The 72,089-nt window shown below is 40.7% G+C and overlaps 3 protein-coding genes and 1 non-coding gene across 6 annotated transcripts; 2 read left to right on the forward strand and 2 right to left on the reverse strand.

Moving 5' to 3' along the window:
* Positions 1-15,846: 15,846 nt before the first annotated feature.
* trnai-uau (transfer RNA isoleucine (anticodon UAU)) lies at positions 15,847-15,918 on the reverse strand. The gene has a single exon. It is a non-coding gene; the product is annotated as a tRNA-Ile (tRNA).
* An 18,098-nt stretch (positions 15,919-34,016) lies between these two features.
* Positions 34,017-50,347, reverse strand: LOC143741237 (NACHT, LRR and PYD domains-containing protein 1 homolog). Of its 2 annotated transcripts, XM_077233660.1 has the most exons (12): positions 50,166-50,318; positions 40,673-40,744; positions 40,377-40,487; positions 40,239-40,276; positions 39,499-39,543; positions 37,730-39,410; positions 37,543-37,626; positions 37,331-37,420; positions 36,203-36,463; positions 35,569-35,655; positions 35,086-35,205; positions 34,017-34,888 (listed from the first exon to the last, which is right to left on the reverse strand). In XM_077233660.1, exons 6-12 carry the CDS (start codon positions 39,382-39,384, stop codon positions 34,858-34,860), a joined length of 2,328 nt encoding a protein of 775 aa, XP_077089775.1. In that variant the 5' UTR covers positions 39,385-39,410; positions 39,499-39,543; positions 40,239-40,276; positions 40,377-40,487; positions 40,673-40,744; positions 50,166-50,318; the 3' UTR covers positions 34,017-34,857. The 2 variants fall into 2 exon arrangements, with proteins under 2 accessions (XP_077089775.1, XP_077089774.1); XM_077233659.1 differs by having other exon boundaries at positions 40,239-40,487; positions 50,166-50,347.
* Positions 50,348-68,232: 17,885 nt separating this feature from the next.
* On the forward strand, positions 68,233-69,884 carry LOC143741245 (uncharacterized). Its single transcript, XM_077233667.1, has 4 exons — positions 68,233-68,729; positions 68,996-69,141; positions 69,292-69,507; positions 69,759-69,884. The coding sequence occupies exons 1-4, from the start codon at positions 68,303-68,305 to the stop codon at positions 69,882-69,884; spliced, it is 915 nt and encodes a 304-aa protein (XP_077089782.1). The 5' UTR covers positions 68,233-68,302.
* Positions 69,885-69,999: 115 nt separating this feature from the next.
* On the forward strand, positions 70,000-71,668 carry LOC143741240 (serine/threonine-protein kinase pim-3-like). Of its 2 annotated transcripts, none has more exons than XM_077233664.1 (6): positions 70,000-70,063; positions 70,204-70,254; positions 70,345-70,723; positions 70,913-71,089; positions 71,320-71,408; positions 71,536-71,668. In XM_077233664.1, the coding sequence occupies exons 1-6, from the start codon at positions 70,001-70,003 to the stop codon at positions 71,545-71,547; spliced, it is 771 nt and encodes a 256-aa protein (XP_077089779.1). In that variant the 5' UTR covers position 70,000; the 3' UTR covers positions 71,548-71,668. The 2 variants fall into 2 exon arrangements, with proteins under 2 accessions (XP_077089779.1, XP_077089780.1); XM_077233665.1 differs by having other exon boundaries at positions 70,345-70,720.
* Positions 71,669-72,089: the final 421 nt, after the last annotated feature.

Consider the following 72,089-nt stretch of genomic DNA (forward strand, 5'->3'; position numbering starts at 1 on the left):
TTCAGAACTGGTGCTGGTTCAAAGTTGGTTCAACTTGCGAACCTTCTCAGAACCTGTTTGTTTTAGAGCGCCCAGCGAACAACGTTGTTACGTCACTGTGTACGTCGCCATACGTCTTAGCTAGAAACGCTTGCAAGTACAACATTACTTTGGGATTATCTCTAACTCGTGTACCAAGAAAGCTTTAAAAACAACTGAAATATGTAAGTATTTTAATCTTTTCCTTTGATATGTAATCTTTTCTGATTAGTTATGTACCTGTCAGATATAGCCAAGTAGTAAGGCACAAGGACAAAGGATTTCCAACAAAAAAATGGGTTTTATTTTACCCCCCAAAAAAAGAAAAGGTCCCAATTAAAGGATACAAAATAAATCAACTTGTTCTAACAAATAATCTAGCTAGACTTAAATAAACTAAAGTAAACAAAACAAATTTTAACACAATATAACGAAAACTAAGGAGAACTGAACAGAACAAAAATTACCCCCCAACTGAGACATCAAACAGGTATTTATCACAGACGGTGAGCTCACTTTAAACAAGACAGGGGAAAGCATACAATCAACAATTTATAAATCAACAAATTAGTTACAAGTTAACTAATCAAAGTAAATAGAGTAACTAACAAGCAATATAAGAATACAAACCAACAAATGTTAAATAGAAATAAATGTGAACCAATCAAAAACATATTTTTCATTTTCTTCTGCCCCCCATGACATAGCATCTAGTTGGTATCGGTAAGCGGAATGCTCAGACCATAAATATTTACTGCTGCACGCGCCTCAGCCCTTTGTCAGTCAAGGCCGTGATGACAGAAAGACGCACACCTGCAGCCAACGCCATTCATCCAACCTCCATGCCACGGTAACTTAAACTCAAATAGAAACAATGATAAGGAAACAGACACAGTACAACGCAAGCCAGTAAGTGTGCACTCCAAACCAACGGACAAAGTACTAACATGTATAAATAAAGCTTTTGCAAATTTGTCAAACAAAATCTGTGTAGTGATTTTATTATACCTGAACCTTAAATCCTATACTATAATAAACGGAAATATAACTGAATGATAAAGAGAAAGAAAATAACTATCAGTATGTAAATAAAGGTATGTATCGTGAATGACTGCGTATCTGTTACCCTTATCAATGTGTGGCCACAGGTTCGGCCATCACACACCCCCTCCCTTCAGGCATCTCGTGGATACAACGAGAGAAGTAGTCAGCGGTCACATTACACTTGCCAGGAACATGCTGGACAGTGAACCGGAAAGGCTGCATAGCCAGATACCACTGTGTGATCCTCCCATTTGTATCTTTCATCCTTCCCAACCACTGGAAGGCTTTATGGTCTGTTTCCAACTTGAACTCCATTCCCAGTAAGTAATATCTCAAGGAGTCTAGAGCCCACTTAACTGCCAAAAATTCCTTCTCTATTGTCGAATAGCGGACTTCCCTTGGAAAGAGTTTGCGGCTTATAAAAGCCACAGGCCGTCGCTCAGCAGGTGGTCCCTGTAACAGCACAGCCCCTATGCCCCTATCAGAGGCATCCGTCTGCACAATAAATTCTTGATCAAAGTCTAGACTGTGCAGCACAGCATTATCTCTTAACGCCGATTGAATATCTCGAAAGGCCGTCATCCTTTCTTCTGACCACTTGCATTGATTTGGACATCGGACCCCCACCATATCTGTCAACAGGGCAGCCCTGCTAGAGAAGTGAGGGATAAAACGATTATAAAGTCCTGCCATACCCAAAAAGGACCTGAGTTCCTTATGTGTCTGTGGAATGGGAGATTCCTCTAACGCCTTGAGCTTTTTGACTTGTGGTCGCACTACCCCGTTGCCAATGACAAAGCCCAGATATTTGATTTCCATCCTGGCTACAGCACACTTGGCCGGGTTCACTGTGAGGCCTGCTTCTTGAAGGCTTCTTGAACATGCTCCTCCCAGGTAGTCCTGTAGATGACTATGTCATCCAAATAAGCTGCAGCAAAAGTTAGTCCATGTAACACCTGATCAATAAGTCTCTGAAAGGTAGCCGGTGCCCCATGCAGGCCAAAGGGTAAAACCACGAAATGGAATAGCCCCCATGGTGTCCTAAATGCTGTTAAAGGACGGGCCTGTTGTGTCAATGGTATCTGCCAATACCCTTTGGACAAATCGATAGTCGTCAGGTATTTGGCTTTGCCCAGACGATCAATTAAGGCGTCTATAGGAGGAGTAGGGCATGAGTCTAACTGTGATACAGAATTCAAGTACCGGAAGTCAATACAAAATAGGATACTCCCATCCTTTTTCGGTACTAGAACCACCGGATGACACCACTCGCTTTTAGAGGGTTCAATAATTCCCAGCCTCAGCATCAAGTTCACTTCCTCCTTCAAGTCCTCTTGGAGTCTCTCAGGTATTCTGTAACTCATACGTCTAACAGCTTGATCAGGTTTTAATATCACATCATGTTGTATCAAAGATGTCAAACCAGGATATTCTGAGAAGGTTTCCGGGGTACATAGAGTTCTCACTTGGGATTGCTGATCTTCAGGCAGATGCTCCAGATTAATATTTCCCGCTACTGTTCGAGGCAAGTACTGGTCTTCCCATTCCTCCTCCTCCTTCACATGCCGAATCATCATCACTTGCGCTCTCTGCTCAGGTCGGGATACCCACTTCTTCAAAAGGTTTACATGAAGTACTCAGCTAGCACGATCTTGCCCTGGAATAACCACTTCATACGTGGTGGGACCTAGCTGGTTCTTGATCTCGAAGGGGCCCTGCCACTTTGCCAACAGTTTACTCTCCTGACTTGGCAGCATCACAAGTACCCTTTTCTCCAACCACAAAGCCTCTTTCCCGTGCCGATTGGTCGTACCATGTTTTTTGGTGGATCGTCTGGGCACCCTCTATCAGGTGGGTTTGAGCCAAAGTCCTCATTTTCTCCAGACGTTCCCTCATTTGCACGACATAAGACACAATGTTAATAGGCTCACTCTTTCCCTGGTCTCCTTCCCAGACTTCTTTAAGTAGTGTCAGAGGTCCCCGAACTTCATGACCGTATAAGAGCTCAAACGGAGAAAACCCGGTAGAAGCCTGGGGTACTTCTCTATAAGCAAAAAGAAGATAAGGGAGCCATTGGTCCCAGTCCCGGCCAGTATCACCAACAAATTTCCGCAGCATTTGTTTCAATGTCTGATTAAGTCGTTCTGTGAGCCCATCAGTTTGAGGATGGTAAGGTGTTGTACGCAAACTCTTAATACCCAGCAACTGGTAGACCTGTTTCTAGAGATTGGACATGAAATTGGTCCCTTGGTCAGTGAGAATTTCCGCTGGCAGCCAGACTCTGAAAAAGAACTGGACTAGACAAGTTGCAACATATTTGGCTTTGACAGACTTTAAAGGAAATACCTCCGGGTATCTCGTAGCATAATCGGTGATCACCAGTAGAAACCGGTTCCCCGCACCGCTCTTTTCCACCGGGCCCAAGACATCCATGCCCAGCCGTTCGAATGGTGTACTGATTACGGGAAGGGGCTGAAGGGGCACTCTTGATGGACGTTTGATGGATACTTTTTGACAATCAGGGCAACTTTTACAGTACTGGGCAACATCCACTTCCAAGCCGGGCCAATAAAAGTGTCTTTTGATACGTGCAGAGGTTTTCTTTTTCCCTAGGTGGCCAGCCCAGGGAATGGAATGACTCAGGTGAAGCACAACCTCTCGAATATCCTACGGAACCACCAGCTGTTTTACCAGTCCGATCTGGCGGTAAAGTATGCCCTGTTCAAATACAAAATGCTCACCCTTGTCATTAGTGGGTCCCTCCCCTGTGATCTCCTGGTTTGCTTTCTGTAGGCAAACAGCAAGACTACCATCTTTTTGCTGTAATGCAATTATGTTAGTAGGCAGCTGGACATGTGTGGTTAGATTGCATGTGCTCTCTACGGGCAATTGGGAGGCATTATACTCAAGCTTTGCTCGTCTCTTTTGACGTCAAGATGTTCTTGATTTTGAAAAAAAGACACAAGACAGGGGCTTGTGTCTTTTTTTTCTTTCCGTTTATTTGTTCTATATTGTGACTGTTTTCTTCTTTGCTTACATAATGTTTTCAATGAAAAATAAAATAAAAAAAGGCTAGAAACGCTTGCGCAAACTTCAAGCATAACAATTACATTGGCGGACTACATCATGTTTCTGCAACTGTTTCTCCTGGCTTTGCGGTCAGAAAAGATATTTAGAACACATCTAAACCCGCCCCAAGCCCCCGACATAAGCATGACGTGGTAAAAGAACGGTTCTAGTCCAGCAAAGAGTTGGTGCCGCTTTGGAACCAGTTTTCCTGGCCGGGAACCGGTTCTTTGGCTGGTTCGCGAGTAGGCACCGGCTCCGAAGCGGCTCTCAAAATGCTTTGGTGGAAAAGGGGTAACAGTTACCTGCGGAGTACCTCAGGGGTCGGTTCTTGGCCCTATTCTCTTTATCACTTATATCCTGCCACTCGGACATGTCATCAGCCGCCATGGAGTGTCTTTTCACTGCTACGCCGACGACACACAACTGTACATGAAATCTGACCCACAACCAACTGCAGCACTGCCAACATCATCTCCGTCTCCAACACTCACTGCCTGTCTCGAGGAGATAAAGGTGTGGATGAAACAGAATTTTCACCAACTAAACAGTTCCAAAACTGAAGCAATTCTCATTGGCACCACGCACTAAATTCAGTCATCCTCACTTTCCGGTATAACTATCTCTGGCCAAGATATCCCCCTTTCCACAACAGTTACCAATCTCGGTGTGAGATTTGATCCACAACTCACCTTTGAAGTCCACATCAAGAATCTCTGTAAGATCTCCCTTCATCATCTCATAAACATCACAAAACTCCGTTCTACACTTACCTTAGCTGATGCTGAGAAACTGGTCCACGCCTTCGTTTCCTCTAGACTGGATTACTGTAACGCTCTTCTCATCGGGATCCCCAACAAGAGTCTGCAAAAGGTGCAGTACGTCCAGAACAGCGCTGCTAGGATCCTGATGAGAGTGCGAAAGTATGAACACATCACTCCCATCCTCCACAAACTTCACTGGCTTCCCGTGTCTGCTAGGATCGAATATAAGGTTTCACTTCTCACTCATCAATGCATCTATTGAAACGCACCCCCCTACCTAAAATAACTACTTACCCCTGTTTCTACAGCATGATACCTCCGATCACAAAACTCAAACCGCCTCTTAATACCAAAAACTAAACTCTGCACAATGGGCGATCGTGCTTTTTGCTCTGCCGCTCACCGGATTTGGAATGCCCTCCCGGACCATCTGAGGTCACCACTGACCATCGAGACTTTTAAAAATGGACTAAAGACATTACTTTTTAGCAGATCTTATGAATTTTAAAAATGTCTAGATATTGTTCTTAGGATCAGACCTGTAGCACTTTGAGGTTTTTTACTTAAAATATAAAATGCTCTTACAATTAAAATGTATTATTAGTGTTTTAGCACACTCCCGCTGCGCAACTCTGCTGTAAACCAGGGAGGCCAGTGCCTTATCCATCAGGCCACTGCGGCTGTCAAATATCTCTGCTCATGTGCCCCAATTGTTTTAGCTTCAGTGACAACAACAGCATTGGCATATAAACAAGGCCAGCAGACAAAGTAATCCAGGTGAACGAATACTTCGACAGGCTAGTGGGCCATGACTCGCTTGCCCTGCTAATTGTTCATCTTATTCAGGTGGCTTAGTCAATGAAGGGTTTGAACAGGGCATACACACAAACACACAGATTGTGGAAGTTGCTCTTTATTTGGAATAAAACTTGTACATAAGTTCGATCCAGCGAGCCTAGCACGCTCCCGCTGCGCCACTCTGCTCCTATAATAAACTTGCAATACCCATACCTTTGCAAAAGGACTTGTGTTTCGGCAGATTTGAAGAACTCTTCTGTCATCAATTAGAACAGGTGAAAAAGGCAGAGGGTTTTTCGTACACAGCTGAGGCAACTTTTCTTCAAGTCAGAACAGAGCATTTATATAAGGAAAGTGTTCTTAGCAGAGAATGGTTTCGCGAGGTAAAGTAAACGCGAGGGATGTGGAAGGTGCTCTTTATTTGGAATAAAACATGTACATAAGTAAAGGAGCCTTAGCAGAGAAAGATTTCGATCCATCTAGCCCTGGGTTGTGGGGCCAGCACGCTTCCGCTGCGCCACTCTGCTTATGAAAACAGGCTCGACATACCCTACTGTTTTCAAAATGACTTGCGTTTCGGCAGATTTGAAAAGCTCTTCTGTCATCAATTAGAAAAGGTGAAAAATGCATAGTGTTTTAGCACACAGCTGAGGCAACTTTTCTTCAAGTCAGAACACAGGATGTATATAGTGAAATTGGTGTTAGCAGAGGATGGTTTCGATCCATCGATCTCTGGGTTATGGGCCCAGCACGCTTCTGCTGCGCCAATCTGCTCCATGTAACTAGTTTGCAATACCCATACCTTTTCAACAGGACTTGCGTTTCGGCAGATTTGAAGAGCTCTTCTGTCATCAATTAGAACAGGTCAAAAATTCAGAGGGTTTTAGCACATAGCTGAGGCAACTTTTCTTCAAGTAAGAAACGAGCATTTATATAAGGAGAGTGTTCTTAGCAGAGGATGGTTTCGTTCCATCGACCTCTGGGTTATTGGCCCAGCACACTTCTGCTGCGCCACTCTGCTCCTTGTAACAAGTTTGCAATACCCATACCATTTCGAAAGGACATTGCGTTTCGGCACATTTGAAGAGCTCTTCTGTCATCAATTAGAACAGGTGAAAAATGCAGAGGGTTTTTCGTTCACAGCTGAGGCAACTTTTCTTCAAGTAAGAACAGAGAATTTAAATAAGGAAAGTGTTCTTAGTAGAGGACGGTTTTTATCCATCGACCTCTGGGTTATGGCCCCAGCACACTTCCGCTGCGCCACTCTGCTCCCTGTAACAAGTTTGCAACACCCATACCTATTCTAAAAGACTTGCGTTTTGGCACAATTGAAGAGCTTTTCTGTCATCAATTAGAACAGGTGAAAAATGCAGAGAGTTTTAGCACACAGCTGATGCAACTTTTCTTCAAGTAGGAACACAGCATGTATATAGTGAAAGTGGTCTTACCAGAGGATGGTTTCGATCCATCAATCTCTGGGTAATGGGCCCAGCAAGCTTTCGCTGCGCCACTCTGCTCCTATAATAACCTTGCAATACCCATACCTTTTCGAAAGGACTTGTGTTTCGGCACACTTGAAGAGCTCATCTGTCAACAATTAGAACAGGTGTAAATTTCAGAGGGTTTTAGCACATAGCTGAGGCAACTTTTCTACAAGTAAGAACAGAGCATTTAAAAAAAGAAAGTGTTCTTAGTAGAGGATGGTTTCAATTCATCAACCTCTGGGTTATGGGCCCAGCACGCTTCCGCTGAGCCACTCTGCTCCATTTAACAAGTTTGCAATACCCATACCTTTTCAAAAGGACTTGCGTTTCGGCAGATCTGAAGAGCTCTTCTGTCAACAATTAGAACAGGTAAAAAAGGCAGAACGTTTTTCGGACACAGCTGAGGCAACTTTTCTTCAAGTAAGAACAGAGCATTTATATAAGGAAAGTGTTATTAGCAGAGGAGTGTTTCGATCCATTCACCTCTGGCTTTTGGGCCTAGCACGCTTCCACCACGCCACTCTGTTGTAAACTACCCCAGATGGGACTTGAATCCACAATACCTGGCGTAGGAAGCCAGTGGCTTATCCATTAGGCCACCAGGGCTGTCAAACATATGCGTTCATGTGCCCCGATTGCTTTGGCTTCAGTGACAACAACAGCATTGGCATTTAAACAAGGCCAGCAGCCAAAGGAATCCGGATGAACAAATACTTCGACAGACTAGTCGAAGCCACTTATTATGAAAAATGGCTCGACATACCCTACTGTTTTCAAAAAGACTTGGGTTTAGGCACAGATTAAGAGCTCTTCTGTCATCAATTAGAACAGGTGAAAAATGCAGAGTGTTTTAGCAGACAGCTGAAGCAACTTTTCTTCAAGTAGGAACACAGCATGTATATAGTGAAAGTGGTCTTAGCAAACGACGGTTTCGATCCATCGATTATTCGATTATGGGCCCAGCACGCTTCCGCTGAGCCACTCTGCTCCATTTAACAAGTTTGCAATACCCATACCTTTTCAAAAGGACTTGCGTTTCGGCAGATCTGAAGAGCTCTTCTGTCAACAATTAGAACAGGTAAAAAAGGCAGAACGTTTTTCGGACACAGCTGAGGCAACTTTTCTTCAAGTAAGAACAGAGCATTTATATAAGGAATGTGTTCTTAGCAGAGGATGGTTTCGATCCATCGACCTCTGGGTTATGGGCCCAGCGCACTTCCGCTGCACCACTCTGCTCCCTGTAACAAGTTTGCAGTATCCATACCTTTTCGAAAGGACTTGTGTTTCGGCACACTTGAAGAGCTCCTCTGTCATCAATTAGAACAGGTGAAAAATGCAGAGGGTTTTTCGTTCAGAGCTGAGGCAACTTTTCTTCAAGTAAGAACACAGCATTTATGTAAGGAAGGTGTTCTTAGCAGAGGACGGTTTCGATCCACTGTCCTCCAGGTTATGGGCCCAGCACGCCTCCGCTGCGCCATTCTGCTGTAAACCACCCCAGATGGGACTCGAACCCACAATCCCTAGCTTAGGAGGACACACAAAGACAAAGATTTTCTGAACAAACACGAGGGATGTGGAAGTTGCTCTTTATTTGGAATAAAACATGTACATAAGTAAAGGAGCCTTAGCAGTGAAAGGTTTCGATACAAATAGCCCTGGGTTGTGGGGCCAGCACGCTTCCACTGCGCCACAATGCTTACGACAACAGGCTTGACATACCCTACTGTTTTCAAAATGACTTGGGTTTAGAACAGGTGAAAATTGCAGAGTGTTTTAGTGTTTTTATAAAAGATAAGCTTGCAACATTACGCAGAGCTGAGTGCCTACGGAAACGCTACAAAAAGAAGGAACGTGCGAGGGCTAATTTCTATAAAGATCCATTCAAATTCATAAAGAAGTTATTCACCAGTGAGAAGAATGGCACTTTAAAAGCATCTAGGGTTGAGCTAGAGAGATATTCGGAGGAAACGCATACAGATGCAAAAAGGCATGAGCCTATGTCAATTCCGTCAGACATCCCACCTGTCAATCCACCAGAATACCAAAAGGAGGTCTGTGTACCTAAGTGGAAAGAGATGGAGCAGCTTGTGAGAAAGGCAAGGGCTTCATCATCTCCAGGGCCTAATGGAGTTCCATACAGAGTGTACAATAGTGCTTCAGGAGTTCTAAGGATTCTGTGGAAATTGATAAAAGTGGCTTGGGAAAAGCAGGTTGTACCTAGATCATGGCGCCGAGCAGGGGGAGTCTTTATACCCAAAGAAAAAGATGCTACAAGCATCAGTCAGTTTCGCCCTATTTCACTATTAAACGTCGAAGGCAAAATTTTCTTCAGCATTATTGCTCAGAGATTGTCAACCTACCTATTAAAGAATGGCTTCATTGACACTTCAGTTCAAAAAGCAGGCATTCAAGGATTCTCAGGATGCTTAGAACATATCAGTGTTATCTGGCAACGAATACAATCAGCTAAAAAGGAGAGGAAGGAGCTCCACGTGACATTCCTGGATTTGGCTAATGCATATGGTTCAGTGCCACATGAGCTTCTTTGGGTTTTTTCAGGGTACTGATTTCGATAACAAATTTAGTGAAAGCCTATTTTGGAGATTTGCAATTTAGTTTCTCAACTCCAGAATTCAGCACTACATGGCAATGCTTAGAGGTTGGAATAATGGCAGGATGCACCATTTCTCCACTGGCTTTTACCATGGCAATGGAAGTAATCATTAGGGCATCAAAATGAGTAGTAGGAGGAGAGTGCTTGGCTTCTGGGATGCGACTACCACCAATCAGAGCATACATGGATGACATGACAACCATGACTACAACGGTAGCCTGCACTAATCGGTTATTGGGGAAGTTAACAGATAATATTGAATGGGCACGAATGCAATTTAAGCCCTCTAAATCAAGGAGCATCTCAATAGTTAAAGGCAAGGTAGTAGATAAAATATTCTTCATTAATGGTGAGGCAATACCAACAGTTTCTCAGAAGCCAGTGAAGAGTCTAGGGAGATGGTACGATGGGGATCTAAAGGACACAGTTCGAGTGGGAGAAGTTAGACGACAAGCAGTGGAAGGGTTGAAGAGCATAAACAGCTGTGCTCTACCAGGCAAACTAAAACTCTGGTGCTTTCAGTTTGGTCTACTGCCAAGGTTGCTGTGGCCACTGACTGTGTACGAGGTTTCTTTGACAACAGTGGATAAGCTGGAAGCGTTAATGAGTTCATACATCAGGAAATGGTTGGGAGTTCCACGCTGCCTCAGCAGAGTGGGACTTTATAGTAAAGGAGTATTGCAGCTGCCAGTCTCTGCTTTAACCGAGGAGTTTAAGTGTGCCAAGGTCAGACTGGAAATGACTTTAGCAGAGTCACGCGACAAATGTGTAAGGGAGGCAGCCCCTGTGGTAAAAACTGGTAGAAAGTGGTCAGCAAAGAAATCTGTAGTAGTGGCAAAGGCTGACCTTCAAATTGGGGATATCGTGGGACAGGTACAGCATGGAAGAGGGGGTTTTGGGCTCAGTTTAGCTCCTCCTAAATGGCACAAGGCAGGCCCAGCTCAAAGGAGGAAGCTGGTAGTCAACGAGGTGCGAAAGCAGGAGGAGAGGATGAGATGTATAAAGGCCATTTCCCAGGCCAAGCAGGGAGAGTGGATGAGATGGGAGAGTGTGGAACAACGAAAAATGGGCTGGCAAGACCTTTGGTCAATGGAAGAGAGTAGGATCAGTTTTCCTTATTAGGTCAACATAAGATGTTCTCCCATCACCGCAGAACCTAAATCTCTGGGTAGGAGAGGATCCCTCTTGTCCTTTGTGTTCATCACCTGCCACATTAAGGCACATTTTGACAGGATGTAAGGTGGCTCTTAGCCAAGGTCGGTTTACTTGGCGCCATGACCAAGTATTGCGATGTTTGGCTTTAGCATTGGAAGGCAAGCGTAGTATGACCAATAAGTTGCCGCCTGTTCTAGCAAAACATTACACACAGAAGACAATATTCCTCCGCCCAGGCGGGCAACCACCAAGAAAAGGTGCTAACACCAATTCTCGCCCAGGACAACTGGAAGCTGCTATGGACTGGAAGATGCTGGCTGATCTTGATCAACGGCTTATTTTTCCACCTGAGATTGCCACCACTAACCTACGACCAGATATTGTTTTGTGGTGTGGATCAGCACGCATTGTTCAACTGATAGAGTTAACAGTGCCATGGGAAGATGCGGTAGATGAGGCATATGAGAGGAAGAAATTGCGGTATGCTCATCTGGCCACTGAAGCAGAACAGCGAGGATGGAGAGTCCAGGTTTATCCAGTGGAAGTGGGTTGTCGAGGTTTTGTGGCACACTCTACAACCCGGTTCCTCAGAGACGTCGGATTCAGTGGTCAAGAGTTGCGTCGCACAGTAAAGAACTTATCTGAAGCTGCAGGAAGGAGCAGCAACTGGCTGTGGTTGAGACGGAAAGATTCTAGCTGGCTGAGTACAGGCCGCCATGCTACGGTTTCGTAGAATTCTTGAAAACTTGAAGGGTGTTGATTTATTTGTATAGGTTGTATAGTATTTACAGTCATTACGTTCCTGTGTATATTGCGTGAATGACGGGATGTTGCGCAGATATTGTGTTTTGCGGTAGGTGGTATGCCATACGGAACCGTTGCCACTGAAACTGCATATTAACGCACCAGTGGGGCTCGACAGCCTTAGTCAAACGGGTTGGCGCGTATGGTTGGGTTGCGGAGAGATTGTGAGATTGTGGTTAGGTCTCAGCAGCACTGTTGGTTTATTTGTAGAGGTTGTATAGTATTTACAGTCATTACGTTCCTCTGTATATTGCGTGAATGACGGGTGGTTGGGCAGATATTGTGATTTGCGGTGGGTGGTATGCCATATGGAACCATTGCCACTGAAACTGCATATTAACGCACCAGTGGGGCTCGACAGCCTTAGTCAAACGGGTTGGCGCGTATGGTTGGGTTGCGGAGAGATTGTGAGATTGTGGTTAGGTCTCAGCAGCACTGTTGGTTTATTTGTAGAGGTTGTATAGTATTTACAGTCATTACGTTCCTGTGTATATTGCGTGAATGACGGGTGGTTGGGCAGATATTGTGTTTTGCGGTAGGTGGTATGCCATACGGAACCGTTGCCACTGAAACTGCATATTAACGCACCAGTGGGGCTCGACAGCCTTAGTCAAACGGGTTGGCGCGTATGGTTGGGTTGCGGAGAGATTGTGAGATTGTGGTTAGGTCTCAGCAGCAAGAGGGAAGTAGAGGTCAGTAAGCTGGGCTGAGTTGAGTGGGGGCGGAGGGGGGTGACTCTGGGACGCCAGAGCCACTGTTGAGCCCTCTTGAGGTGTCGTGGGCTAGTCGATGAAACACTGAGGACGGAAGGTGCCCACTTGAAGACCCTAGAGATGTTCCCTACTCCGCTCAATCCAGAGGGTTGTTATGGGGGGACCGCACTGTGGTTGCAGCCGTTGTGTGTGCTGACGCGCAAATACACTATTAACACCAGACAGAAGGAGATTCACGTCACCAGATGGAAAGAAGCGTAAATGGATGGAGAAGCATAGGTTACTGTAAAGCTACGTCTTAGTTGGTGCTTATCTTGGCGAAAGCCGAGTACAGATCAGCATGAAGTTTTAACATCTACTCTCGTGTAATGGAAATCAGCACACAGCTGAGGCAACTTTTCTTCAAGTAGGAACACATCATATATATAGTGAAAGTGGTCTTAGCAAAGGATGGTTTCGATCCATCAACCTCTGGGTTATGGCCCCCCAGGTCAACTGGGAAGCTTTGTTGAGGAACTGGATGTGCTGCTGTCCTCTTTCCCCTAGGATGGCACCCCACTCGTAGTCTTTGGTGATTTCAACATTCATCTATAAAAGGCGTATGCAACAGATTTCATCTCTCTTCTAGCTTCATTCGATCTCAAACGGCTCATGATACTTTATGCTACTCTTTAACTTCTTCTTTAGACACTATATGCCCTCTCTCCTCCTGGCCAGCACGCGCTACTCCCTCTAACCCCTGGTTATCTGAGGTTCTTCGTGAACACCGGACCAAACTCAGGGCAATGGAGAGGAAATGGCGCAAATCAAAAGACACGTCTGACCTGAGTATGTATCAATCTCTGCTCTCTTCCTTTTCTGCTGATGTTCACGCTGCAAAATCTTCATATTTCCACAACAAGATCAACAGCGCCTCTAAAACACAAACACTTTTCAAGACATTCAACTCTCTCCTCTGTCCACCTCCACCATCACCCACCTCCTCTTTAAATGCTGATGACTTTGCTAACTTCTTCACCAACAAAACAACTTCTATCAGCAGTCAGTTCTCATCTACACACACACAGGAAACCCAAACCATCCTCTCCCACTACCAGAAACCTTCTCTTTACCTTCTCTCCGCTAACCGAGGGAGAAGTATCTAAACTTCTCCTCTCCAGTCATCCTACCACCTGCCCTCTAGACCCCATCCCCTCAACCAAGTGTCATCTTTCCTGTCTCTGAACAACCAGTTAGATGTCAACCAATCTGGCTTCAAGAAAGGCCATTCAACAGAGACTGCACTACTGTCGGTCACAGAGGCCCTGTGGATCGCAAAAGCTGCTTCCAAATCTTCAGTTCTCATTCTGCTGGATCTTTCTGCTGCCTTCGACACTGTGAATCATCAGATCCTTCTGTCCACCCTCTCATCACTGGGCATCACTGGAACTTCCCTCCACTGGTTTGAGTCCTATCTCACAGGTAGGTCCTTCAGGGTTACATGGAGAGGCGAGGTATCCAAAGCACATCAACTGAACACAGGGGTTCCTCAGGGTTCAGTTCTTGGACCGCTCCTCTTCTCCATCTACACCACATCATTGGGACCCATCATACAGGCACATGGTTTCTCTTACCATTGCTATGCTGATGACACACAGCTCCACCTCTCATTTCAACCAGATGATCCCACAGTAGCTGCACGTATCTCAAGCTGTCTGGCGGACATCTTGGCATGGATGAAGGAACATCACCTGCAGCTCAACCTGGCAAAGACTGAGCTTCTTGTTCTCCCTGCCAATCCGTCTCTACATCACAACTTCACTATCCAGCTAGAGTCATCCTCAATCACTTCATCAAGGTCGGTCAGAAATCTTGGAGTAATATTTGATGACCAGCTGACCTTCACTAACCACATTACAAAGACAGCTCGATCATGCAGGATTGCAATGTATAACATCAGGAAGATCAGGCCTTTCCTAACTGAGCATGCAACAAAACTTCTCGTCCAGGCCCTGGTTATTTCTAGGCTTGATTACTGCAATGCTCTTCTGGCTGGACTTCCATCGTTTGTGTTACTAAACCTCTACAAATTATCCAGAATCCTGCAGCCCGCCTTGTCTTCAACGAGCCCAAAAGGGCTCACGTCACTCCTCTGATCATCTCACTGCATTGGCTACCACTTCGCTGCTCGCATCAAATTCAAAGCTTTGACGCTTGCTTACAGATCTACCACAGACTCAGCTCGTTCCTACTTTCACTCCCTACTACAAGTCTACATCCCTTCCAGAAGCCTACGATCGGCCAAGGAGCGACGGCTCGTGGTGCCATCACAGCGAGGCACTAAATCACTCTCCAGAACATTCTCATTCACGGTTCCATGCTGGTGGAATGATCTCCCCACTCTCATCCGCAATGCAGAATCCCTGACAGCATTCAAAAGACAACTGAAAACTCATCTCTTCCGTGAGTACTTAATATAAAAAAAATATATAAATAAAAATTCCTTCTCTTTAAATCTTTCCTTCCCTTTTAAATCTTCCCTTGTCTGGCTTTTGCTACTCTGAGCAATGCCTGAACTTTGTATTTTGAGCACTTCTTGCGTTGTTCTTCCCTCTTCACGATGACTCGCTTACTTTAGTCCTCAGTTGTAAGTCGTTTTGGATAAAAGCGTCTGCTAAATGACTAAATGTAAATGTAAATGCTATGGGCCCATCACATTTCCGCTGCGCCACTCTGCTCCTATAATAAGCTTGCAATACCCATACCTTTTCGAAAGGACTTGTGTTTCGGCACACTTGAAGAGCTCTTCTGTCAACAATTAGAACAGGTGAAAAATTCAGAGGGTTTTAGCCCATAGCTGAGGCAACTTTTCTTCAAGTAAGAACAGAGCATTTATATAAGGAATGTGTTCTTAGCAGAGGATGGTTTCGATCCATCGACCTCTGGGTTATGGGCCCAGCGCACTTCCGCTGCGCCACTCTGCTCCCTGTAACAAGTTTGCAATACCCATACCTTTTCGAAAGGACTTGCGTTTCGGCACATTTGAAGAGCTCTTCTGTCATCAATTAGAAAAGCTGAAAATTGCAGAGTGTTTTAGCACACAGCTGAGGCAACTTTTCTTCAAGTAAGAACAGAACATTTGTATAAGGAAAGTGTTCTTAGCAGAGGATGGTTTCGATCCATCGACCTCTGGGTTATGGGCCCAGCATGCTTCCGCTGCGCCACTCTGCTTATGACAACAGGCTCGACATACCCTACTTTTTTCAAAATCACTTGGGTTTAGGCACATTTGAAGAGCTCTTCTGTCATCAATTAGAACAGGTGAAAAAGGCAGCTGGTTTTTCGTACAAAGCTGAGACAACTTTTCTTCAAGTAGGAACACAGGATGTATATAATGAAAGTGGTGTTAGCAGAGGATGGTTTCGATCCATCGACCTCTGGGTTATAGGCCCAGCACGCTTCCGCTGCACCACTCTGCTCTATGTAACAAGAGTGCAATACCCATACATTTTCAAAAGGACTTAAATTTTCGGCTCATTTGAAGAGCTCTTCTGTCATCAATTACAACAGGTGAAAAAGGCAGCTGGTTTTTCGTACAAAGCTGAGGCAACTTTTCTTCAAGTAAGAACAGAGCATTTATATAAGGAAAGTGTTCTTAGCAGAGGCTGGTTTCGATCCATTGACCTCTGGGTTAAGGGCCCAGCACGCTTCCGCTGCGCCACTCTACTCCTATAATAAGCTTGCAATACCCATAACTTTTCGAAAGGACTTGCGTTTCGGCACATTTGTAGACCTCTTCTGTCATCAATTAGAACAGGTGAAAAATGCAGAGTGTTTTAGCACACAGCTGATGCAACTTTTCTTCAAGTAGGAACACAGCATGTATATAGTGAAAGTGGTCTTAGCAGAGGATGGTTTCGATCCATCAACCTCTGGATTATGGGCTCATCACACTTCCGCTGCGGCACTCTGCTCCTATAATAAGCTTGCAATACCCATACCTTTTCGAAAGCACTTGTGTTTCGGCACACTTGAAGAGCTCTTCTGTCAACATTTAGAACAGGTGAAAAATTCAGAGAGTTTTAGCACATAGCTGAGGCAACTTTTCTTCAAGTAAGAACTGAGCATATATATAAGGAAAGTGTTCTTAGCAGAGGATGGTTTCGATTCATCAACCTCTGGGTTACTGGCCCAGCACGCTTCTGCTGTGCCACTCTGCTGTAAACAACCCCAGATGGGACTCAAGCCCACAATCCCTGGCTTAGGAGGCCAGTGCCTTATCCATCAGGCCACTGGTGCTGTCAAATATCTCTGCTCATGTGCCCCAATTGTTTTAGCTTCAGTGACAACAACAGCATTGGCATATAAACAATGCCAGCAGACAAAGTAATCCGGGTGAACGAATACTTCGACAGGCTAGTGGGCCATGACTCGCTTGCCCTGCTAATTGTTCATCTTATTCAGGTGGCTTAGTCAATGAGGGGTTTGAACAGGGCATACACACAAACACACAGATTTTCTGAGTAAACGCGAGGGATGTGGAAGGTGCTCTTTATTTGGAATAAAACATGTACATAAGTAAAGGAGCCTTAGCAGAGAAAGATTTCGATCCATCTAGCCCTGGGTTGTGGGGCCAGCACGCTTCCGCTGCGCCACTCTGCTTATGAAAACAGCCTCGACATACCCTACTGTTTTCAAAATGACTTGGGTTTAGGCACACTTGAAGAGCTCTTCTGTCATCAATTAGAACAGGTGAAAAATGTAGAGTGTTTTAGCACACAGCTGAAGCAACTTTTCTTCAAGTAGGAACACAGCATGTATATAGTGAAAGTGGTCTTAGCAGAGGACAGTTTCGATCCATCAACCTCTGAGTTATAGGCCCAGCACGCTTCCGCTGCGCCACTCTGCTTATGACAACAGGCTTGACATACCCTACTGTTTTCAAATGACTTGGGTTTAGGCACATTTGAAGAGCACTTCTGTCATCAATTAGAACAGGTGAAAAATGCAGAGTGTTTTAGCACACGGCTGAGGCAACTTTTCTTCAAGTAAGAACAGAACATTTATATAAGGAAAGTGTTCTTAGCAGAGGATGGTTTCAATCCATCGACCTCTGGGTTATGGGCCCAGCACGCTTCCGCTGCGGCACTCTGCTCCTATAATAAGCTTGCAATACCCATACCTTTTCGAAAGCACTTGTGTTTCGGCACACTTGAAGAGCTCTTCTGTCAACAATTAAAACAGGTGAAAAATTCAGAGGTTTTTAGCACATAGCTGAGGCAACTTTTCGTCAAGTAAGAACAGAGCATTTATATAAGGAAAGTGTTCTTAGCAGAGGATGGTTTCAATCCATCGACCTCTGGGTTATGGGCCCAGCATGCTTCCGCTGCGCCACTCTGCTCCCTGAAACAAGTTTGCAATACCCATACCTTTTCGAAAGGACTTGCGTTTCGGCACATTTGAAGAGCTCTTCTGTCATCAATTAGAACAGCTGAAAATTGCAGAGTGTTTTTAGCACACAGCTGAGGCAACTTGTCTTCAAGTAGGAACACAGGATGTGTATAGTGAGAGTGGTGTTAGCAGAGAATGGTTTCGATCCATCGACCTCTGGGTTATGGGCCCAGCACGCTTCCGCTGCGCCACTATGCTCCAATAATAAGCTTGCAATACCCATAACTTTTCGAAAGGACTTGCGTTTCGGCACATTTGAAGAGCATTTATGTCCAACACCACTCTCACTGGTGAAAATTGCAGAGTGTTTTTAGCACACAGCTGATGCAACTTTTCTTCAAGTAGGAACACAGCATGTATATAGGGAAAGTGTTCTTAGCAGAGGATGGTTTCAATCCATCAACCTCTGGATTATGGGTCCATCACACTTCCGCTGTGGCACTCTGCTCCTATAATAAGCTTGCAATACCCATACCTTTTCGAAAGCACTTGTGTTTCGGCACACTTGAAGAGCTCTTCTGTCAACATTTAGAACAGGTGAAAAATTCAGAGAGTTTTAGCACATAGCTAAGGCAACTTTTCTTCAAGTAAGAACAGAGCATATGTGACCCCGCCTGTGAAACCCCGGCTAAAGTCGCAGAATCTAATTATGAGTAAAAGAGCGTCAAAGTAGTCGTAGCCATAAAAATGACAAAAATAGGTCATGTGTGTTTATTGCTGTAAATGATAGATTATACCAAGGGTTTTCAGATGCAATACTCAAATTTTCATTTATAACATGATAAATACTAAAATTAATGATTTTATTGACACTACGTTATACTTTTGCGCATAAAAAAATACCGGACGTGGGCTTCCTAAACATTTCAATCGTCTCTGGGTTTATTTTTCGGCGCAACAACACCTGCTGATTCTTATATCATTCAGTTCAGGAACTTCTTTTCTACTTATTTCTATTAGAAAGAGTAAACAGACCTTAATATCAATCCGCACGAGCGGCAATCAGGTCAACACAATGAAAAAAAAATGCGACTTAAGCCGGGTTCAGATGTCTGAAGAGATTGTTTTGTGTTATCGCCCAACATTTAAGAACAGCTTATTTGTTTTGTAGCTCAGTATTCTGCCAATAGTATTAATCTTATTTTAAGGACATTTTAGGCCTGCTGAGTGTCAATAATATAATTATTTTGCTGGATGGTAATTTACTGCGTTGTTTTGACATCTGACGGCAGCACCGGTGCATGAGCAGGAACGTAAAATAGCTGATTGCTAACAGCTTGTTAGATATTAATCTCGGTGGAATTGCCCCAAGTTATGATTTAACCGGTTTTATAGTGGATTATTTTCTGGAGGATGATGGTGATGATGAACAGGACACATTCTTTGACGAAACTGACGAGGAATTTGACGGTAAGTTTTTGTCATTATTTTTTTTTTCATGCTTAATATGTAACATAGGCCTACTGTCAGTGTTCAGCCAATGTAATGCTAACACAGAATTCATCCTGTAATGCAAAAATAGTGGATTTAAATGTTTATTACATTTGTTGATTGGGATTGAGTCAGTTTAAATTAATTACGTATATGACATGATGTTTATTTGTTTGATTACACTCTGAATTGAAGCCATGGCCATATCCATACCTGTTTCTTGTCCCTATGCCCTCCCCTCAATTAATCAGATCCAGTCTGATATTTTCATATAAAATGCTTCATTATCCATTTTAAATGTGGATTTAAAATGTATAACCCCCCTCCCCCTGCATGTTTAGGTCTCCATTTAGGTCTCTTGCTTTGAATTGAAACAATTCTCCTTGTTTTTTCAGGCATTGACCAACATGATGATGAAGACGAGCCAGTTTTGGTGATTGAACTCCAAGCTATTAGTCTGATATTATATTTTCACTGATATTTCATTTAACTAATAAAGTTATACAAATCATTCAACTGAATTGACATGGTAATTTTTGCTACAATCAATCTAGCTCTTCTGGTACCCCCATTCGTTTTAAATGTTTTTATGCTTTTAGCTTTTTGGACATGCGCATCATAATAAATAGGCCTGTTTTACAAAACTTTAAGAATTTTCCCATAAATGTTTCATATATCACTAAAAAGGGGAGAATCTCAGCTTTAATGTGGTATATGGCACATATGGAGGATAATTATGGATCAAATGTGTTGCAGTTTTAAAAATAAGCTTTTTTTAAAATTGGAATTTCTCAAAAACATGATTTTCTAAACCCGAAATTCAGCAAATCTTTGACATAGCCTTACTCAGTCAATATTAAAGATATCAAGGTTATATTTTCACAGAATGTTCTTTACATTATGTAGGATGATTTTATGTAGAAAACAGTGAATCACAAAAAAATGACTTTAGCTGGGTTTTCACAGGCAGGGTCACATATATATAAGGAAAGTGTTCTTAGCAGAGGATGGTTTTGAGCCATCGGCCTCTGGGTTATGGGCCCAGCACGCTTCCACTGCGCCACTCTGCTCCTTCTAATAAGTTTGCAATACCCATACCTTTTCGAAAGGACTTGCGTCTTGGCACATTTGAAGAGCTCTTCTGGCATCAATTAGAACAGGAGAAAAAGGCAGAAGGTTTTTCGTACACAGCTTAGGCAACTTTTCTTCAAGTAAGAACAGAGCATTTATATAAGGAAAGTGTTCTTAGCAAAGGATGGTTTCGATTCATCGACCTCTGGGTTACTGGCCCAGCATGCTTCTGCTGCGCCACTCTGCTGTAAACCACCCCAGATGGGACTCAAGCCCACAATCCCTGGCTTAGGAGGCCAGTGCCTTATCCATCAGGCCACTGGTGCTGTCAAATATCTCTGCTCATGTGCCCCAATTGTTTTAGCTTCAGTGACAACAACAGCATTGGCATATAAACAAGGCCAGCAGACAAAGTAATCCGGGTGAACGAATACTTCGACAGGCTAGTGGGGCATGACTCGCTTGCCCTGCTAATTGTTCATCTTATTCAGGTGGCTTAGTCAATGAGGGGTTTGAACAGGGCATACACACAAACACACAGATTTTCTGAGTAAACGCGAGGGTTGTGGAAGTTGCTCTTTATTTGTAATAAAACATGTACATAAGTAAAGGAGCCTTAGCAGAGAAAGGTTTCGATCCATCTAGCCCTGGGTTGTGGGGCCAGCACGCTTCCGCTGCGCCACTCTGCTTATGAACACAGGCTCGACATACCCTACTGTTTTCAAAATGACTTGGGTTTAGGCACACTTGAAGAGCTCTTCTGTCATCAATTAGAACAGGTGAAAAATGTAGAGTGTTTTAGCACACAGCTGAAGCAACTTTTCTTCAAGTAGGAACACAGCATGTATATAGTGAAAGTGGTCTTAGCAGAGGACGGTTTCGATCCATCGACCTCTGGGTTATGGGCCCAGCACGCTTCCGCTGCGCCACTCTGCTTATGACAACAGGTTCGACATACCCTACTGTTTTCAAAATGACTTGGGTTTAGGCACATTTGAAGAGCTCTTCTGTCATCAATTAGAACAGGTGAAAAATGCAGAGTGTTTTAGCACAAAGCTGAGGCAACTTTTCTTCAAGTAAGAACAGAACATTTGTATAAGGAAAGTGTTCTTAGCAGAGGATGGTTTCGATCCATCGACCTCTGGGTTATGGGCCCAGCACGCTTCCGCTGCGCCACTCTGCTTATGACAACAGGCTCGACATACCCTACTGTTTTCAAAATGACTTGGGTTTAGGCACATTTGACGAGCTCCTCTGTCATCAATTAGAACAGGTGAAAAAGGCAGATGGTTTTTCGTACAAAGCTGAGGCAACTTTTCTTCAAGTAGGAACACAGCATGTATATAACGAAAGTGGTGTTAGCAGAGGATGGTTTTGATCCATGGACCTCTGGGTTATGGGCCCAGCACGCTTCCGCTGCGCCACTCTGCTCCTATATTAAGCTTGCAATACCGATAACTTTTCGAAAGGACTTGCGTTTCGGCACATTTGAAGACCTCTTCTGTCATCAATTAGAACAGGTGAAAAATGCAGAGGGTTTTTCATACACAGCTGAGGCAACTTTTCTTGAGGTAAGAACAGAGCATTAAAATAATGAAAGTGTTCTTAGCAGAGGATGGTTTCGATCCATCGACCTCTGGGTTATGGGCCCAGCACGCTTCCGCTGCGCCACTCTGCTCCCTGTAACAAGTCTGCAATACCCATACCTTTTCGAGAAGAATTGCGTTTCGGCACATTTGAAGAGCTTTTATGTCATCAATTAGAACAGGTGAAAAAAGCAGAGTGTTTTAGCACACAGCTGATGCAACTTTTCTTCAAGTAAGAACACAGCATGTATATAGTGAAAGTGGTCTTAGCAGAGGTTGGTTTCAATCCATCAACCTCTGTGTTATGGGTCCATCGCAATTCCGCTGCGCCAATCTGCTCCCTGTAACAAATTTGCAATACCCATACATTTTCGAAAGTACTTGCGTTTCGGCACATTTGAAGAGCTCTTCTGTCATCAATTAGAACAGGTGAAAAAGGCAGAAGGTTTTTCGTACACAGCTGAGGCAACTTTACTTCAAGTAAGAACAGAGCATTTATACAGTATAAGGAAGGTGTTCTTAGCAGAGGATGGTTTCGCTCCATTGTCCTCTGGGTTATGGGCTCAGCACACTTCCGCTGCGCCACACTGCTGTAAACCACCCCAGCTGGGACTCGAACCCACAATCCCTAGCTTAGGAGGACACACAAACACAAAGATTTTCTGAACAAACGCGAGGGATGTGGAAGTTGCTCTTTATTCGGAATAAAACATGTACATAAGTAAAGGAGCCTTAGCAGTGAAAGGTTTCGATACAAATAGCCCTGGGTTGTGGGGCAAGCACGCTTCCGCTGCGCCACAATGCTTACGACAACAGGCTTGACATACCCTACTGTTTTCAAAATGACTTGGGTTTAGAACAGGTGAAAATTGCAGAGTGTTTTAGCACACAGCTGAGGCAACTTTTCTTCAAGTAGGAACACATCATATATATAGTGAAAGTGGTCATAGCAAAGGATGGTTTTGATCCATCAACCTCTGGGTTATGGCCCCCCAGGTCAACTGGGAAGCTTTGTTGAGGAACTGGATGTGCTGCTGTCCTCTTTCCCTGAGGATGGCACCCCACTTGTAGTCTTTGGTGATTTCAACATTCATCTATAAAAGGCGTATGCAACAGACTTCATCTCTCTTCTAGCTTCATTCGATCTCAAACGGCTCATCACCACAGGTACTCACAAATCAGGCAACCAACTGGACCTGGTTTACACAAGCAACTGCATCACAGACAACATTTTGGTGAAACCTCTCCATGTTTCAGATCATTTCCTCATTACTTTCAATCTACAACTCATTATCCACACTCCACCAACTCCCCTACCAGTTACTTTTAGACGAAACCTGCGCTCACTTTCTCCTTCCCATCTTTCCTCTGCTGTCATCTTCATTTCCCTCACCCTCACAATTCTCATCTCTAGAGGTGAATACCGCAACAGATACTTTATGCTACACTTTAACTTCTTCTTTAGACTAGTGGTGGGCCGTTATCGGCGTTAACGTGCTGCGTTAACGTGAGACTCTTATCGGGCGACAAAAAAAATATCGCCGTTAATCTATTCTCAAAGTTGGGTTGGGATCATAAAATAGCTTTTTCGAATATCATTATATTTTCGCGCAATTCCATGTGTAGCCTAGTATATTTGACATAATTGACGCCGCGCCTACTGTCACTGATCGCGCAGCAGAGTATTTTCCTGTCAGGGACACATGGTGTAGCCTATACTTTTACGCTGGGCGGCGTTCCTCTCGTTACTTTATTTTAATGCAATTACATGTTGTTAAATGGGTTTATTCCAAGCGCGCTGTAGGCTACCTTTTATGGGCATGAGCGATATGCTCAATTTACAAATGAATCACTCTTTTGAGTCGATTCTGTTCAAAGACTTCATCAAACAACTAGGCAGATCTGTCTAAATCGGTTCCCGAATCAGTCTGAATGATCTGTTCAGTTCCTCACGCACTGAATCGTCTGAAGCGCCTTCAATCACACTCGACTCGGATTCGTAACAGGAAGATTTAAAAAACATCAATAGCATTGGATGAAGTGGCCGTGGATCAACAGTTTAGTCTAGTGAAAGCAAATCCATATTTTTACCAGCGATGAAGATCTTTATTAGTTGAACATCTTCGTATGCTGTCTGTGAATGAATGATTCACAGGACGATACATTCGATTTCATTTCATTCAGGTAATACATTTTACAACCAAACAGATTATTACGCCACGATAGCACTACTAAAAAGTATGACATTATCCGTTTTTTGGACATATACATTAATTTATAGGCTACAAAAAAACGCTTCAGAGCGTTGGCGCACAGGCAAAGGTTAACAGGTTAAATAAGCTACCATTGTGTACAGTTTATGAATTGAACACCCGCCATCCCGCGGTAATGTGTGTGTATTGCGTAGGGGCATAGTCAAAAGAATAGTTTACATTGATTGAAAACTAATTTGTTTAAAAAGGAGGAGGCTATTGCCGGTAAAGGCAGGTTCACATAAAATCATTATGACATATGACATTATTTTATATTATCCAATTAGCCTACTACGTTAAAAAAAACGGCGAAAACATGGTACTTGTTCAATTAATAAACAGTTTGTTTGATGACAAATCGCTAAAGATGAAATTGGCGTCCCTTTCTGTCATTGTGAGTGTGCAGTTTTTTTCCCCGAACGATATTCGACTTTTGCTACTCTATTGTCGAATGGCATTTTTGCCAGAGATTCACATCCCTACGCGAGGCGAACTTTTCTCAAAGACTTACTTTTAGTCATTATTTGGGTAGCACACATATTCTGAATGTCTTCTGCAGAATTCAAATGAGCCATTTTAATCTAGATTAATCTAGATTAATTCCAAGATTACAGTGAGATTAATCTAGATTTAAAAAATTAATCTATGCCCACCTCTACTTTAGACACTATCTGCCCTCTCTCCTCCAGGCCAGCACGCGCTACTCCCTCTAACCCCTGGTTATCTGAGGTTCTTCTTGAACACCGGACCAAACTCGGGGCAATGGAGAGGAAATCAAAAGACACGTCTGACCTGAGTATGTATCAATCTCTGCTCTCTTCCTTTTCTGCTGATGTTCACGCTGCAAGATCTTCATATTTCCACAACAAGATCAACAGCGCCTCTAACACACAAACACTTTTCAAGAAATTCAACTCTCTCCTCTGTCCACCTCCACCATCACCCACCTCCTCTTTAACTGCTGATGACTTTGCTAACTTCTTCACCAACAAAACAACTTCTATCAGCAGTCAGTTCTCAACTACACACACACAGGAAACCCAAACCATCCTCTGGTGTTCTACAAGAAACCTTCTCTTCACCTTCTCTCCGCTAACCGAGGAAGAAGTATCTAAACTTCTCCTCTCCAGTCATCCTACCACCTGCCCTCTAGACCCCATCCCCTCACACCTTCTACAAGCCATCTCTCCCACACTTCTACCAGCACTCACACACATCATCAACTCAGCCCTCAACACTGGCATTTTCCCTACAGCATTCAAGCAGGCTCGGGTAACTCCACTGCTTAAAAAAACAACATTGGACACATCACTTTTAGAGAATTACAGACCTGTCTCTCTCCTACCATTCATTGCGAAAACACTTGAACGAGTTGCTTTCAACCAAGTATCATCTTTCCTGTCTCTGACCAACCAGTTAGATGTCAACCAATCTGGCTTCAAGAAAGGCCATTCAACAGAGACTGCACTACTGTCGGTCACAGAAGCCCTGCGGATCGCAAAAGCTGCTTCCAAATCTTCAGTTCTCATTCTGCTGGATCTTTCTGCTGCCTTCGACACTGTGAATCATCAGATCCTTCTGTCCACCCTCTCATCACTGGGCATCACTGGAACTTCCCTCCACTGGTTTGAGTTCTATCTCACAAGTAGGAACACAGGATGTGTATAGTGAGAGTGGTGTTAGCAGAGAATGGTTTCGATCCATCGACCTCTGGGTTATGGGCCCAGCACGCTTCCGCTGCGCCACTCTGCTCCTATAATAAGCTTGCCATACCCATAACTTTTCGAAAGGTCTTGCGTTTCGTCACATTTGAAGACCTCTTCTGTCATCAATTAGAACAGGTGAAAAATGCAGAGGGTTTTTCGTACACAGCTGATGCAACTTTTCTTGAGGTAAGAACAGAGCATTAAAATAATGAAAGTGTTCTTAGCAGAGGATGGTTTCGATCCATCGACCTCTGGGTTATGGGCCCAGCACGCTTCCGGTGCGCCACTCTGCTCCCTGTAACAAGTCTGCAATACCCATACCCTTTCGAAAAGAATTGCGTTTCGGCACATTTGAAGAGCTTTTATGTCATCAATTAGAACAGGTGAAAAATGCAGAGTGTTTTAGCACACAGCTGATGCAACTTTTCTTCAAGTAAGAACACAGCATGTATATAGTGAAAGTGTTCTTAGCAGAGGATGGTTTCGATCCATCGACCTCTGGGTTATGGGCCCAGCACGCTTCCGCTGCGCCACTCTGCTGCTATAATAAGTTTGCAATACCCATACCTTTTCGAAAGGACTTGTGTTTCGGCACACTTGAAGAGCTTTTCTCTCAACAATTAGAACAGGTGAAAAATTCAGAGGGTTTTAGCACACAGCTGAGGCAACTTTTCTTCAAGTAGGAATACAGTATGTATGTAGTGAAAGTGTTCTTAGCAAAGGATGGTTTCGATCCATCGACCTCTGGGTTATGGGCCCAGCACGCTTCTGCTAAGCCACTCTGCTTTTGACAACAGGCTGGACATACCCTACTGTTTTCAAAATGACTTGGGTTTAGGCACATTTGAAGAGCTCTTCTGTCATCTATTAGAACAGGTGAAAAAGGCAGCTGGTTTTTCGTACAAAGCTGAGGCAACTTTTCTTCAAGTAGGAACACAGGATGTATATAACGAAAGTAGTGTTAGCAGAGGATGGTTTCGATCCATCGACCTCTGGGTTATGGGCCCAGCACGCTTCCGCTGCACCACTCTGCTGCCTGTAACAAGTCTGCAATACCCATACCTTTTCGAGAAGAATTGCGTTTTGGCACATTTGAAGAGCTTTTATGTCATCAAATAGAACAGGTGAAAAATGCAGAGTGTTTTAGCACACAGCTGATGCAACTTTTCTTCAAGTAGGAACACAGCATGTATATAGTGAAAGTGGTCTTAGCAGAGGATGGTTTCGATCCATCAACCTCTGGGTTATGGGCCCATCGCACTTCCGCAGCGCCAATCTGCTCCCTGTAACAAATTTGCAATACCCATACCTTTTCAAAAAGACTTTTAGGGTTTGTGATGCACTAACCCAGGAGGAATGTTGTGTAGTTCCTCTCAGCGCTGTTGTAGCCCTTAAAAGGAATTTCTAAATGAAATCCTCCCATTGCTCGAACTTTGAGTGTTGTAACTTTGCATATGTTGGTTATGCTTAAATGGCAACATTACACACTAATAAAGTTAGGAAAGCAAATCCATCCAACCAACCTTTTATTACATCCCGTCCGCAACAGTCTCTTTTCCTATTGTTATATTCAGATTGTAACCGTGTTTGTTACAGCGTTCATGACTCATGCATCCAGGGGATTCACTCCAACCTTACCCATGGCCTATTCTGATTTGGTTTCTCGCCTAATTTCTTTACTCTTCTTAAGAACTCTAAGAATGACTCTCAAGGCTCAGGTATCACATTAACATTTTCTAAAATGGTGATAAAATCTGTCCCTTCTATGAAAAAATCATCTATGAAAAAATTCTATTCTATTCTGGTTCTGTGTGGCCTAGTGGCTGTGTCTCGTTGGTGGCCTTGTCTCTGTGTGGGTCTCAAGGCCTTGTGGCATTATGTTGCCTTGTCCTATGTGTGGCCTACATGGTCTGTGGCCCTTATGGCCTCGGTTCTGTGTGGCCTAGTGGCCAATGTCCCTGTGACCTCATCTCTGTGTGGGCTTACGATTTCGTGGCCCTCGCGGCCTCATTCTATGTTCAGTGTGGTCTACTGTGACCATGTAGCCTAATGTGGCCTTGTCCCGTGGTCTTGTGGCCAGTTATGGCATTGGTTCCATGTGGCCTAAGGCCTTGTCTATGAGGGGTTTTGTCTCTGTGTGGCTTTAGCAGCCTTGTGGCCCAGCGGGCCTTGTCTCTGTGTGGGTCTAAAGGCCTTGTGGCACAAGTTGCCTTGTCCTGTATGTAAAAAATGGCCAGTGGTCTGTGGCCCTAAGTGGCGCGGTTCAATGTGGCCTAGTGGCCGTCGTCTGTGTGGCTTGTTCCGTGTGGTCTATAGTGGCCTTGTGGCACAAGTTGCCTTGTCCAGTATGTAAAAAATGGCCAGTGGTCTGTGGCCCTTAGTGGCGCGGTTCAATGTGGCCAAGTGGCCGTTGTCTTTGTGGCCAAGCGGCCTCGAGACATCGTTGCCTCGCTAAAAAATGGCCATGTGGTCTCGTGGTCCTTGTGGCCTGGTTTTGTGTGGCCTTGCGGCTTTGTCCTGTCTACTTTGTTCTATGTGAGGCACTAGAGTCCGTTGTGGCTGATTGCGGCCTTGTTTCTGTGGTCTAGCAAGGCCGTGTGGCCGGGCGGCCTTGTCTCTGTGGTCTATCATGGCCGTGTGGTCCAATGTGGCCAGTTTGCGGTCTAAGAAGGCCTGGTTTGTGTTCGGCCCTAGGTGGCCTGCTCTGTGTGGTCCAGTGAGGCCCAGCCCAATGTGGCATTGTCTGTGTGGTCCAATGAGGCCTGGCCCTACGTGGCTCTGTTCTGTGTGGTCCATCGCGGCCTTGTCTCTGTGTGGCCCAAGGTGGCCCGGCCCTACGTGGCTCTGTTCTGTGTGGTCCATCGCGGCCTTGTCTCGGTGTGGTCCAATGAGGCCTGGCCCAACGTGGCTCTGTTCTGTAAGGTCCATCGCAGCCTTGTCTCTATGTGGCCCAAGGTGGCCTGGCCCTACGTGGCTCTGTTCTGTGTGGTCCATCGCGGCCTTGTCTCTGTGTGGTCCAATGAGGCCTGGCCCAATGTGGCTCTGTTCCGTATGGTCCATCGCGGCCTTGTCTCTGTGTGGCCAAGGTGGCCCTGTCTCTGTGGTCCTATAACAGCTTGTGTTCCAATGACCTGTCCCTATGTACTAAGTTAGCCTCATTCACAGGGAAACTGGCTTCGACTAGACATAAGTATCTCGAAACATAACAAGTCGCTTTGAATGGAAACGTCAGCATGGATAAATGCTCATATACATACAGCAGCAGAACATAAATGCATAAGTGCATTATTCACGTCTTCTCATAGTACCTTTCAGGCTCACTATGACGAAGTCGCCTGTTAGTTATTGGCTATGAGGCTCTTCACATTCCATGTTCATGCTCTTTATTAACTCTCTTCTCTTTCTATTTTAGGATCTACAGGATTCAAGACTGGTGGTTATACTTTTCTTTACCGTTCTTTGGGGGTAGGCTCCGTCCTGGTGGAATTATCTTCCACCTATTTTTGGGGGTCGGCTGTGCCCCTGCCTTCGTCTTCAGGCAGGAAATGCAGAGTCCGGACCCTCGGATTGCGAGCTATGGACGGGGCCTACGCCAAAGAACTTTATTGCTTGCTGGCCTATCAATAAATGTATTTATTGTTACAGTATTTATTCTCCCGAGTCTTTCTGGTAGAACTGATATTATCAACTTTATAAGTGAAGAAGTTCATAAAGTCATTACTGCTGTGTTTCTTGGAAACTTCTGGGCTTGAAGCTTTCTTTTTCGTTAGTTTAGCCACTGTTTCAAATAAATACCTAGGATTATGTTTATTTTCTTCTAATAGAGTTGAAAAATAAGCAGATCTAGCAGCTTTTAAGGCCTCTCTGTAAGCAATCGAGCTCTCTTTCCATGATATCCGAAATACCTCTAGTTTTGTTTCTTCCAGGTTCGCTCCATTTTTCTGGCTGCTCTCTTAAGGGCCTAACTGTGTGCTCGTTGTACCATGGCGTTGGACTGTTTTCTTTAATCTTCTTTAAGCGCAACGGAGCAACTGTGTCTAAAGTGCTGGAAAAGAGAGAGTTAAAAGTTTCTGTTGCAATATCAAGTTCTTCTAAGCTATCCGGGAGGCTGAGATGATGAAACTGATTAGGAAGATTATTTATAAAGCAATCTTTAGTGGCAGAATTTATAGGTCTAACACATTTAAAACATGGAGTCGGCTTTGCAGCCTTTGGCTTAATGTAATTTACACGAGACTAGATCTGAGATGTCATCGCTCTGCTGCAGAATTTCGATGGCATCAACATCTATTCCATGTGATAGTGTCACGATACCACACACAGGAAACAGGGATCCAATAGCAGTATTTATTTAGGGTAATCCGTATTCACAAAAACCAGTCCAGGCAAGGGTCAAAATCCATAAGGCAATCCAAAACAAAAAATACATGAGAAACAAAACAAGAACAGGCAAGAACACAGAACTCCGAAGTGGTGTGACGAATAACAAGGACTCCATAGCAAACACTAAACAGGCAGGGTATTTATACACACAGAAACTAACAATCATGATGGGGAACAGCTGAGTGCAATGAACAGGGATGAGCGCAGACAAGGATTGTGAGGAATGCAGTTCCTAATGTGAATGACACCGTGGGGGAAGAGGACCTCTAGTGGACACCAGGGAACATAAACCAACACTTAGACATAACCCCCCCCCTCTACGGAGCAGCTACCAGACGCTCCAAGACGTAGAAACAAACAAAAAACAAGAGTCCAGGCGGGAGGTGGAATGGTGGAGGATCAGGGGGCGGGATGGGGGGCCAGGTCCATGAAGGGGAACAGAAACAGGGCCCAGGAACAATAACAAACAGGAACAGCAATCAGACACCGGCCCAGGAACAGCAACAGACACTGGCCCAGGAACAGCAACAGACACCGGCCCAGGAACAGCAACAGACACCGGTCCAGGAACAGTAACAGACACCGGCCCAGGGACAGCAACAGACACCGGCCCAGGGACAGCAACAGACACCGGCCCAGGGACAGCAACAGACACCGGCCCAGGGACAGCAACAGACACCGGCCCAGGTACAGCAACAGACACCGGCTCAGGAACAGCAACAGACACCGGCTCAGGAACAGCAACAGACACCGGGTCAGAAAAAAACACACACCTTAGGTCGGCGGCGGACATCTTGTCCGGAGACACTGGCTCGGCAGACGTGACGTGAACAGTCTCTGGATCGGCAGACGTGACGTGAACAGTCTCTGGATCGGCAGACGTGACGTGAACAGTCTGGATCGGCAGATGTGTGCTTCCTCCTTGCATGCAGAACCGCCAATACATAAAAAAGGAAGATCGCTCTCTTGGCCGTGGCAGGACTGATGATGGGCTGCTCGGGCACGGCCTCCAGGATGGCAACGGGCTGCTCGGGCACGGCCTCCGGGAAGACAGCGGGCTGATCGGGCAGGGCCTCTGGGTTCTTGAGGTGGCTGGAGGTCTTCCCCCTCCTCCGCCGTTTCTGATGGCGATGTGCAGACTCTGAGCTGGGCGGAATCAGCAGTGGATGGAGCTCTGGGCTGGACATCACCAGCCCAGGGTCGAGGAGGGACCGAAGTGGAGAGTGATGCCGGGACTCACCTCTAGTACCTCCTCTCCTACGACCTCCACGGGCCCCAGAAAACCTGGCCAACCGGGTTCCCTCCCAAGATGGACCGTCTCCGATGGAAGGGGGCTCGGGAGAATCTACAGCCACGGTCTCCTGAATTAGAGACACGCATCCAAACTTTAATTAAGGACAGTAAGTGTGCTCGAGCTTTAGATACTACTTTGGATGCGCCTAGCATAGTGAACTCTTTACATGATTCGGTTCCAGCTGAATTATTGCCTGTGCACCAAGGCAGATAGGTGACTGTCAGAGATCGCTCTAGTCGCTGATCAAAAAACCACTCTTCCGTTCCGATTACCATAACAAATCGATTTGCCCCACTCAGTGAAACATCCACTGAGAATTCTGTTGATTGTGCCCTGGTAATTGGTGATTCGATCACACAGAACGTGAAAATAGAGACACCAGCCACCATAGTCACATGTTTGCCGGGAGCCAGAGTGCCTGACATCAAAGCAAATTTAAAAGCGCTGGCTAATGCTAATCGTAAATTCTCAAAGATTGTTATTCACGTCGGCACTAATGATGTTCGACTTCACCAGTCGGAGATCACCAAAATTAATATTAAAGAGGTGTTTGAACTCGCAAGTACGATGTCAGGCACTGTAATTTGCTCTGGCCCTCTTCCTGTTCGCAGGAGTGATGAGATAGTTAGCAGATTGTGTTCACTCAATGGCTGGTTGTCTAAGTTGTGTCCGCAAAATAATATAGAATTCATAGACAATTGGAAACGTTTTTGGGGCAGACCTGACCTGTTGAAAAGAGATGGTATTCATCCCTCCTGGGATGATGCTGCTCTTCTCTCTAGTAATTTGGCTCATAGTCTTAGAGATAAAACATGACAATCTGGGGCTCAGGTCAGGAAGCATACAGACTGGCTAAACCAACCGTCTGCTAGCGGCCTCACATCACCAAGGTCAGATAAATCCCATCACATAGAGACTCTTTCACCTAGATATCATCATATAGAGACTGTGTCTGTTCCCCGAATTTGGAAATCCAAAAAACTGCCAAACCTTTCTAAGGTTAAAAATTTAATTGATGTTCAACAAATAAAAAACAGATATAATACAGCTGAGCAAACGATAAAGCTTGGGTTGTTGAATATTCGATCCCTTAATTCAAAAGCGCTCATAGTTAATGATATGATTTCAGATTATAACCTAGATGTGCTATGTTTGACAGAAACCTGGCTAAAACCAAACAATTACATTTATTTAAATGAGTCAACAATGAGTAGGTCCTGACACGTGTTGTCTAACTCCAATTGAGTTTACAATGTCTTTAAAAGCCAATCCCAATGCATCTTTATCATTATCTATGTGTATATTAAAATCACCAACAATTAGTACTTTATCTGCAGCCAGTACTAATTCTGATAGAAAGTCCGCAAATTCTTTGATAAAATCTTAATGATGCCCTGGTGGCCTGTATACAGTAGCCAGCAGAATTCTCAAATGTGATTTATTGTTTACACTATATATTTTTACATTAAGCACCAACACTTCAAAGAAGTATATTTAAAACTAGATTTCTTAGTGGTTTTGAAAATATTACTATAAATTTCCGCAACAATACTGAAATCATATCATTAACTATGAGCGATTTTGAAGTAAGGGATCGAATATTCAGCAACCCAAGATTTATAATTTGCTCATCTGTATTATATCTGTTTTAATTGTGTTCAATATTTGAATTGAAAGACATAATAAACTAAATAAAGTACAAACAGTATATAGCCTATATGCTAAAATATTTGTTATCTTTGCCTTATTTAGAATTTTAAACCTACTACAATTAAGTGCATTTTTATGATAGCAATAACCGTAAAGGGACTATTGTAATGGAGTAAATCAAATGTAGTCTAATATAGCCAATTACTAAGCTCAGATTCATCTTACCAGTTATAATGTAGTTTGTGCTTTTGTTATTATTTATTTTACATTTTATTTTAACTTCTGCTTTAAAAAGCTTTTTTATTTTTAGATTGTAATGTTCTTCTAATAACCATAAAAATGTACTACAGCTGCCAAATAAAACCAGAGAAAAATGTATTAATAAATCTTTAAAACTATCTAATTAAATATGTGGCACAAAACAATAATACATGTACAAGACCTACAAACGTGTTAAATTATATTGTATAATAACAATTCTTTATGAAAAAAAATTATATAATGTACCTTATTTTATATATATATATATATATATATATATATATATATATATATATATATATAAACGTTAACAAACATTTCATATTAAATATAATTTAACACATTTGTAGGTATATATTGTCTCATTTAATAGGCTACACCATGGTGACACTCTTGTCCCAAATAGTATTGCTTTACCAGATACTCAATATGTCCAACGCTGAGTGATTTTTCCCTGTTGCTCCTACACAAAATGTAACCACTGCTCACATCTGTAAGTAAATGAGTTTTTAATTATTTCCGAAATTCAACTGTGATTAACATTTAGAATAAATAAATAAAAAAAATCATATTTTATTTTACACATGGAGGAATACAGACATTTTCAGCTCTCAGGCGTCTTCAGTGTGTGAATACACGTGATCTTTTCAAACATGTTAATAACATCCGCCGACAAACTATATAAAACCATTACATTTATACAAGACATAAGTTTACACCAAACACATCAATGCAAAGTTTAACATTCCAGCAATCAAAAAATTAAAGGATTAAGTTTTTCATTACTTGCCACAGTCATCTTTGTCTGGCACACTCAGTCGCCTTTGGCTGGCACACTCGGGGACTGAAGATTTTTAGGATTACGTACTTTGTATTATGGCTTTTCTTAAACTGCTTAAGGGTAATATGACCAAAATAGCAGTAATAAAAATCATCAATTAGTAAATAGGCTTGTTAGTACACCAAAATGTTATACATTGTACAAAACCTTACAGATTTATAATCACAGCATAAATGAACAACCCCAACAACTATATACAATTTAATTTAATACAATTACAGTCACATGATCTATATGAAGCAAATCTCAAATGCTTAATATTTTATATCTTCTTCACCCATAAACCATACGCTCTAAAAAAATCATTCTCCCCTAAAGTATAAATTTAGACAAAGCATCAACATCGTAAAACTCTGTAAAGCTCCTTAGAAAAACACTATACAAACAAATTGACACACAAATATTATTATTACAATGCATGTAAATTAGTTTAGAGTTGTTTGGTGTCTTTATTTCCATCCACAGCTCCAGGTAAAGATGCTGCTTTTGCAGTTATCTCCTCATTCGTTCATAAATCGAGGGCCTTAGAAATGGAGAGACAAGAGATAAATCATGAAATATGAACAAGCTGACCAGTAGGATAGGATCAACATTTAGTATGCAATGTTCAAATGAAATTGTATAAATCATAAGAGAAATTTTGTGTTACTGGCTCGTGTCATATTACAGTTCTCATTATTTTATTGGTGCGTTCCAGTGTTAATTTCAGTCTTAACTTACCTGTGCAAAGTCTCCATAGAAAAGCCCTGGTCATTCAGAAGAATCTTCACCTCCTGGTTGCAGCGAGTCAGACGGTCATAATAATCTGTGCATTTTTGAGACGGTTTATTGCAAATGGACCTTCATAATCAGAAAGCACAAAGCACAGCATCAGTACAGAGTCTTTAGCAAACCTGATATTTGCTTTTAATTGAATGTAATCATTGTTTTAACAATTATTTGTGTGAGAAACAGACCAACATTTAAATTATTGAATTGTTAATGAACTAGAAGATCTAGGGTGGATGTAAAGAAAACTTAATTTATGTATAACAAATCTGAAACTTTTGATTTGCTCCTTACAAAAAGGTATTATGTGACTTCAGAAAACATGGAATATGTTGTTCTTTTATGGTGTTTTTGTCTCCTTTTTAAAGCTTGTAAGTTGAATTTACAGATCAGAAATTGCATGCAAAATCTATATAATGATAAACCAATACAAACCCGTTAATAGTCATCACACAACTTGGTCTTGTGTTTGTCCTCTGCAAGATCTTGATTCCATCCTCCTGTAATAAACCAGCTTCTACCCTAGATGTGGAAACACATTATACAGATAAAATGATTAAGATTGATAATGGCATTCTTCACATTTGCTTATTGCACATTAATTTAAACAATTCCATAACAGTTTAAATGGATGAAGGCCATGAACTACAGATGGGCGGATTCATTTGCTTTGTAAGGTTATCTGATATAGCAAGAGCATTGCAAAATTGCTAAACTGCCAACATAAACAAATAGAAATAAAATATTAATAAAATAATAATACATTAATATCAATCAATCAAATTTTATGCTGGTTGCTGGTAATAAAACAGTTTTGGTTCATTTTATTTCTTGTCCAAACAATGGGAGTCAATGGGATCTGAAACTGTGTGTTAAACAAGCATTCTTTAAAATAACTTATTTTGTGTTTCTCAGAGGAAAACAGTTTTGGAACAACATGAATGTGAGTAAATGATGACAGCATTTCCCACTTTGGATGAACTATCCCTTAGAATATTATATACTCAGTTCTTATGAACAGACAAATTCACATAGAAACAGGACAGAGGTGATTTCAGATGTTTCTCACGTGAGTTCGGTTAGACTGGGGCAGATCTGGCTCATCTGGAGGATCCAAACTGACCACATCTCAGTTAGACACTTCACTTTAATTTCCATCTTTTTCAGGTTAGAGAAGGAAGAGAGAAATGACAGTAATGCATCTGAATCCCTTTGGTGAATTATCTGAAAAAGTCTGGTCCAGTCGATGTTGATTATCACTGAGTGTTGAAAGGTGAGACTGAATGATCGCAAATCCGGATGGTGAAGCAGGAGAATCTCTATGCAGATACTATTAAAACAAATAAAATGAATAATAGTTAAGTTGTCATTGTGTCTAAAAGTCAATCATTTCTTTCAATATCTTTTTGTGAAATTTATAAATTTTTTAAAATTATGATTAATTGGTGGTTTGTTGGGCACCAGCCAATATTTGTGTCAAGAATGGAACAGGAGTCAGACATGTGGTAAGTGAAATAGTGTTTATTTACAGGGTTGCGGATCCAGACAAAGATATGGTGAGTATTCAAACAGTTGATAATCAGATGGGAACTTAGCGGAAGGATAATCAGAGTCTGTTACAGATGCTGATGGAGAATCACTTGGAATGGACTGAAGAGGGTACACGAAGTAAGGGGTGATGGGGGTCGTCGAATGGATCTCAGGTAAGTAGCAGGTAAGTAGCATGAGTGAGTCTGTGTGTCAGAGACGAGACCAGACAATGAGTGTGTGAAGTCGAATATAAAGGGAGGTGGAATGATGAGGTGCAGGTGATGATGATTAGAATTCGGGAGACAATGAACGAGTGGGAGGAGTGAGTGAACGAGTGGGAGGAGTGAGTGAACGAGAGGGAGGAGTGAGTGAAGCTGGTGGAATCCTGACAATTTGCATCATTAGCAATAGTCAAAAAAGATAAAAAAGTGTGTACCTTATTTTTTTAACTGTTTTGGGTGACCAATTTAGTTGCATTATTACTATTAGAATTATAATCTATTACAATTACAATCTATTAGATTGCGGTGACCAAGTATGCCAGATAAACGGGAGAACAAGATGATGATATAATTGGTTATCCAAATTCTATTAATCATACAATTATTTCTGGTTATCATGAGAGAAAAACTATTTGATGAAAAGAAAAAAGTCACTTGTCCTTCACCTGAACGGCTCTTTGATGATTGACAGATCAAGGAAGTGAGGATTATGGATATACTTTATTTGGCAGGTGCTTACACTAACAACACTAACACTGCAAAACAAAGCACAGAAAAAATATACATGAACCTTAAAGTTAAACAAAAGCACATTAAAGGATGATAGCATGTGTGCATAAAACACGTCAAATGTATAAAATATATTTTAAAACATTACCGCTGTGAGCTCAGGGTGTGTCCTCTCGTGAGAGTGTTGATCAGTTCAACGAAATCAGAGTCTGATGGATCTTCTATAATCAATCTTTAAAATCAAATCCAGAACATCACTGTACAGACTAATTAAGTTTAACTTGCAATAGCTAATAAGAGATTAGATATGAATTACATCCACCAAATGCATTTACCTTGCTTCTTTAAACTTGTGAAGTACAGGCAAAATCATAGACAAATCTTCCGATGTTAAATACAAATGAGAAATTTCTTCAATGCTCTGACAGCACTGAGAGCAGTACAGCAGGGCACAGACGTCGGTTCTTCTGAGGGATTGCCCATCTAGTTTAATCTTTTTCCAGGATCCCATTGCTTCTTTCACAAAGTCTCCTTCATGAAGTTCATAGAGACAGTGAAGAACAAAAAATACTGCTGTCGAAGACAAGGAACAGCCTTTAATCTTTTCCAAAATCCATTCTTTCAGATGATCCTGTGTTTTTGGACGAATTAACAGACCATGTTCTATAAGTGTGGATCTCACTTTCTCATTCAACAAGCCAAATGCAAATTGCACCACAGCTGCAAAACGTGGTTTTGAGGAACTATCCATTATAAGTTTCCTCAGGGACTCTTCTTCATCCAGAAGGACATAGTACAGAGCAGTGAAGAACTCCTGAAAGCTGAGATGCATGAAACTGAACATCGTCTCCTGGTGGATTCGTCTCTTAAACAGGAACTTGCACAAGAATGGATTTCCAGCAGGGTCTGAAATGGTTTCATTCACACTTTTCTCATCCAGCAGGACTTGCTGTTCCTGCATCCCTCTCTCTGCCAGCTGACCCAGACTCCTCAGCAGGGTCGGGACGGACTGACTCAAATCCTGGCAGTGATGCTTCAGAAGAGTGCACACAAAGTCCACGTAGATGGAGGTGGTGGTTTCCAGTCCGCTGGTCTTATGTGCACCATATTTGAATCGCTCCTGGATAGTTGTGCAAATGATCCAGCAGACGACAGGGATTGAGCAGGCAGTGATGAGGGATTCATTTGCCTTCACATATGTATAAGCCTTCTTGTGAAGTTCCTCATTTTGAAAATAATACTTCCGGAAGTACTCCTCCACCCCCTTTTCTGAAAATCCCACAATCTCAGAGAAACGCTGAGGTCCTTTGAGCAGATTACTGAGTGTGTCCGTAGCTGTAGATCTGGAGGAGACCAGCAGGAAAGACTCTGGCAGGATTCGACCCCTCAGCAGGGCACAAAGAGTGTCCACAGGTCGGGCTTTCTGAAGCAGATCAGTGTGTGCTGACGTGTCATTAATGTCCTGTGGGAGTTTCAGCTCATCAAATCCATCAATGACCACAAGCACCTTCTCTGGCGACTGCTGTAAAATCTGTGAGATCTCATCTGATGTTAAACTACAACTGCAGCTCAAGATCTCCACCAAACTCTTCTCGCCTGGAATGCGATTTATTTCTTTACACTTTAAGTGGAACACAATATCAAACCGCCCTTTGTAGAGGTCACCAGATGCCCAGTCCATCATGATCTTCTGCACAGTGAAAGATTTCCCGTTTCCAGAATTTCCCTGCAGTATCACAGAACTGGGACTGATCCCGCTGTCATCTGGGTCGAACAGAGAGCTGAGCTGGACAGAGTCTCCACTGCTCCTGGAGCTGAGGACCTGCTGGAAGCTCTCTCCACTGGAGCGGATCTCTTCTTCTCGCTCTATTCGATCTCTATGTTTCTGAAGGATCAGAGGTTGTGTGAAGCGCTCAGACAGCAGCATATGTTCACCAGGCAGTGAGTTATACTCAGTCACATACTGATACTCGCTGCAGATCCGCTTCATATATTTGTCAATCACTGGGCTGATTTCTGTAGAAACGGTCAATGTTCAAAGAGTTACATTGAGATGGATGGAGTGCAATATTTAAAACATATTATTATAAAATTCATCAGTCACCTGAGAAATGTGTTTTTTTAAAGCGTTTGTGGTGTCCTGTGGAGCCTGTAGAACATTAGACACACTTGATTAACACATTAATTGATTTATTAATTTATATATTGATTAAGGCATTTCACATATATTTTCAAACATTTTACATCAATCTATCAAAAAAAGAAGCAATTTTCTACTTCCAGTTTGAAAAGCAAAGACTCTCAGACTCCCAGCTGATCCACATCTACCTATAGGAATATGATGCGCATCACTGTTTTCATATATAAGCTCCAGTATTATCAGCAGCTGTCGCGTTTCTCAGGAGCGAGTTACCCTCCTCCCTCCCCAGCTCCACCTCTCAGGATTTGGCATTCTGATTCCCCTTTGAGTCAGACTAAGTTCTCAAATTATGTTGTACATTAAAATATTGACATTAATGATATCTGCAATACATTCATATTGGTTCTGTTCTGTTTACCCTAAAGGGTGTTATTGCTGCTCTCCTGCTCTTATCCATGCTAGGCTGCCCAGAACAGAACCAGACCACCAATCCCAAATACATGCTAATTGTCAATCGTTTTTGACGATAGTGGTCCTGACAGAAATAAGTTAACAAGATGGAAAGTTAAGACAAAATATTTAAGGTTTCTACAAGAGCTTCTGCAATTTGTGCAATGCCTGTTAAAGTACATATTTTAATAGTACATATCTCAGTACCTACTGTAGGTCTAGACACATGTGGTATAATAGCCAGAATTACTTACTTAAGTCTCTAAACAGAGGTGGCTCGTGGATTTCCAGTCTAGAATAAAAGGCAGACTTAACCTTGTCTCCTCCAGAGTGCAACACTTTATAAAACTCTCTCATTTTCTCCTGGTTAGTAACTGCTGCTTCAATCTTACAGTACGCCTCATATTCCAGCATGCCACGGGACTGCAACTCATCCGCTATCGGCATCACCGTATTTACTCTCTGGACAAGTTTCGGCCAGTGTGCGTCCACAAACCGAGCACCTGGTAGAGAGATAATAACATGATAACTGCTCACAAGGAAGAACGTGATTTCAAAAGATTGAAGAACGGCATATTCTATAGTGTAGCAAGTACTTATTTGGGCCACTTCAATAATTTCATAATCAGTGTAACGCAGATTTTTTTTTCATATGACTATCTCTGCTTTTACTGTGGTAACTACTTACGCTCTGAGTCTTGGTCCATGGTGTCTCATAAGTGTCTATGACGTGTTGTAGAGAGCTGTCTTAAGTTGTCCTCTAGGAGATGAAACATAATGCACATAGTGTGAGATGGTTGAAGAGAGCTTTTGTGTCTCATGGTTAAAGATTACACTATTGGTATGCAGTAAATTAAGTGGCATGTACAAACATTAATCTAACATGCACAACCCAAATTTGGCCATTACTGAATATACAGTCACAAAACAAAATGGTAGAGACATAGGAGGTTGATTAATTTTCTCTGATAAATAAATGTATCAGTCAACTTCTGCTTTTGACTCAGTATTGTCAAATTTCATATTGTATAGTTCTGTCATGACATGGCATGATAATGGATATATGTAGAGATATAGTGCAGGCTCCAGTCCCTGACCAGAACCCAGCGGTTAAAACACTGACAAAAATAAACCTAAGTCTGACCCAAATATTGAATATCACAATTCACTCTAAAAAATAATTCAGTAGCTTAGTAAATATCACAGTAATAGTTAACTTAATAAAATCTCTGAACATCATTTACTTGATAGTTTGAGTTGAACATACAAAAATAATTAACTAAATCCAACAGTTAATTTTGTCTAAAATTTTCAGTTATATTTAAGTTTTTTCCACTAAAAGAATTTAATATTTGACTAACCAATTATTTATTTAAAATATACTTAATCTATTTGTGAAATTTCCATCAAAATATTTTGAGAATGGATAATTAAACTGATCTGTTTCTATTGGACTATTGCAATTCTTTATATTATGGAATAAATTCAACTACTCTAATACGTCTTCAAATAGTCCAAAATGCAGCAGCGAGACTTTTAAAAGGCATTCGCAAACGGGAACATATTACCCCGATTTTAGCATCCCTCCACTGGTTGCCGGTTCGCTTTAGGGTTGATTTTAAAATTCTTCTATTTGTCTATAAGTGCCTAAATAACCTTGCTCCTCTCTATCTGTCTGAGCTCTTAGAGCATTACAATCCTTCCAGAGTTCTTAGGTCAGGCACACAGAAACTTTTATCTATACCACGGTACAGGTTAAAACACAGAGGTCAACGTGCCTTTGCCATTGCAGGCCCGACATTATGGAATAGCTTGCCTATTCACGTTCGTTCTGCACCTGACTTGTCAGTTTTCAAGTCACGCTTGAAAACACATTTTTACTCAATTGCTTTCAATAACCTGTAATTTGTTTTTAAATTTCCTTTTCTCTGTCTGTTGTGTTATATTATACTGCCTTGTAAAGCACATTGGACAGCCTGTCTGTATAAATGGTGCTATATAAATAAATTTTGACTTGACTTGACTTGACTTGTTTCAAAAACCACAAATATTACTTTATTCAAATCAATATTATTCATATTTAACACATACATAAGAAATTGAGTAAGTTTACTCAATTAAAACAATGCGCCCCTCCCCCACCCCCTGGTACTGGTATCATGTACCGGTGGTTGTATGGAATATTTTTTACAAAGGTTTAAAGGAAATGAAAAAGTTAATATTACCCATAAATAAAAACAGTTGATATTAGCCTACTCATATATTGTTTTTTTAAATGTTGTTCCCCAATTACCGTAATTCTACTTAATTTTATTTGTTAATGTACCAAATGCAGTTACTCAGATCTACTTATTTTTTTTACTTACATTTACTCAGTTCATACAGTGTATGCAATTTATTTCACTGCTTTCAAATTAAATCAATATTTTTAAGTGCAAAAATGTTTCACCAAAAAAATTTAGTAAACCATGGTTAAACTTTTTAGAGTGTTGTTACCATCTATTTGCATTAGTTTATATCCAGCTGGTCACTTTTATGCATTCATTATGCAGTGAAGTTGCATATTTAAAGCTAGAGACGCAAGATAACAAACTGATATGTTTATACAGCCGACAGAAACATACAAACAAATCAGAAAAGCATTCGATTTCAGTTCTTTTTCCATCATCACTTTAATACATTTTGTTATTTTGATTAGATAATCATCAAGTGTTATAAAATAGTAACATACTATTTATGTCATTTCAATGCTCTGGCATTGTAGATATTTAAAGTTGGCCATCTTTAAGCATAACTGTTTGGATTTATATGAAATGATAACAATTACAATAAAATCCCATATTACAATAATTAACCATAGTTAATACACTATGAACTAACATGAACGATCATGGTACAATTGTATTGCTCAAATATTAATACATGCTGTAAAAATGTATATTGCATAGTGCACATAGTTCATGTAAGCTAGCTAATAAATCCTTGTTAACAAATTGGACTTGCAAAGTGTTATAGCTAAATAAACACACATTTGACATAATATTTTAATGTTTCGATTATTTTGCCATTAGATGGCAAATGCTTTGAAGAAAGTACCAGTGTGGGAGTATTTTACGGAAGTATTGCCAGGGAAAGCACAGTGTAATATCTGTGACAAAATAATCAGCATGTGAGAATCAACATCTACAGGTAAAAATACTACGAACATGTGGAGTCATGTGAAGCACATACATCCAGAAGTCCATGAAGAGGCTCGAGGAAAAAGGGGAGAAAGATCCTTCTCAGCCATCAGTGTCTCAACTGTTTGAAAGCAAGACAGGGTGGAAGGATACAGATCCAAGGTCTATCAAAATTGATGTCGCCATCACTGAAATGATTGCCGCTGACAACCAACCATTTTCAGTGGTTACAGACCTTGGATTTAAAGGTCCCCTGACATGAAATTTTCACTTTCTGAGGTTTTTTAACATTAATATTAGTTCCCCTAGCCTGTATTTGGTCACCTCGTGTCTAGAATTTACAATCGGTGTAAACCGAGCTTTGGCTATTTTTCTCTTCTCTGCAGCTCAGACGCGCTGATCTTGAATCTCCCCATTATGACGTCATAATGTGGAAAGGTTACCTCCCCTTTCTCTGCTTTGCCCGCCCGGAGAATTTGGCTCGCCCATGAGAAAACGAGCTAGGAACAGGAAGTACGAACGCGCCGGCGCGATTTTAGTTTTTCCTAGAGAAATAGCTTTGAGATTTGAGTTTTTCCTCGAGAGATATCATGGCTTGCAAACGAGCAAAGCATGGCAGTTGATCAGTGTTCGGATGTACAAATGAACACAAAAGTATTTTTTAGTTCCTTCATCCGAGCCTCTGAAGAAACAATGGGTTAATTTTATTTTCTCTGGAAATGCGCCGACACAACTTCCCAAAGTTTTGTATGGTCCAAACATTTCACAGACGGCTGTTTCCTCAACTCGATGAACGTCTGAAAATAAATCGATCGAGCTACCAAGCAAAATTTCTGATGTGTAGCCTAATTGTTCAAGTCTCAGACAGGTAAGTTAATCTTTCTCTCAAAATCGTTCAATACTGTTTATGCATCAGTAAGTCAAGCCAGTGACTAAAATATCAACTTCACATCGTTTCTTTTAGTAGGATGAAAATAATCTTATTTAAATTCTGAACAAATTATACAGAAAGCGATCAAAGAACAATCTTTCCACACAGCGCGAGTTTATCTGGACAACTCGTTATGAACTCAATGACGAACGTTACACTGCACAACGAAGCTCTTACTGTTTGTACATCATCGTGTTTGCATTGGTGAAAGCATTACAGAGAGTGCAGAAACTGCGTTGCAAAGATAAGATCTTCATTCTAGCAATCAATAGACTGTCATCTGCTTGCTCAATGCTCATCACGGTAACATTTTATGTGATGGGAATAGATCTAAATACTTTAAAAACTTCTCACGATTCGTTAATCTCGATAGCTGTAATAGTAAAAACGTATAATAGCTGTAGTAAAAGTATTCGAGAAAGTTTCGCATGTAATAGCTATTTCATATGCAAGCATGTCAGCCAATCACAGCAGTGGCTGGCTACACTGAATCCCACAGCAGACGCCCCTTCAAACAGAGTGTTCAAATCAGAGGCTAAAATCAGGCTAGGAAAATTGCCTTTTATTTCTAAATTATGACTATTTTTGATCTAAAAAACATACTAACATTATAAGGGCAACCCAGGAAACATTATAAAATAATAAAATAACCCCATGTCAGGGGACCTTGAAGAGGTTCATGTCCTTTATGGAACCGGATTAAAAATGAGAAGTTCTACAGAACAAAGATGCTTGAAGAAACATATTCCAGAGTTTTGACAAAAGTGAAAAGTGTAGTGACGAAGTCATGAATTATGTGGCTGTTGTTCCTTTTTTTGGCCATGTGTGGTCCTCAGTGTTCTTTTTTTGTTGTTGTTGTTTTATGCCTGCCACATGTTCTCATTATTGATTTATTAGTTTCACCTGAACCTTGTTAAGCTGCCTATTTAAACCCCCTTTTTTCTTGAGTTCTTTGCTCAAAACCATCAGCATGGCCAGCTATCATGAGATACCTTAAAGAAACAGACTTATTTGATCGAATTTAAGAATAACTAAGAATATATGTATAGGTTTTTTTTTGTTTTTTTTTAGTAGAAATCCGCATTGAAGCTCCACACCCCAAACAGTTGGTGGCGGTAATGCACTAAATTGGTATGCCAACCGCCAATAAAAGAAGAAGAAGAAGAGTTCTTTGCTCAGTCTTGAGTTGACACTGGTGCAGTCTTGTTTGACTATACCTGTCTGTGAGTTATTATTCAGAGTATTTTTGTTTGTTACCGACCTGTACATGCCTGTTTTTTGGATTATGAGTTTTGAGTTTCTGACTGAGATAGTGGGCTCTGACCTTTGCCTGGATTATTACTTTTTGTGTTTGCCATTCCTTGTTGGATACTTTTGCCCTGCTTTTCAAGTAAAGCCCTTGAACTGAGTTATTGTCTCTGCCTCTGCATTTTGAGTCAAATACACCACATTGTGGCACCAAGGTAGTGCTTTGCCCTGGTACACAGGAGACCCGGGTTAGATTCCCAGTCGGACGTAACAGACGAAGGACAAGGCCCCATTCATGGCCTTCACAACTGACTGTTGGTCTGGAACTACAGGGTCCCTGATGAGCCGAACTGGGCATTTAATTTCTGAGGACTGGTCTAGAAAGCAAGTGGTGATAAATGTCAAGCCCATGACTGGATCACACACAGCCAGTTATATTCAAGAAACCTTCCTGAACATGTTAGAATATTTGGATATTGTAACACACCGTGTTGTTCTTGTCCTAAGAGATGCGGGAGCAAACATGGTAAAATGAATGAACCTGGCTGAACTTCCTGATTTAAGCTGCACTGCTCACACCCTTCAGCTCATTATCAATGATAGACTATCTTGTCAGAGAGCTGTCCTCAACATTATTGCCATATTAAAAAGCAGTGCAACTCACTTTGGCCACTCTGTATTGGCCAAACAGAGGCTAAGAACCATTCAGGAGGAGCTGGGTGTCCCAAAGCACAACATCATCCAGGCCGTCCAGACTCGATGTAACTCAACACTTCATATGCTCCAAAAAGAATGTATGAACAGAGACGGGCACTGAATGTGTACGCTAGTGAACATGGGCATATCAGTGGCTTATCTGCCACACAGTGGGACATTGTCAGTAACCTTATTGACACACTGGTTCCCATAGAAGAAGTCACAATGGAGATGAGCAACTCTGAGTCTTCAGCAAGATGCATTATCCCCAGTGTGTCTGTTCTGATGTGGCGCTCAGATGACGCTAGAAAACCACACAGTGATCGTGACCGTGTTCTCAATTTTGTGTCAACCGAATAAAAAATCTTGTGTTTATCTGAAGAAAGTAAGTCAAGGGGACGGCATGAGGGCGAGTAAATGATGGAAAATGTGTCCTTTCCGACCCTGATGTGTGAACTGAAAGTAAATGTGGCTTGAAAAAACCCAACAACATTCAATATCTTCATATGAACTGGCAAGCAGTCTGGCTGGATCTGAAGCCGCTGGTCTCATTCTTCACGACACACACATCTAACGCCGGCTCTAATGATGAGCTGGGGTCTCCTTTATAAACCTGGCCACAAAGGTTGTGATCTATTAAAAACAAATTTGACGGGACTGTAATACTTGTAATAATCAAATACAGCATTTTCTGACCACTAATAAGACTATACAGTTCACCATTGCAGACTACACTGTGACAGATAAAAAATAAACCTGAAAACAAGATACAAACTCTGCTCACACACACAACCATGCCATAGAAACTCACACAGGAAAATGTGGCCGTCACAGGAAGAAAGATCTACACTGTGACACAACAAACATGTGTTGTAGCTGCACAAATACACACAAATACAAGAAAACACACATACAATAACTGCTCTTCTTATTAGGAGAATGCAAGAATATGGATTACTCTTTTTTTAAATTTGTAGTATTTCCATTTTTCTTTAGGTGAAACTTCCTTTTTTACACTGTATTCTGTCTATTCTATCTGTATGTAAATCAGCTGTAAATGCTGTGAGGAAATATAAATCTATAGTGTGAGAATTTGTCATGCTAATAAAACACAAATCTTAAACAATCGAGGTGAGAGTTTGATTATTCCCTCAGCTCTTCCTGATGTACGGTGTACATTTTAGGACATCCTCAGACATATGAAAACAAGGCATCATGCCTCAGACTAAAAGGCTTCAGTCATTGACAAAACGGCATCGCGCCTCAGACTGAAAAGCTTCAGGTCTCAGGAAAAACAATGTCAGGTGTCAGGTCTCATACAATTAGGCATCAGAAGAAACAGCCTAAGACAAAAAAGCATCAGACTAAAAGGCATCGGACGAAACGGCATCAGACAAAACGGCCTCAGACTAAAAGGCATCAGACAAAACAGCCTCAGACTAAAAGGCATCAGACAAAACAGCCTCAGACAAAAAGGCATCAGACAAAACAGCCTCAGACAAAAAGACATCAGACTAAAAGGCATCAGACAAAACAGCCTCAGACTAAACGGCATCAGACTAAAAGGCATCGGGCGAAACGGACTCAGGTGGAGTTTAGAGGTTCGCATTGCCCCGCCCCATGTGACGTCACGTCGTTATTTTTCGACATAATATCTGTTATTTCGATATAATAATCTCGTTATTTCGACATAATAACTTGCTATTTATAATGGTTTTCTATGGGAGGAAAATGCTAAACGTTCAATCAAATGCGTTGCGTTCATATTCTGGGCCCATCTGATTTTTTGTAGTATAGCCTTTATTATGATATTAGTATCAACTAAAATCAAATATGATTTTAGTTTCAACAAAATAATAATTTTAGTATCAACTATCAACTATAGTGTCAACTTCCCACGACTTACCCTATAACATTTACATTACATTTACATTTAGTCACTTAGCAGACGCCTTTGTCCAAGCAAGCGAGTCATCGTGGAGAGGCAAAAACAACACAAGTACTCAAAATACAAAGTTCAGGCATTGCTCAGAGTAGCAGAAGCCAGACAAGGGAGGATTAAAAGGAAACAATTTGTTTTTTATTTTTTTATGAGGTTAAGTGCTCACAGAAGAGATGAGTTTTCAGCTGTCTTTTGAATGTTGTCAGGGATTCTGCATTCCGGATAAAGGTGGGGATAAAATAAATATAAATAATAGTTCAAAGTAATATGCCTTTACTGAACCAGTCAGTTTAGAATCACTCGTAACTCAGGATGGGAAATGAGAGCGGATGTTGTTCGTTAACAAGAAATTATTAAAGTTATGGCATGAAACGGAAGTTGTTATTGTGATGTTTGTGGAAGTGAAACGGCTTCTCAGATGAGAAAAAATTGTGGTGCGGGACTTGATTTTGTTGATTTTAGGTGTGGTCGTAACGTTATCATGACATTTTCATTCAATACTTTATGTAGCTACTACTTAATACAGCGTCTGTTTGTACAAGAATAAAGTGATAAACACAACATAAGCCTATAGTATTTGAATACCAATGTATGGGTCTATGTTTTTAACCAGTTTTATTTTGCTAAAGATGACACAATATAACATTGCGATTCGTGACTACATGCCTGAAATTAGTTTTTACTGTTATAAAAATACAGATTTGTTAGATTCGCAGCGCTGAATTAAAGGGACACCAGGCAGGAATCCCATTTTTGTCAAACAGCGACCCCTAGAGTCGCTGTGGAGTACTTGTATTTAACGTTACTGTCGTAAATAGGCTACCACTGACATGGCGTGTTACATAGTATACAATAGTACATTGTGTTTAATTTGTCGTTTAATGGGATCTAATATATGTTGTTAGTGGTGAGAATTTTGACGTGATTAAATACATAGATCTGACAATGTACTTTAATGGTCCAGAGGCAGAACTTTTGCCAAGTGTGTCAGAGGTTCTGGGTTCTAATCCGTACTAGTAGTATAGTTTATTTTCCTCATCAAAACCGATTGTTTATTAGTGGTTGTATTTCAAGCAGGGACACGTTTTTTGTGCATTAGGTTTTGTGATTTCACCGTAACAAATATAGAGTCTCTCCGCAACGGATTGAGGCGCGCGTTTGTGTGAAGACTGTGCACGTCACAACAGAACACTGTATCCGCGCCACTGATCGCAGCGGCAACAAGCACTTTGTCTTTGGTCACTTGATTTCAAAAACAACACATTTCAGATCGCCTCTTATTTAACAAACGAACGAAATGAATGCTCTACTAGAGTTACCTGGAGATGTTTTATTTGTTTGTATTGGTACATCCGTGCCACGAGATGTTTCAATGGGGACATATAACACCCGCAAATTACGCCTATGCTCGTGTCTGACTCCTCGCTCGGTCAGTCTGCCGTTTCCTCTTTCTCTGTTCCTCCGACAATGCTTTCTGCATCTTATATGCCGGCTCAGCCATGACGATAGTGTGACAAACTCCATCCCTCTCTACCTTCCTGGATGGGGGCGTGTATGTGTGCAGTGCCGTAAAGGAATATGTTACATCGCGAGAGCTGATATCATGCGATACTTCCTGACGCTGAAGCCGGCGGCCCGCCGCACCAAAGTTGCAAGTGAGATTTTTCCGCTCACAGGCACCAGGGGGGGGCGAGACGGCCACCATTCAACCCGAAAGAAGTCATATAACCATTTCAATAACTCTGAAGCTGTTCAGTTAAGCTAAAAAAACTGCATAGAATCCCTTTAAGTCGAACATGCCTATTGTCCTATTTGTTGCTGATCTCACGTGACGTCACGTGAGTGACAGGTTGCTCTCACATCAAGAAACAAGAATTGAGATTTCATGGTGACTTTCAGTAAATAAATCAATCACTCATAACACACACAAAAAATTGCCGCTTACTGGCACATATCGTTTCTTCTCATGAATCAATCTTTTTGATGAATAGATTAAACAGAATCTATATCCAATACTCAGTAGCAAAAAATAGTAACAATAATAAAACACATTATGCGGCGCGTCTAATCGCGGTTTTGAAAAACAATAACAATATCGATCGTGTAAGTGAGAAACTCATCTCGTGACTGCGAGGCTTCATTTCAGAAAAGTGATCAATAAGTTACGGTCCAGTCTTGTTCTTACCTTCAGTGAAGTCGGCATAGTATTCACGGTGAAGATATCAAGGCTTTGTCACGAATATTTATTTGTAACATTCATTTATACACTAGAGATCGAAAGTAGCCTAGTTTGTGGACACGCCTTTCCTGAACTCTTCTGAACTTCCGTCCTTTTTATAAGACAGCCCAGAATGCTAGTTTCGTTATGTAATTTCGTTAGTTTTGTTTTCGATATTCCTCCTCACACATGTAGAGACAAACGGCGAAGGATCATCTCTCCAAAATAGTATCGCTGTAAAACGTGAAAGGCTGATAATATTCAACAAGTTTTTTCTACCGCATTTATATGGAGGTAGTTTTGTTTCTTTATTATTCAATCAAAAAAAATATTTTCAATTAAAAAAACCTTCACTTCAATAAAAGAAAAACTTTTCAATCAAAGAAAAAAAGTATTTGAATCCAAAAGTATATTTGAGACTCAAAAAAATGAATTTGAACACTGCTTTTCTTTGATTGAAAATGTTTTCTTTGATAGAAGTCAGTTTTGTTTTGTTTAAAGCAACCTTTTTAATTGAAGTAACATTGTTTTTTGATTGGACCATATAATAGGTAGGACATTTGTGTCTTTATCATTCAATCAAAAAAGAAGTTGCTTCAAACAAACAAACAACAGAATCAATAAAAAAGTCACTTCAATGAAAAGATAAACATTTTCAAATATAGAAAATCGTTTTTGAATGCAAATAAAATATTTGAGACTCCAAAAATTGCATTTGAACACTTTTTTTTTATTGAAAATGTTCTCTTTGATTGAAGTAATCTTTTTTGTGTTTGGGCCATACATGGGTAGGACATTTGTGTCTTAATCATTCAATTCCAAAGAAGTTGTTTCAATCAAAAAAAATATTTTCAATCAAAGAAAAAACTATTCAAATGCAAAAAAATTACCCCGTGAATAAAAAAAGTATTGAAGATAATGTGTTTTTTCGTTGTTGTTTTTTATTTTATTTGAAGTGAAAAAAATTTAGAAGTTCAAATTGTTTTGATTGAATCATTTTTTTTTAAGTGAAAAAAGTTTTGAAGTTCAAATTTTTTAAATTGAATCATTTTGACACAAACGTTCCGCAGTGGGCGGGTGCTTCTCTATTGGTCAGACATGTTTGATTGACAAGTGTCTACACCAACGACATCTTTCTGACAAAGAAGTCATGTTCGCCACTCGCCAGCAAGCTTTTTGCCAGCAAGTGGAGGGAGTGGAACTTCACGTTGAGGAATTTTTGTGATGGTGTTAGGTTAGATATCTAAATATATTCAGACAGGATAGCAGTGCGCGAACGGCTAGTTGATAACGGCTAGTTGTTCACTAAATGTTTCATCAGGTGTGATCCGCCGAATCAGCGTTTGATTGACACGGTCGGAAACAGACCACACAATCGCACATCTGTATAAAAGTGAAATCAACGACTATTGACCTCGTGGGTTTTTGTGAGAGGAGTTTGATTTTGAGATAGCGGATTTTTGGTGATATAGTGACATTTATAGTGCGATTTGTTTAGTTATATTTAGGCTTACATTTAAATTTACACAACACATTGACTGATAGGCTAGAGACACAGAGTATACATATAGTGACACATTAATAGATACATAGATATAAATATATATAGACAGCTAGATTAATAGATAGATAGATGGATAGATAGATAGATAGATAGATAGATAGATAGATAGATAGATAGATAGATAGATAGATAGATAGATAGATGGATTAAAGATAGCCTACAAATATAAATACATAGATTATAGATACATTTATAGATGCATGTCTAAATACATATATTATACTTACATATTATATCTAAATGATAGATTGTAGATACATATATCTAATTACATAGATAGATTAGAGATACATATCTAGATAGATTTGGATAGATAGATAAAATGGAGGCTCCCCAGAAGAGATGCCGTATATCTGTGGTGTGGGAGCATTTCCATTTAGAAACCCCAAATAAAGTGAGATGTGTGTATTGTGATCGGCAGCTCGCCTACTGCAACAATACATCATCCATGATGCGCCATTTGAGGAGCACTCATCCTGCCATTTTGCAGGGTGCAGAGGATGGCATTCCCCCTGTACCTAGGCCTGCTACTGACAGTGCTGGGCCATCTAAACAAGGTATGCATAGATGTATCCATCACCATCACCATCATCACCATCACCATCAACACCAGTAGAAACACAGGGCATTTTATGGGAACTTTTTGATACTCGTATCCATCAAACCCAGAAGATACACAATGATACAGCTGATGCCACAGTGGAAGTGAAAAAATACATCAACGATGCGTATTTGCCCAGAACTCATGATCCACTAACTTACTGGAAAGAGAGAGCAGTAATCTTTCCTCATTTGTATGTCCTAGCTAAAAATATCTTTGCATGCCAACAACAAGTGTCCCTTGTGAGAAGATTTTTTTAAAGGCTGGAGAAATTATCTGTAAAAAAAAGAAGTAGGCGAAGTCCTTCTACAGCAGAAAAATTAATATTTTTGAATAAAAATATGTAAAAAAGTGAGACATTGTGGCTTGATTTATTTTATTAATATTCATTTTGCAGGACCAAAATAACATTATGCACAGGGAGGAGCCTATAGGTTACAAGATTCACATAATGGAAAAGTACAATAATAAAAAAACAACAAATTTTCATGGCTCGTCAAGGTTGTTTCAGATCAACACCTGCAAGTGAGGAGTCACCGTTGAGACGGGTGTCGGATTGATTCGAAGCCTCGAAAAAATATGGACCATTTGGTTCAACTGTTTCATTGCTTCACGAAGCCTCGATCTGCCCATCACTAGCAAATATTGCGCGTGCATGTTGCTAACTCGCAACAGCTGCGCTCTCACTAAAGGGGAACTACGGCAACCGTGGAAGCTCAAACAAGTCGATCTACTCTTTTTGAGATAGTGTGTGCAGTGTGCACTCATTAGACTAACTGATATCAGTTTATGGATACGTATTTATGGATGGATAGATAGATTGATAGATAGAATTAATGCACACATATAGATAAAGAAATAAATAACAGATTGTTTAACTTGATGTATGATTGTGTATTTATTGTCATTTTCAGCAATAGACAGCTAAATACAAAATATGGAACAGATTATTCAATTCCTGAAAATAATCATGACCACAACTGCGTACATCACTTGGTTTTAGGGTGCTAGGTGCAAGATTGACTATAAACCAAAATTATAAATAATTGGAAAACTCATTTGATCATCAGTTCACTACCCCCTGTGCTTGGCCGCTGCAAGGCTCACAGAGATAGATCTGTAGCTTCAGGAAAATGAACTTCACGGCTGCTCCCTCCACTTGCTGGCAAAAAGCTTGCTGGCGAGTGGCGAACATGACTTCTTTGTCAGAAAGATGTCGTTGGTGTAGACACTTGTCAATCAAACATGTCTGACCAATAGAGAAGCACCCGCCCACTGCGGAACGTTTGTGTCAAAATGATTCAATCAAAAAAATCTGAACTTCAAAACTTTTTGCACTTCAAAATAAAAAGTGATTCAAACGAAAAAATCTGAACTTCAAAACTTTTTTCACTTAAAAAAAAATGATTCAATCAAAACAATTTGAACTTCAAATTTTTTTTTCACTTCAAATAATAAAAAAACAACAACGAAAAAACACATTCTCTTCAATACTTTTTTATTCACGGGGTAATTTTTTTTTTGCATTTGAATAGATTTTCTTTGATTGAAAATATTTTTTTTTTGATTGAAACAACTTTTTTGGAATTGAATGATTAAGACACAAATGTCCTACCCATGTATGGCCCAAACACAAAAAAGATTACTTCAATCAAAGAGAACATTTTCAATAAAAAAAAGTGTTCAAATGCAATTTTTGGAGTCTCAAATATTTTATTTGCATTCAAAAACGATTTTCTATATTTGAAAATGTTTATCTTTTCATTGAAGTGACTTTTTTATTGATTCTGTTGTTTGTTTGTTTGAAGCAACTTCTTTTTTGATTGAATGATAAAGACACAAATGTCCTACCTATTATATGGTCCAATCAAAAAACAATGTTACTTCAATTAAAAAGGTTGCTTTAAACAAAACAAAACTGACTTCTATCAAAGAAAATATTTTTAATCAAAGAAAAGCAGTTTTCAAATTCATTTTTTTGAGTCTCAAATATATTTTTGGATTCAAATACTTTTTTTCTTTGATTGAAAAGTTTTTCTTTTATTGAAGTGAAGGTTTTTTTAATTGAAAATATATTTTTTGATTGAATAATAAAGAAACAAAACTACCTTCATACATTTATAGATAGGGCCTATTCAAAAGCCGTTGCAATGAGAGTTAAAAGACGCGCCAGATGATAGACTCTTTATTCCTAAACTATCAGTATCTATCTGTCTATCTATCTATCTATCTATATATAGGCCTATCTTTCTTTCTTTTTTCTTTCTTTTTATGTAATATTTCTTTCTTTTTTTCTTTCTTTTTATGTAATATTTCTTTCTTTTTTTCTTTCTTTTTATGTAATATGTCTTTCTTTCATTCATTCTTTCTAACATATCTATCTATCTATCTATCTATCTATCTATCTCTGTTTCTTTTTATCTAATCTTTATTTCTTTCTTTCTATCTAATATTTCTTTCTTTCTATCTAATATTTCTTTCTATCTTTCTATCTATCAATCTATCTATATCTCTGCGAGAGACGATATAAGATGCCATACTTCGAGAGTTTTTGTAGGGGAGAGCGGGGGCGAAAGTACCATTTTTCAGAAAAACATCTTTTTAAAATATATTGTTTTAGACAGAGCTATATTTTTGCTGTGGTCAATAACTCACAAGTATGGTCTATCAATACCAGGTGGTATTTTGTACAAATGTCGACTGACTTAAGTATAATTTCACTTAGAACATAAGTTGCATATTGTTACTTTCGACCCCGTAAGTAGGGACGAAAGTAACACACAGGTGGGTCAAAAGTAACAGAACAATACAAGCTAGATTTTTTTGTGTTACTCTTGTTTTCATCAAATATACCTGACTTTGTTAATATGTAACTGCAAACATATTTTGTCCTTTAGCTTTGCAAAAAAAAAAATTAAATTACATTTTCATTTTAAATTTCAGTTTCATCAAATGTTTAAAAAATAAGACAGTACACACTTGATTTGATTAGAATATCTTTTTATTGGCAATTTCAAACCATTTTATAAAACATTCAACCGTATGAACAATATGAAAATTTAACGAAATTAGCATAAAATAATCAAAATCATATGGATGGAAACACTGCATTTCATTGGTGGAGGTGGAAAAGATTTGGTCTGTATGTAAGGTATGTATGGCTAACCTAAATGTGAGAGATAAAATGTGAGGGTGACATACCGAAATCAGCTGTTCCTCAACGTTCCTCTAGTGAAACCTAGAAACAAAACCAGCAAAGAAATAACACCATAACTAACCAAGCAAAAAAGAACATAAAAAAGGCATTAGCCTTAGTTGTGACAGATATAATGTTCTGCACCCTCAGTGCATGCTTCATGTGACCAGAGCTGAATTAGACCTCTGTCTGTCTTTCTGACCCTCACTCATGGCATATTCTGTTGGTATAATATGACATAAACATTTTTTAATACACTCTGCAACACAGAGAAAATCACCTCATTAGCATACTTTCGTCCCGACTGGAACTCCTGACATTTAAATCCGAATTACTTGTATACTGAAAAACTCTGACAAGGCAAACTTGTCTGTGTGTGTTGCAGCACTAAATAACCCGTGGATTGATCATTAATGCGACACATGAAAAGAGAAAAACAACTTGTAAATAGAAAAGAAGGACCGCTTCAGTACTTACCGTACTCGAAAACAGCTTTCCGGACCTATCGGCGGGAAACGATGATGAAATCACGTGATATTTAGCGGCTCCGTCACTGGCTGCGTGCTGAATCGAGATACCCCTCGCTGCAGACTAGAGGCTTGTTCGACTTGAACCAGCGTTGCACAGACCGATCGGTTGATGACATCAAAGTACCGCGAGAGCGATTCAAAAGCATAAGGAGCCGTCTGCTCTCTAATCGCTCTCGCGGTACTCTGATGTCATCAACCGATCGGTCTGTGCAGCGCCGGTTCAAGTCGAACAAGCCTTATAGCGCGGTGACGTCACGTCTCTACGTCACGTATGTACGTGACGTATGTGTTACCACGCATGCGCAAAGTATGACTATCGTCATATAATACGCATGTGCGCACGCGCGCGCGCGCAGTTTGTTTCAATCACTTCCGGCGAGAGATTCGATGGCAGCTTTATTTATGCTGTTTTAACAATTGTGCTTTTGTGTTAACGGCTTTTAATTCTAAGAGATGTCATAGAGCATCAATGTTTTAGATTTAAAAAAAAAGTTATGACATGTTTTATGATATAAATTTGCATTAAAAATGACAGGGTTTCAGCGAGTCTTAAAATGATATGTAAAAGTCTTAATTCGCCTTTAAACAGATTAAGGCTTGAAAGATGTCTTCAAATAGAGCAGAAAGACTTACATTAATGAGGTCATGTAGTTGATTTTTGCATGCATTGCAAAATAAGTGTTGTCCCCATTATCAGATCATACTATAAAAGTTACATTCCGGAATGCAGTGCATGTACTGTAAGTTATGTTAAATAAATTTGTGGTAAAATAAATTAAAAAGTAGGGTAATGGAGTTGAACATTTGTATTTTGCTAAAATAAAACTAATTGTGATTCTCCTTTGTTTTTTTGTTTTGTTTTTATCATTTAGAAAGCATATTAATGTATTGAGTTCCCTGCAATTTATTCAAGAAATTTACCTTACTCTTATAAAGGTGTTTGAGACCTGGGTCTAAAAATCAAGGGAGTTTTACAGTGTTGTCACTGTGCTGTCTGTACAATCTATCCATCTATCTGTCTGTTCTTCCTATCTATCTGTCTGTCTATCCATTTATATCAAAACGTTCTGCTTGAAAACTACTTCAAGCTTTTAAAACTATTTCAATCTTTCAGTTTGTCTTGACAAACTTTTTTTTTAACTAGTTTATGTTGTTCATAAACAAAGTAAGTCTCTTAGGTACTTTACAGACAAAGCCAATAACACTCAAACATATCTTTGTCTAACATCTTCCTGTAATATGTTTAAAATATTTTGAAAAATAAATTTCTTTGAGTATGTACTATGTTAATGCCTTTCTTCAAAATGATTCAATATTGTTTTTTCTGCATTTTATCTAAATTAGGTGTTGTGAACTGGAGTGCATTTTCCAGACAATATAAGCAAGGTTTCCCAGTGCCGTACTCAATGACTCAGGGCTTGCACTGCAATATACAAGGACTGCCCACCTGGGTAGGTGATGGCAGAAGCAGAGTCCTGCGTGGATTTTATTCTGATAAGGAGGTTGAGGGCTATTGCTCAGTTGTTTTTTCAATGAAGGAGGGGAATTTCAAGCAGAGTAGTGTGTGTGTGTGTGTGTGTGTGTGTGTGTGTGTGTGTGTGTGTGTGTGTGTGTGTGTGTGTGTGTGTGTGTGTGTGTGTGTGTGTGTGTGTGTGTGTGTGTGTGTGTGTGTGTGTGTGTGTGTGTGTGTGTGTCTGTGTGTGTGTCTGTGTGTGTGCATACTTCTTTTACACAATTATCATCTTTGTTTTGAAATAAAGGTTGTCACTGTTATGAGTTTGGTTTTTTGAGTTGGCATGCATAATATGTGATACAGAGATTGACAATGTACTGTGTGTATTTGGTTTAACTTCAAACTACTTTATTTGAATAAATGTTTTATAATACACAAAAATAAACAATTATTAACTATTACAGAGGAATGATTAAAATAAGAAATATAAGGTGCCATTAATGTTTACAGTAATTTACACAGTGAAGTGCAACAGAATGTGAAAATAAACTTTAAATAAAATACTACACAGATAATACACAATATATACTTTGAAATTCCATATAAGTTTACCTTGGATCAGGCATAGTTAAAACTATGGATGTGCTCTGTACTCCTTTTTGCTGCTTTCATTATAACTTTAGATTTTTTTTAATACATTATGTTCTTTAAAAATATGATGTCAAATTTGCGCATGCGTTTTAAAGACTCGTGACGTCACCGCGTAACGCGCATGCGTGGTAAAACATACGTGACGTACAAACGTTACGTGAATACGTGACGACACCGCGCTACAGTCTGCAGCGAGGAGTACTTGGAGAAATCTGCTGTCATAGCTTGAAACGCAAATGTAGTCAGGGCTCAGAGAAAATCGCTTTGTTACTTTCGTCCCGTGTTACTTTCGCCCCGGTTCTCCCCTACTTTACTCTGTTATCCTTTTAATTTACTCGTTGTCTTTGCAAGTTGTGTATTTCTTTGACTAATGTTTTTTTTTTCTTTATAGGTCACATCTCAATAAATTTTATGTAGAGGTTTACAGCATAATTATTTGCAAAAAGCAGTAAAATAAAGTATACACTCTTTCTAAATACCTCTTTTGTTTTTTTCATATATTTTTTTTACAATATTAAAAGTTTCTAGAATTCAATGTCCCAAACAGTAAGCACACCTCATTTGAAACCATTTTACTGCAGCTTTTTGGAGATACATCACTTTAGTCGACTTCAGAGGCCTATAAAGACCACATTTCTTATAAGTAGAAAAAACTAATGGCCATTTCTTATAGGGGACGTCCCACAGTATAATCAGCTCATATCAAACCATTTTACTGCAGCTTTTTGGAGATATGTCACATTATTCCGATTTGTACACCCATAAAGACCTCATTTCTAATAAGTAGAAAAAACTAAGTCAGTTTCAATACGGGACGTCCCATACAGTAGCACAACTCATATCAAACCATTTTATGGGACATCCCCTATAAAAACTGACCATTAGTTTTTTCTACTTACTTTTTCTAACATTGTATCTGTTCACATTTGAAAGTATAATCAGAAGTAATGATGTATCCTTTTCTTTTCTTTCTTTTTCTTTTTCTCTTTAAGGTTATCAACCTTACCCAGATAGTAAAATTTGTCTGGCCCACCTCTGGGTCTCATCCTTGCTTCAATTTTGGCCCAGTTCTGGCTGGGTCCCCGGCCCAAAACTGTTCCAACACACTGACAACGGACTCAAACAACTTCCTCTGGCCCAGATGTGGATGGTAAATATACACACAGCTACACCGATGGACCTGACACCAGTACAACTGCTTTCAGCCGATACTGGCCCATACAGAAAAAGCCGTCAGTCAGCCAGATGTGTTATGCACAGTCGGCAAGGATCTGGCCCATTAACTGTTCACCGATGCCGACAGTGAGCCAACACTGATGCATTTCAGCCGGAATCGGCCCAACTGTGCTTGCTATCTGGGTAATGAATCCATTTGAGGCAAACTGTGCGATTACTGTCTAACCTGCCAGAATTTACAAATGCAAGAGCTGGAAGAGATTTGAGTTGTTTATTTATTTGTTTATTTGAAAAGGTACAATGTACAGTGATCAACATTCAGAACAAATGTAAGCGTACCCGAGTTAGCCACAGGCTAGTTTTCATCGGCAGTCCCCTTGCCAGATGTTATTCGGCATCCTAAAACTGTTATAGTACAATACAATTATTTATACAATAAATACAAAGTAAAAATTTAGACTGTGTTAAAATCACAAATAATCGAGTAAACAAGATGAGCAGATAAAAGATAAAATAAGTAAATAAATAGAAAAAATCATTTGATAATAGATGATACAGTTATTGTTGATAGATGGGACCAGCGTCAGTGATAACAGTGTTGATTTTCAATAAGCCATTTCTTAACATTAATCTTAAAAGAGTAATAAGATGGGGACTCTCTAATTAATGGTGGTACTGAGTTCCATTGATGTGATGCTGTAAATGAAAAGACGGCCTGACTGTATGTGGGTTTTTTTGAGCGGACTTATGCAGTCCCTCCTAGTTGCACCTCTTGTAACTCTGTTTGCATTCGATTTAAAATTAATAAGGCCAAACAAAGGAGGAGGAGCTAAACTGTGCATGATCTTATAAACTAAGCAGACATTTCTGTATTTTATGAGGTTTTCCCAACTAAGCAGATTATACTTTTTTAGGATATGGCAATGATGGTAACGAAATGGCATTTTATCTAGAATTTTAAGTGCTTGTTTGTATAAGGATTTCAGTGGTGTTAAGGCTGTAGAGTGTGCGTTGGACCAACTTATCAAACAGTAGGTGATGTGGGAAAGAACCAATGAGTGGAAATATACCTTAGCTGCCTCAGTTGATAGGAGGTTTCTGATATACCTGAAATTAGCCAAACTAAACTTTACTTTATTACAGACCCTCTTTATTTAGGGTTTTAGACACAGATTAGAGTCTAAGTGCAGTGCTAAATACTTGTATTCTGAGACAATTTTTAATCTGTGTCCTGAAATGGAAATGTCTTGTTCTGCGTCTATGTGGGAGCCTTTGGAAAGAAACATACAAACTGTTTTTGAAACATTCAGTTGCAAACAACATTGATTAAGCCAAGATGTGACCTTCACTAAAACCTCTGTTAGTTTGATAGCAACATCTGCAGCAGTCTTACCATGAGTAAAAATAACTGTATCATCGGCATACATTATAATATCACAATTTTCACATACAACGGGTAGATCATTAATGTATATGCTAAAGAGGGTTGGACCAAGTATGGAGCCCTGTGGGACCCCGGTTGAAAGACATAGGGGGTTCGATTTATAGTTGCCAATTTTAACATATTGAGAGCGGAGTGAGAGATAGGATTTGATAAGATTGAAAATTTAATTTCAGTAATTTATACAATAGGATGCTATGATTAACCGTGTCAAATGCTTTCTTTAAGTCAAGGAACACTGCCCCTACAACCCCGCCTTTATCCAGTGATGCCTTAACTTTTTCTATGAAGTAACGTGTAGCTGTTTCTGTCGAGTAATTAGCCCTGAATCCAAATTGCATTGGATGCAGTGGAAAGGAACTATTGTTGAGATAGTCAATGATTTGTTTGTTAATCAGTTTTTCAGATATTTTCAATACTATAGGTTCAACACTGATGGGCCTGTAGTTGGAAGTCAGTAGAGGGTCACCGCCTTTGAATATAGGGGTCAAGACAGCAGGCTTCCATGAAACCTTCCTTGAGCCAGTGAAATATTGATTATATGTGTTAGTGGGGTAACTATTGAAGAATTAATCTCTTTCAGCATAAGTGTATCCATACCATAGACATCCTTAGCCCTTGAGGATTTGAGAGATGTGACTACTTTTACAACCTCATCCTCTGGTCTTAGTGTTAATGCTGGCTCCCTAATATTCGCTGGAAGTGCATTATTTTGTTGTACTGCAAAACATTGGGCAATACTATCTACTGACTCAACAAAGTATTGATTAAAGGCCTGTGCCACATCAGTCGGACTCTTCAAGATTGTGTCATTTTCTTTTAGTACAAGTGGCTTAGTTATACTAATGTTTTGACCGGTTAATATTTTAATCTGACTCCATATGGTTTTTGAGTTACCATATGAATTTTCAGCAATTATAATGAAAAAGTCCGCCTTTGCTTTTCTCAGTTCTCTAGTTACTGTGTTTCTTAGGCTAACGAAGTTATACCTATCAATGGACATCTTTGATTTGATGGATATTTTTAAAGCATTGTCCCGCTCCTTCATTAATTTTAGAACTTTCTCATTCATCCAGGGAAGACTCTTTTTCTTGTTTTTACATTTAATTCTAATTGAAAATTCGTGGATTGTAGATTGCAATTTTTCTGTAAAGATTTGACTGGTCATTTCTAAATCATTTTCAGGAAGTAACTCCTCCCATTTTATATTTTTTATGGCTGCCTTGAAGTCATCTTGTTTGTTTTTCGGTATGCCAAAAAATTCCTTATTGCCAGCGTCCGTAACCCGCCTGCAAGTGAGTTTTCTTGATATAAGCACCATATTATGATCTGATAGCCCAGTTATCATATTAAATAATTTTGTGATCCTTTCCGGTCTATTACTGAATATAAGGTCAATTTGAGTACTGGTGCTGTTTGTTATTCTTGTTGGACCTTTAACCAGTTGAACCAGATTAAAACCATCAGAAATTAGCTTGAGCTTCATTCTTGAGGACTTATCTTCCCAGTTTAAGTTGAAGTCACCCGTTATGATTATTTCTTTCTTAAAATCAAATTGACATAATAAAGTCTTAAGGTTTTTATAAAAGCTAATGTTTGAGGAAGGTGGTCGATAAATTACCACAATGGTGTAGGACATCTGAGGCGAGATAATCATATTCATGGCTACACATTCTAGACCACTTGGATTTTGCAATTGAATCTCATTGCAATGGACGGTATTTCTTACATATATCATAACTCCACCCCCTTTTGCAACAGTTCCGTCCCTCCGGTAAATATCATAACCCGGAACTATTAGAACAGCGGACGGAGAGTTATCGTGAAGCCAAGTTTCCGTTGAACAGAGGAAGTCTAAATTAGACTCTAGTAATATATGATTTATTTGATCACTTTTGGATTTTAAGCTCCGTATGTTTTGGTGGCCGCCTAATATGCCCTTTGGCTTAGCTTTCGGATCTCAGATAATCCTTGAGTTGTTTACAGGTGAAAAAACTTTCCACTTCCGGTTCTTACGGATGGCTCTGTTTACTTCCCCACGCTTGTTTTTCTTGTACACATGTTTGTCTGATGAATTCCTGCGGTGCTTGTCACTCGGTTGGACATTGAATGTACTCACGAGCGTATAGTCACTGCCGGTGTTGCTCCTGGGGAGAGCTGGAGATGTACTCAGTACAGCAAGTCTCCCCGGTGATGATGGCTTTACCGCTGGTGAGTTAAATGGTGCACGATCCTCCATCAGGAACCGGACGGCTGTCATGTCCTCCGGTGTGTTCAGAGGGCCAGGATTGGAATACTGGAAGAGGGTAGCGCTGAGTTCACCGTCGACTACAGCAGAAGTGGCCTCTTGTGGTGTGGGTGGCTTTCCCCGGGCTTTCCCCGTGGTCAACTGCAGACGCCCGCCAGGACCGGTCTCCCCAGGGTGCGTCAAGCTGTTAATAGGACGCCGCTGAAAACCCTCAGGATCCTCCATGGAGCTCGGGGAGAGTGCACATCGGAAAAGGTAAGTTTGCTGTGTGAATTTGGGGCATGAGTAGTCTCTGACAATACTACATACCTGAGCTGAGGTAGAGTTGCGTGTAGAAACGTCAGAGATACTTGCTCCATTTGTGGTTGGACCAGGACACTGATGAATGTCCCCCGACAAAAGCAAACATATGGCTATTATCACAACATGACTGGTTTTTCGTTTACATGTTGTTTTTATTCTTTTCACCCTGCGGTTGTATCGATTTGGGGTTATAAAAAGGATGGCCAAGGTGTACTCCCCGTACCCGAAGGCGCCGTGGATCTTGTTTGTTTGTTTATCCCGATAAATCCTGTGAGCAATTAATTCGTCATTGATGTGAAAAATATTCGCATATTTGTTGTTGAGAGATTGTTTAGGTGGATTGATATTTGTCGGTAGGTATAAACTTCAGAAGTAGTGTGTAAAGTAACAGAGCGACTACCGCACCAGACCAACCTCCCGCCATAACTCGTTCCCCGTGTCCTCTGTGGTTGGCTGATGCTCTTTTCCAGTTAGAAGCAGAAACTGATGCACAAAATCCCCAGATAACTCGACACTTAGTGCAGCGGCCGTACGGGAGAAGGAGAGGAGACACTCCTGTGCAGCGGCCGTACGGGAGAGCGAGAGGAGACGCTCCTGTGCAGCGGCCGTACGGGAGACCGAGAGGAGACGATCCTGTGCAGCGGCCGTACGGGAGAACGAGAGGAGACGCTCCTGTGCAGCGGCCGTACGGGAGAGCGAGAGGAGACGCTCCTGTGCAGCGGCCGTACGGGAGAGCGAGAGGAGACGCTCCTGTACAGCGGCCGTACCGGAGACCGAGAGGAGACACTCCTGTGCAGCGGCCGTACGGGAGACAGAGAGGAGACGCTCCTGTGCAGTGGCCGTACGGGAGAACGAGAGGAGACGCTGCTGTGCAGCGGCCGTACGGGAGAACGAGAGGAGACGCTCCTGTAAAGCGGCCGTACAGGAGACTGAGAGGAGACGCTCCTGTGCAGCGGCCGTACAGGAGACTGAGAGGAGACGCTCCTGTGCAGTGGCCGTACGGGAGAGCGAGAGGAGACGCTCCTGTGCAGCGGCCGTACAGGAGACCGAGAGGAGACACTCCTGTGCAGCGGCCGTACGGGAGACAGAGAGGAGACGCTCCTGTGCAGCGGCCGTACGGGAGAACGAGAGGAGACGCTCCTGTGCAGCGGCCGTACGGGAGACAGAGAGGAGACGCTCCTGTGCAGCGGCTGTACGGGAGAACGAGAGGAGACGCTCCTGTGCAGCAGCCGTACGGGAGACAGAGAGGAGACGCTCCTGTGCAGCGGCCGTACGGGAGAACGAGAGGAGACGCTGCTGTGCAGCAGCCGTACGGGAGAACGAGAGGAGACGCTCCTGTGCAGCGCCCGAATGGGAGGCCGAGAGGAGACGCTCCTGTGCAGCGGCCGTACGGGAGAACGAGAGGAGACGCTGCTGTGCAGCAGCCGTACGGGAGAACGAGAGGAGACGCTCCTGTGCTGCTCCGGCTGTGGGATGCTTTACCTCATCGCATCCGCCAGTGTTCCTCTCAGAGAGTTTAAACCACATTTAAAATCCTATTTTTATTCTACCGTTACATCATACATGAGTCTTGTGTTAGTGGTGTACAGGTTTTTATTTAATCCTCGTTGATTTTCTGTTTTTTATCTGTGACTGTGTTGTAATGATATAGAATTTGAATGTGATTCTATGATTATTTTGCTCTGTCCCGTACAGCACTGTGGTCAACTGTGGTTGTATTAATATGTGCTTTATAAATAAACTGAACATTGAACAAGAGTATCTTTCACTCTGTCCCCAGCATTTCAGCCAAGCAAAAGGTTCAAGATAACGTGTTCCTTTAAAGCTGAGAGTCTGGGCTTGGCCAAACATTCACATCCAGTTCCCCTTCTGCAAAGGAAACACCAGCATCTCAAAGCACTGCGTCTTCATGCCTTTCCCAGGTTCAGCCGCTGTTGCTTATAGTTCTGATCATCTCCACTCGATCATCCGCACGGAGCAGTGTGCTTCGCCCAACAGGACCAGATTAGGCTGGACACTGCAAGGGTCAGCTAATGTCCTCCAGCACCAAATCCCAGAGCAACAATGCTTTCCACATCTGTGACTTCCACCTCGTGTGGTTTCTCTCTTTTATGAAATCACTTCTCTGAGATCTTTGATGCCAGAAATATTAGACTTTATTTTACAACCAAGCCGAGCACCTTCTGCAGCTCACACTCATATATACCATACATCCTTTCCCAAAGATGGTAACACACCCTATAGATATTTTCGGGTTATGGTTTTGTACCATGTGACACTAGAATATAATTCTCTGCTGCAACATTTCAGGCCTTTCTTCAGGCTTCAGAAAGTCAAACCAAAGTCAGAGGAAATAATAGTGTACAGATATATAGCTGAATTACTTATTTTCTAAATAATGAAATCTTCTACATTCCTCATTTAAGCCCCACTTTCACTTTCCTTTTCCAGAGCAAAATCCAGCTGCTCAGTTCTGCTGCCAGTGACTAAACTGAGTCGCCCGTTCTCCTTCAATGACTAGATTATGCCACACACTCCGGAGGAGCACAAGAACCCAACCTCTCTCTCCATACATCTGACTTTCTTTTAGTTGTTTTTTCCTTTTCTTTCAATGGACAGAGTAAAAGATTCTTCACTCCCTAATCAAAACTTAAACATTGTTATAAGTGTGTGTATACACTTGGTTCAGCATTGCCTGTTATTATCACAGTTATGTAGAGTATGTCAAACATACAAATCCATTATACTAATAAAAGTTGTTCTTGTGGTGTAGAGATCTTCTTCGACCCAGACACTGAGCGTCACCCTTGGGGAGCGGTTAGGCACACACACACACACACACACACACACACACACACACACACACACACACACACACACACACACCGGGTCTGGCTCATCAATCATCTTCTTCGTCCTCATTACAGGTACTGGAATCAACATCCGATGTTTGTAAATATCAATTTAGTTTATAAGCCCAATCTTAATAATATATGATTTGGTTGCCTTCTAAAATTAGTTTTCCTTATCTTGATATTTCAGCATTTCCATTTGTTTAACTGTGGTTTTGACAACTAGTGATGTTAATATGGGAAGTACACAACAGAATAATAACCCCCTTTCAATATTGCAACTCCAAAAAACATTCCTAATTTAGCAAACCATGATATGACTTAAATTTATTCATTTATTTATTTCGGACATGTAAAACAACAATAAAAACTAAATAACAAAAACAAACAAGTACTCTTCAAAACAGAAAGCAAAAAAAAAAAAAACAGGAAAAAAAAACAATATTAAAAAAATAAAACTATATTAACTTATAGCCTACATGTCCGAAAAGGAGTAGGAAGAAGCATTAGCTTATTAATTCCCTTCTCATGCTCATAATTCTCCAAACTATAAATCAGGTTTCCTTAACTTCTGCTCGTAAGCTTTTTTGACTCAATGGTATTCGCTAAATGTTCTTCCTGCGCAGTATTATTTGGTAAAACTGCAACACTGATCTCCACACATAAGTCATTCTACTTCAGATAAAGCGTCACAATAAATCTCTGCTGATTATACCAAATATAATTGATCTGCGTTTTTGTTTTGCGTGATCCATATGAATACTGATTCAAAATAGGGCTGGGTAAAAATAATTAATTCTCATTTTTATCCGCTTCTTATTTTTATGAAGGAATGTCAATTCTTAAATTCGAAGAATCAATCTTTTAGTCAGTCATTTTTAGTTGTTGAACGAACAGAACATTGTAGTGCATCTTCTATCCAATAAATCACAATTTGCTTTTGTGCTTTGTTATAAAGTTTCAGATTTCAAATTATGTCAATATTATTATCAAATTTAAACAATAAATACCATTTTGACATTTTTAATGTCGCGTGTTGTAGTTCCTCAGTTCCAGCGGTTCTTCACTGAATACCATTTCTTCCTTTTTACTCATTTCTAAATAAACTATCATGAATAAACTAATCTTGTCTCATGTAATCACTCAAACTAAGAAATCATGAGAGCAATGTTACATTTACCTCATAAAAGTCATTCAATTAACTCAGACAATTAGAAACAATAACTCTAGAAAATAACTTTTTGCACTATATTACATATTCATTGTATGTACATTTATTTTTCTGTATATCTGAATAAATCTAACAATCTAAAAGTTTTTGTATCAACCATTTAAAACAAAGTTAGCATTATAACTTAATTATTATTAACTGTGACAATATTAGTATTCATCTCTGAATCGAATTGACAGAAATGTCTGATACTTTTTTTAACGATTACATTTTTTAATGATTATTTTATTACTGATAATATAGCCACATCAAACTCACTGATAAGGTGATTTGTGGTACCTTATTTCATGCTTTAACAATTGAACTTCCATTTTGTAGCTAAGCAGTAATTATATATTATTATATCACTTGTTAAATGGTTATTTAATAATTACAGTCAGTCCTGCAGATTCGGTTTGTTTGCAGATTCGATGTGAGCTCACGCACTGTGCTCACGCACGCGACTTCGGGTGATTCGAATTTGAGTTGCTATGGCGACGCGTGTTTTGAATTCTGACTGCAAATATCAACACTTTGATCGCTATCTGTTGGTTGAGAGACGAGGCGAATTCAAAAACTTTTGCTGAATATTTTCTTGTGTTGATCTTGATATTTTGAAGCTGTTCGGAGGATTTCAGAGAGGAGACTTTTATTCTAGAAGGAGATCGGATAATATATTCTAGCTAACGTTACATCGTTTTATTTTTAAAAAGTTCATATTATTTCTGAGGACTCTTTAATTTTATTTTAGAGGGAGTTCGGAGTTTTATTTTATTTATTTATTTGTTTTTTTGGGAGGGGTATTTCTGAGGAGCATTGTATTTTATTGTATTGTATTTTGTATTGTATTTGTATTGTTTTATTGCAGTTTGAAGGAGGATGCCAGGCCCGACCCAGGCACAGAGCCAGGAGCTTATTCCTGGATATTTAACACCTCTGTCTTGTGAGTTTGTTTCTGTGTCCACAGGTCCGGCTGACAGGGAGAGAGAGTGGCAGAGAGACAGCCAGCAGAGCCCAGATGATGGACGTCCGTCCACTTCCTCTAAACACTCTCGCAGAGGTCCGGCACTGAAGAGAAAGCGTCGTTCTAGCGCTCAGGTGTCCGACTCCCATCAAAGCGCATCCTCAATATCCAGCACCCATGCGGCTGAACACCATCAACCCGTTAGTGCTGGCGCTGAGGAAGATGAGATGCCAATGGGAAAGAGGAGGAGGATGGAGAGTTTTGTGAAGCTTCATTACTGTGACTGGAGCGGCATCATCTCAGACCAGAAAACTGCACCGATAACTGAGAGAAGAGCTGAGGGTAAATCAAATGACCATTGGAGAATATCAGTGTCATTAATTACCATATATGACCACACTATATTATATCAAAATACAACTGACGTTTGATCAAGCCAATAATCAGATTTATTTTTTATTCCAAGACGTTTCATGACATATTTAAACAAGGATAGTTTAAAAAATAAAACATTTTAACAGAAGAATAGCCATAATATGAGTATCCAAAGTTTAATCATTATAATTATTAGTTTGAAACATGCTTTTGTTTGATATTCCCTGCTTTAGATCAGAATGGTGTCCAGTCCAGTGCCTGTGCTGCAGAGGATCATGGTCTTCAGGAAGCTGTATCCAGTGGTGTTGAAGATCAGCAGGTTCAAACCCCTCCAGCTCCAGTCCATCACAGTCCAGCACTTCTCCAGGAATGGTTTAAGGTATTGGCCCTATAAGCTACTAATGAATATATTAACATTTGGAAGATTTTGACACCTTTTTGTGCATTTGTTTTAAATGTTCTTTGTTTATTGTGATATGGGAATAAATCAAGGTCAAATCTCTTGTATGTGCTCTATGTATATCATCAGCCTGTTAGTGAGGAAAGTGCTAGTCAGGAGAGACAGAGGAAGAAGAGTAGTTGTGTAGATCTGCTCTCTCTTCACTGGAGTTCTGGAGAGCATCTCTCTCTTCACAGCAGTGGCTCAGGTCAGGCTCAGAAAGTGGAGGATCAGACCACTGCAACCATTAGTGAGAGACACGCTGAGGGTAAATCCAGTGACCAGTTGAGAATGTGGAAATGCTCTGTTTATTAGTGCTCTACATCATAAAGTCTATATCATTTTCAGCTAGATATGAGTATCCATTAATGGAAACGTGTCATTCATGGGAACTTAATTAATTAAGGGACTTTTTCTGTTTCCTTGGATGAAGTGCCATTAATTACCATACGTCACAAACTCACACCTATATCAAAATCCAAAAGTTTGATCAAAGTTATGATTTTTTCCAGGACTTGTCTTAAATATTTAAACAGAACTTTTATTTTTTAAATCAGAGGATCATGGTCTTCAGGAAGCTGTATCCAGTGGTGTTGAAGATCAGCAGGTTCAAACCCATCCAGCTCCAGTCCATCACAGTCCAGTCCGTCCAGCGCCAGCTCACAACAACAGAGTGGACGTGACAACTGAGCGTGAGTTTACGGCCATGACCTCAAACATTAAACTCACTGCTGTCCATGACACTAAAATTAATCATCTTTTTGCAGACGACATTTTGAGCCGGTATGAAATGGGCAGAATGCTTGGTGAGGGATCATTCGGCTCTGTTTATCAAGGGAAACGCTTGGAGGACGGCCTTGAGGTATCGCCATTTTCTTACAATATTTACCCAACAAATTATTTTGTCTCACTATATCCATTTCAAGTCTTTTTGTGGATATTTTTCCACTATTTACTGCATTGGACATATTAGAAATGTAACATTGTTTTTTTGTTGATCAGGTGGCAGTGAAAATTGCCAGAAAGCCGCAGAACATGAAATACATCTACATTGTAAGTCGGCTACACTCACTATGTGTTTTTCAAATTAAAATATGTAAACATAATGACAACACCTTCATATAACAATGATCTTTGTTCCAGCCTGGTCATCCCGCACGCTTCCCATTAGAGGTCGGCCTATTAACCCTTGCTAATAGCGGCCCCAAAGTCTCCGAGATCATTGAGCTGCTGGACTGGCAGGACCAGCCTGACCGATATATCATGGTCTTGGAGCGTCCCTCACCCTGTGAAGATCTGTGGGATTTCTGGAACGGTCACGAAGGCGTCCTAAATGAGGACACAGCACGGTTTATTATGGCGCAGGCAACAATGGCGGCTCAGATGTGCTGTCGCCGTGGAGTGTTTCACCGGGATATTAAGCTGGAGAACCTGCTGATCAACACAGAAACTCTTGAGGTCAAACTGATTGACTTCGGGTGCGGGGATCTCCTGCAGGAATCTGGCTATGAACGATTCTGTGGTATGAATTATGAATCAAACCTGTAGTTTGGGACTTAAGTTCTAGTGACTAGTTCAATCGGTGTCATATAAACCATATCTCACATTTGAGTCAGCATTTTTAAAAATTAAAAACACCAGATGATTTTACCACATGCTACGGTATTTCATGCTATGGTACTTACCCATCAGACAACTCTTTTTCCTGCAGGCACTCTAGACTACCGCCCGCCTGAGTCCTGCACAGAGGGCAAGTACCACGGGAAACCAGCGACTGTGTGGTCTCTGGGAGTGCTCTTATTCCTGCTGGTGTGTGGACGCTTTCCAGAAGCAAGAGACAGCCGAATGATGGATGAAGACATCTGGTCTGAGCCGGGCTTGTCCAACGGTAAGATGGCATTCATCACAACAAAGAAGAACAACTGTCATTTAAATCATACAAAACAAAGAAATTACGAAAAAGTAACACCAAAAGATAGATATTGGATAATACAAGCATTTTTTTTTCTGATTTTCTGACCGTACTTTAACGAATAGTTGAATCTTACAGCTTAACACAAAGACAGCAGGTGTAAAGTTGAAGGTAATAATCTGACTCACTTCTGTCGTTCTGCACAGAATGCTGCCTCCTGATCCGATCCCTCCTGAAGGAAAGCCCAAGACAACGCATTTATTTGAGGAAAATCCTTCGACATGAATGGTTTAAGGTAATGAGCCTAAGATCTGTTACAAATGATTTTGAAGATTATATTCACATTTCATTTGAGAGATTTAAAAAATGTTTTGTTCTAATTGTAATCTATGACTGTAACCTTTTGTGTTTGTTTGTTTCAGGTCACAGAATAAGACATGAAGAGGAATGCCAGAAGTTCCTGTGAAAGCTGCTTCTGCCACGGCCTTCTCCAAAGATCCTGCACCGGATCCACAGAGTCTCCAGTCTTCGGCTGCTTCCTCCTTCTGCTGTGCATCTAACAGCTGATATGAGGCTCCCACAATGCTTTAGATACTTTGTCCGGCTCCTTGTTTTGAGGAAGGAATATTTTCATCTTGCAGTATTTGGTGACCACACATGCAAATGCAATGTAGATAGTGTAAATATTAGAAATCTGTTATTTGCTCCCGATCAAATAGTTTTGACTGAGGGCAAAGTTAAGTTTTATAACTTTATATTTTTATTTAACCTTTGTACTTTGACTGAATTGTTGGCTTTTTGTTTGCTATTCTACAAACTTTAAAATGTTTGTATAATGACTATTGTTCAATAAATAATATTTTATATAAACTATTGGCGTACCTGATTTTGAGAAATAGTATGTGTGTTAGACCGCTTAACACTGATTACTATCAGGATATGAGGAGACTTTCAAAAAGCATAATAAAAAAATAAT

The sequence above is a fragment of the Siphateles boraxobius genome, unplaced genomic scaffold, assembly GCF_051911475.1.
Source record: "Siphateles boraxobius isolate OS27281-9 unplaced genomic scaffold, OSU_SipBor_1 180, whole genome shotgun sequence".
Lineage (NCBI taxonomy): Eukaryota > Metazoa > Chordata > Actinopteri > Cypriniformes > Leuciscidae > Siphateles > Siphateles boraxobius.

Bases quoted from the DNA above. Each gene is read 5' to 3' on its own strand.
- LOC143741237 (XM_077233659.1), bottom strand. The intron at 39,544-40,238 runs GTAAGTAATTCT...AATGTTCTACAG, and splicing joins ACCTCTGTTTAGAGACTTAA to GCTCCACAGGACACCACAAA. The intron at 37,627-37,729 runs GTAAATGCATTT...TTGATTTTAAAG, and splicing joins CACAAGTTTAAAGAAGCAAG to ATTGATTATAGAAGATCCAT.
- LOC143741240 (XM_077233664.1), top strand. From the start codon at position 70,001: ATGCTTGGTGAGGGATCATTCGGCTCTGTTTATCAAGGGAAACGCTTG. The intron at 70,064-70,203 runs GTATCGCCATTT...TTTGTTGATCAG, and splicing joins GCTTGGAGGACGGCCTTGAG to GTGGCAGTGAAAATTGCCAG. The intron at 71,090-71,319 runs GTAAGATGGCAT...CGTTCTGCACAG, and splicing joins TGAGCCGGGCTTGTCCAACG to AATGCTGCCTCCTGATCCGA.
- LOC143741245 (XM_077233667.1), top strand. From the start codon at position 68,303: ATGCCAGGCCCGACCCAGGCACAGAGCCAGGAGCTTATTCCTGGATAT. The intron at 68,730-68,995 runs GTAAATCAAATG...TCCCTGCTTTAG, and splicing joins AACTGAGAGAAGAGCTGAGG to ATCAGAATGGTGTCCAGTCC. The intron at 69,142-69,291 runs GTATTGGCCCTA...GTATATCATCAG, and splicing joins TTCTCCAGGAATGGTTTAAG to CCTGTTAGTGAGGAAAGTGC.